This window comes from Notolepis coatsorum (genome assembly GCF_963971535.1).
Source record: "Notolepis coatsorum genome assembly, chromosome: 15".
Taxonomy (NCBI): Eukaryota; Metazoa; Chordata; class Actinopteri; order Aulopiformes; family Paralepididae; genus Notolepis; species Notolepis coatsorum.
In genome coordinates this window covers 3,674,651-3,739,509 of record NC_140179.1, presented here as the reverse complement: position 1 = coordinate 3,739,509, position 64,859 = coordinate 3,674,651, and the positions used below count along the sequence as shown (strand labels likewise).

The 64,859-nt window shown below is 45.0% G+C and overlaps 2 protein-coding genes across 2 annotated transcripts; one reads left to right on the top strand and one right to left on the bottom strand.

Annotated features, from left to right (window-relative positions):
* Nucleotides 1–15,619: 15,619 nt before the first annotated feature.
* On the bottom strand, nucleotides 15,620–57,856 carry itfg2 (integrin alpha FG-GAP repeat containing 2). The gene is made up of 12 exons (XM_084331183.1): nucleotides 57,434–57,856; nucleotides 57,224–57,319; nucleotides 56,273–56,314; nucleotides 55,929–56,106; nucleotides 50,766–50,905; nucleotides 39,240–39,394; nucleotides 36,025–36,119; nucleotides 35,819–35,872; nucleotides 29,294–29,385; nucleotides 25,409–25,526; nucleotides 19,194–19,367; nucleotides 15,620–15,776 (listed from the first exon to the last, which is right to left on the bottom strand). Exons 1-12 carry the CDS (start codon nucleotides 57,530–57,532, stop codon nucleotides 15,700–15,702), a joined length of 1,320 nt encoding a protein of 439 aa, XP_084187309.1. The 5' UTR covers nucleotides 57,533–57,856; the 3' UTR covers nucleotides 15,620–15,699.
* A 3,827-nt stretch (nucleotides 57,857–61,683) lies between these two features.
* ascl1a (achaete-scute family bHLH transcription factor 1a) lies at nucleotides 61,684–62,495 on the top strand. The gene has a single exon (XM_084330631.1). It carries the CDS (start codon nucleotides 61,768–61,770, stop codon nucleotides 62,425–62,427), a length of 660 nt encoding a protein of 219 aa, XP_084186757.1. The 5' UTR covers nucleotides 61,684–61,767; the 3' UTR covers nucleotides 62,428–62,495.
* Nucleotides 62,496–64,859: the final 2,364 nt, after the last annotated feature.

The window sequence follows — 64,859 nt, the reverse complement described above, 5'->3', positions numbered from 1 at the left end:
GCTGTGTGCAGGTGCTTCCACTCCAGCGATATATTAAAAGTCCAGCTAAGATGGAGGAGAAGAGCACTAACAGTTCACCTCTCCCTGGGTGTTCCATTTCAGACATTGCGTGCTTTTGCAGAGGACAAGAAGCCTTCAGTCGACTCCTTCAGACATTAAGCACCCCCACAGCCCAAATGGAATGATAATATAATAATAATAATAAATAAAAAGAAATATTATACTTAAGTTAGCTGAGGCCTGAGGGAGTAATTCATCGTTACATTTCACCAGAGAAGGAGGTCTCAGGTCTGCACTCTGCAGCTCCAAAGGCACCTATATGGTGAGTTCAGCCCATAGATCTGGATGATGAAGTTTGGCTAAGTTATGCTAAAAAGACTGCAGCTAGCTGGGGCGGCTACGTGGCGTAGTGGGCAAGGCGCTCGCCACGAATGCGGAGACTCCACATTGCTTTCAGTTTAGCTGGTCGTTCATACTAATACACATTGGCCGTATTAGGGGGTGGGAAACTGATGGGTGGGGATCGGGCGTTGTGGACAGCGACTCCTACAGGTCGGTTGGTGCGCCTGCGCAGTAGAATCAGGAAGTGTCGGGGGCAGCGTGAGCCTCCCACGCGTTACTCCTCGCCACTGAGAGATCGAGCTGCGCAGGTGAAAAGATGCGACGGCTGCTCAATTTGAAATGAATATGGCAGTGCCGTCTATGTTTAATTGATCAGTAATATCACTATATGTCGGGTGCACAGTGTCCACAGCAGAGTTACAAGTGGTAACGTAACATGTTGTGATCAGTGCTTTCACTACTACGCCCCAACACTGTGGAACACTCTCCTGCAGGTCCTTAGGACAGCACACTCGGTTGGCACTGCTCAAAACGTACCTTTCTAAAATAGATTTTAAATTAATTATTATCTTTATTTTATTGTCTTATTTTTCTTTATTTCTATTATTTTTACTTAAATATTTTAATATAATTTGTATCATTGTTTTATGTCGTTTTTTTTAATCATTTTATTTGTTCTTTTTTACTATCTAATTTAGCTATTTTATTATTTTAACTATTTATTATTTTATTTGTAATTATTTTATTGTCTTATGTTATTGTCTTACTGTTTGTCTTATTTAGCAATTTTTACCATCTTATAGTTGTTTTATTACCGTTTTTATCATTTTAATGTCTTATCATTTCCATCCTTATGCTCCCTACCTGTGGAACAAATTACCTGCCGTCGTCAGGGGCGCCTGCTCTGTTGAGGCTTTTAAATCCCTGCTTAAGACCCATCTTTTCTCCCTCTCCTTCAACCTACCCTGATCTCACCTGGTCGGGGCCTGACCCTTAGATTAATCTGTCTAGTTTAGTTAGGATGTCTATTTGCTCCCATGTCTGCTTTTCTGCAGACATGGGAGAACCTTTTTAACCTCTGTCTCTGTCTCAACCTGTCCCATGGAACAGCTTCATAATGCCTTCTGTCTGGCCTGCAGCGCTGAACCATACCTGCTCTGCCCTGACCAATTCTGAGTGGTTTCTCCTTCCCCCCGGGGCATACGGCCCTGAGCTATTGTCTTGTATCTCATCCTGTATACATACGCTTGCAGTAGTTCTATCTATTACTCAATTTCACAATTTTCTTATATACTGTGATTCTATACTGTCACCATGTGCATATGCTCACTACATGTATTTATTGCTCCATCTCCGCCCACTACAAACATGGGAACTCTCTAACCCCCCCCCCCCTATCTCTCTGAGTGGTTGTCTCATAGTGTTGACCAAGGTGGTGGATGTCTCAGGGCAGTGGCGGCTGGTCAATAGGGGCGCTAGAGCGCCGCCCTCCCTGGTTAAAAGAGAGAAGAAGACATTTTTATTTTATTTTTTTAGAGCCCTATAAATAAAATAAACATGTTTAAAATTAATAATATTTACTCATTTTAAGTATGTTTGTGTTTCCAATGCACAATATAACGTTAATATATCAAATATAAATAATTGTTTTCATTAACAGGAAGTGACTGTCTGATAGAGAATACTTTCCGTAGCCACATTTCTCTCGGGCTAGCTGTAGCCGCATTTCTCTCGGGCTAGACGCAATAGCGCTTACAGTGGGCGTGCACTGGTTTCATCGCTGTATCCGTCGCAGCCAATCAGTGCGTAACGCGCTGTGCGTTGAAATATGATGTATTATGATGGAAGCCGGGTGCGTTTTAAAGCGATCTATTATCATCTAAGCAAGCAGCGTCTATACTTTCCGTAGCCGCATTTCTCGGAGACGCTCTCTGATTGGCCGACGCCAGTATTTTCCGTAGCCGCATTTCTCGGAGACGCTCTCTGATTGGCCGACGCGGCGACGCCAGTACTTTTCCGTAGCCGCATTTCTCGGTTTGGCTTAGAGCAGGGCGATAGAACGCCAGGTAGTTTGCACTTTGCAGCTGTATAGTTACTCTTCGAAGTTGGTTAAGGTTAGAGTTTGTCGGCAAGTTCTTTCGACGGTTAAGCTTAGGCACTCTTTCAAAGTTGGTTAAGGTTAGAGTTTGTCTTAGAGCAGGGCGATAGAACGACAGGTAGTTTGCAGGCTGTTCGACACGGAAATGGGCAAAGACACAGCTCATCATCACAGTACTGTTGTGTTATGCTAACAAGAAGCTACTTGTTAGCACTGGACAGTGGATATACATCAACAGTCTGGGACTGTGGGACAGTGGACAAGCCCTCCTGGACCACGTTTCAACTAAACAGTGAGTTAATAAATGCGGTCTCTCTCTCTCTCTCTCTCTCTCTCTCTCTCGCTCTCTCTCTGTTGTTGTTAATTTGATGCATAATGGATGAATGAATGAATGGTAACTTGTTTAAAATGACAAGATATGTGTTCATTATTGCATTGATCATACGTGTACTAGTGTAGTAACTCGACTTAACGTTGGTAACGTTATGTCGTCAGCTGTCCACTTGGTCAGCTGTGAGCTGTCCGCTTGCCCCCCTTCACCCCCCCCCCCCCCACCCGCGCCCACCCAAATGTAGTTCACACCGGCCGCTACTGTCTCAGGGGCCTTTGGCCAAGATTGCAATGACTGTTCTACGTGCACCACCGAGGCCATGGATCCGTTTCTTACCGTCTTCTGTCCATGGTCTGTCAACATGGTTTAGAGTTCATTGCTGGGTGGGCGGCTAGATGGTGCAGTGGGCAAGGGGCTCACCTCCAATGCTGGAGACGCTGGGTTCGAGCCCAGCTCTCCACATTGCTTTCAGCTTGGCTGGTCGTTCACTTCACACTAATACATTTGGCAGTATTAGGGGGTGGGAAACTGATGGGTGGGGATCGGACGTTGTGGACAGCGACTCCTACAGGTCGGTTGGTGCGCCTGCGCAGTAGAATCAGGAAGCGACGGGGGCGGCGTCCCTCCAAAGCGCAGACCCCTGACGCGGAAAGATTGCGCTGCGCAGGTGAAAAGATGCGACGGCTGCTACCTCGAGTACTGGAGGGGACTTGTGCAATGTATGGCTTACACCTCCACATTACAGCCGGCTTGTGGGAGGCATGAAACAGCGTTCGAGACAGGGGAGGGTAGAATTGGACGATACGAAATTGGGATGGGAGAAAAATAGAAAATGGGAGAAAAAGTGGATAAAAAAAAATAGTTCATTGCTGGGTTAAGTACTTCTATTCTATTCACATAATATGCTTACTACATATACCGTAATTCCTCTAATAGTAACCGGGTCTCAAATACAAGCCGGGTGCGCTCTTGAGCTAAGCAATTATAAGCCGGCCTCCTAATACAAGCCGGGTTACTAATATACTGAGCTGCATACTGAGCTAGTTACTTGATTTCACTTTGAAAACGTTGAAATGACCAGTGACCACCTGTAATTGCACTGTTTACTATTTCATACAGTACTTGGTTTCAATAAATGAACCCAGTACATTTTACTGGGTTCAAACTGACACAAAATGTTGATTTATTCATTATGATCCATTTGAAAATTTGAAATATAGGCCTCCCTCTTATACAGGCCTCCTCCTAATACAAGCCTGGTACCCGCTACAGTTGAAACAAATACAAGCCGGGGTTACTATTAGAGGAATTACGGTATATATAAAACTGTTTATTCAACAAAATTACAAACTATTACAAAAATATAGAAAATTAAACATAAATACCCACAACACCAGGTGAGACACAGATGAACCAGGAGAGAGAGAGATGAACCAGGAGAGAGAGAGATGAACCAGGAGAGAGAGAGAGAGAGATGAACCAGGTGAGAGAGAGAGATGAACCAGGTGAGAGAGAGAGAGATGAACCAGGAGAGAGAGAGAGAGAGAGATGAACCAGGTGAGAGAGAGAGAGATGAACCAGGTGAGAGAGAGAGATGAACCAGGTGAGAGAGAGAGATGAACCAGGTGAGAGAGAGAGATGAACCAGGTGAGAGAGAGATGAACCAGGTGAGAGAGAGAGATGAACCAGGTGAGAGAGAGATGAACCAGGTGAGAGAGAGAGAGATGAACCAGGTGAGAGAGAGAGAGATGAACCAGGTGAGAGAGAGAGAGATGAACCAGGTGAGAGAGAGATGAACCAGGTGAGAGAGAGAGATGAACCAGGTGAGAGAGAGAGAGATGAACCAGGTGAGAGAGAGAGATGAACCAGGTGAGACAGAGAGATGAACCAGGTGAGAGAGAGAGATGAACCAGGTGAGAGAGAGAGAGATGAACCAGGTGAGACAGAGAGAGATGAACCAGGTGAGAGAGAGAGATGAACCAGGTGAGAGAGAGAGAGATGAACCAGGTGAGAGAGAGAGATGAACCAGGTGAGAGAGAGAGAGAGATGAACCAGGTGAGAGAGAGAGATGAACCAGGTGAGACAGAGAGATGAACCAGGTGAGAGAGAGAGATGAACCAGGTGAGAGAGAGAGATGAACCTCTCTCTCTCTCTCTCTCTCTCTCTCTCTCTCTCTCTCTCTCTCTCCCTCTCTCAATTCAATTCAAAAAGCTTTATTGGCATGAAATTTCACAAATGTTGCCAAAGCACAATTATGACATAAACAGCAAACAACATTATACAATACAACAGCAATATCAACAGAACAAGATCAAAGAAATAAAGGAGATGGTGCGGTGAATAAAACATGGTACATATATATATATATATAGTATATGTGTCCTACTGGTTGTCCCTTTTCTTGTGACATGAATTGACATATTTTGCAGCTAAAACTGCACATTCTTTCTGTTCCCCCAGGAGGAATTCTGCACTTCTGTCATACTTTGGAATTCTGGGGAAATTATTTCAATTTTTGGAAAGAATTCCTCCCTAATATTTCTGTAATTTTCACATTGTGTTAGGAAGTGTAGTTCTGTCTCTATGGCTCCATCATCACAAAGACAGCACAACCTCTCCTCTCTGGGCAGCCAGGTCTGTCTGTGTCTGCCCTTCTCTATCGCCAAACCATGGTCACTCAGTCTGTACTTTGTCTTTCTTAGATTCTTATCAGTTACTGTGCTGAGGTAGTCTGCCACAGTATACTGTCTGTTTAGGGCCAAATATGTTTCTAATTTGTGTTGTGATTGTGTGAGTTGATTCCAATACGTAATGTATTTATCTTTTTCTTTGGTTATAATTTGGTTAGGTCTAATCTTCTGAGGCTGGCTAGGGTTTGTAATGTCAGAGTGTGAGATGTCAGCCAGTTTCATTATGAGTTGACAAAAGGGGCTCCTTTGTAGGTCCAGCTCTTGGCAGGCCAGGGCTTTATGATGATAGCAGGCCGGGTCACTTTTTTTAATATGGCTCCAGAATTTAATTGATCTTTTTTGCATATTTATGAGTAACGGATATTGTCCTAATCTCTCTCTCTCTCTCTCTCTCTCTCTCTCTCTCTCTCTCTCTACTTTCAATGATTTTAAGTAGCAAAACGTTACACTATAAAAACGAACTGGATAGTTGATGATTATTCTTCAATCAATATATAAGCCATTCTCTTTTTTGGTGTGTGTGTGTGTGTGTTTCATCTCATTCGATTCCCGCTCCTCCCGGGCAGCGTGTCAAAGTGTCCTTGAGGCGAGACAGTTAACCCCTAACTGCTCCCGATGAGCAGGTTGGCACCTCGCATGGTCGCCTCCGCCGTCGGTGTGTGAATGTGAGGAACAAAATTGTAAAGCGCTTTGGATAAAAGCTGCTATATAAATCCACCATTTACCATTTTATTTACCAATAGTATTCCCTGAACCACAATGGATCATTTCTGACCAGGAGGGGACGTGGCTACTTGTGCGGTCTATGCCAACTAGTGTTCCTCCCCGTCAGAGTGTCCTTGGAGTGAGACGCTGAACCCCTGCATGACCCAGCCACACGCCTCCTGCCCTCGCCCGGGTTACCAGGCGTCTGACATGCAGCGTGGCGCGCCTCCATTGAGGCTACTCCTGTGTGGTAGGGGGCGAGGCGCGTGCAGTAAGTCATCCCAGTAACACTTTATTGAAATACAGACTTAATGACGTAAAGTGCCGTTTGAGATGTGTTATTAACAGCTACACAACACCTATCCCAACATAATAAGCCTGTCATCGCCACGTCCTAAAACCCCCTGTTACAAGAGCTTATAATGGCTTATGTGCTAAAGTGATAAACACAATTCTAATTATATCATGTCTTAAAAGAACAAAAAAACAAACCATAAAACAAAATTAAACAGAGATGAAAGGGCCCTTGTGTCCGTATTGAAAGGTTAAAGGATTTATACATGCATGTGTTTGTGAGAAAGTCAGTTGGCTGTGTTATTCCAGGTCTGTTCTTTTAGTGGTGGTCACCAGTTGGCCCCACGAACCATTTAGGATGCCCTGAATTCCCATGGACAATAATAGCCACAGAGCGACACACGCTGGGGAGTCCAGCGCTGGGGCACGACCTCCCCTCCGCCCACTGACCGCACGCCTTTTCATATTACGCCCCTGTCGCCGTGCACTGGGCTAAGGCAGGTCGGTGTTTCTTTAAAGGGGCATGCCGCACCTTTTTGAGAATTGACGTACGTGTTATTCCTGTGCCACGGGACACTTGGGTCAATATTTGTGAACATGTGCCACTCTCTCCTGAAGCTAGAAACCGGAGAGAGCCAACGTGTGGCGTCACCTGGGGGTTAAGCGTGGGGGCTGCCTCACACGAATGGGTCACATCTGCATGTGCATATTTTTCATATTTGGAGATGTTAATGCATTGAAATAATATACTTAGTGCATAGTTTAAAATACGTCTAAGCTTAGACAAGATTATCCTGGGCTAAATGCGAGCGATGGATAGACGTCACATAAAATCTTCGAAAATATCATGATCATATATTTGTAGGTGCGTTTACAGGACGTCTGTGGTTCATATTTTTCATATTTGGAGATGTTAATGCATTGAAATAATATACTTAGTGCATAGTTTAAAATACGTCTAAGCTTAGACAAGATTATCCTGGGCTAAATGCGAGCGATGGATAGACGTCACATAAAATCTTCGAAAATATCATGATCATATATTTGTAGGTGCGTTTACAGGACGTCTGTGGTTCATATTTTTCATATTTGGAGATGTTAATGCATTGAAATAATATACTTAGTGCATAGTTTAAAATACGTCTAAGCTTAGACAAGATTATCCTGGGCTAAATGCGAGCGATGGATAGACGTCACATAAAATCTTCTAAAATATCATGCTCATATATTTGTAGGTGCGTTTACAGGACGTCTGTGGTTCATATTTTTCATATTGGGAGATGTTAATGCATTGAAATAATATACTTAGTGCATAGTTTAAAATACGTCTACAAAAAAACACGATTTGGCTCAGTTATACGAGAGCTATGCAAAAACGCTTGGTTGACGCTTGGTAACAACAGATGAGGTACTCAAAAAAACTGAGCGCCCGCCACGATCAAATCTCATGATTGATTGACTAATTTCAAATTTTATTAACTTGACAGACTGTGTTCTCATAGTGATTCCTTCATGTCAACGCTACAGGCCTCCTAGGAATTAATTACTTAATCATAATTAAAATAAATATGACAATATTTGTACGATAAGAAATTACGCATTTGATGTCGGAAAAATTAATAATATGGATTCATCTGATCACAGGGCAGCTGCTTAACCATATCTGAACCAGCTATTTTGGACAAATGTATAATTACTTTAATTACTCAGATATTCAAACACAATTATGCAATTATTGTGAAATGATTGAAAATAATAGTTATTTAATGCCTTCTGTGGAATTTGTATTTCTTATTTGTTACACATGTTTTAATGATTAATTATATACATTTGAAAGAATGCAGGTCAACATGCAATGTATCCCATTGATTGGTATACAATGGGACAGACCTTTGTTTGATTGATTGAAAACTTTATTAACAGATTGCAGAATGGGTACAGTACAGTACAGCTCAACTACATAAGGGGATGCAGACCAGAGAAAGAATTTCGTCTTGTTTACATCAGGGTCCCCCATTTTCAATTCATCATAACATATATGACACACGACACAGATAGACAGTACTGCTATCTATACATTTATGACATACCAGATTTGCAAATACAGTACTGTTTGTGATACAAAAAGAGTCCAGAAAAGAGAGTACATTTGACGTAGAAACTGTTGGAGGAGGTTGGGTAGGAGGGGTGGGTGGGTGATAGACTTAAGGCCTCTGCATGCTACAGAGACTGCAACGCAACTGCAACATCAGCACGACTTCAACGCAACATGTTGTAGAGGGTCTTGTAGACTGTGTTGTGAGGATGTTGCGTACCTCTCCCCAAAATCTAATCTGAACAACCTTGCGTTGATGTTGCGTAGCAGTGATTGGTTGGTTAGCGAATGGGGGCGGGGCTGTCATAGAATAATATTAGAATACCATCCTCCATTGTTGTAGCCAGCCAGCTAGCGTTGATGCTATTCAGAATGTATTAACATAGCTACTACAACAACACAGTAACGTTAATATAATTACATGCATCATTGTTTACAATGAACGGTGGGGCTAATCAAAAGGACTGGACACAGGGACAAGTTAAACAGCAATCAATTAATTTAATATAACAGGTAGTTCGGGCTGCATTTTCGTGCCTACAACCACAGGGATATATCCGGCTTTGACGAGCTCTCTCTCCTGCCGATTAAATTCAGCAGCTCTTCCTCGACCTCGAGTGCCTGTAGCTGCCTGCATTTGCACAAAGGCGTCCATCCCTGCTGCTAGCTAACGTTAAAACTAACCTAAAGTTAGTTGTTCACCAACAATCTATTCTACAGACATCAACAAACACAGAAGTTACACAAGCAGAATACATCACAAATACTTCCGGTCGGGGGATTTCAAAATAAAAGAGCGACGTCTAAAAGCACCGGAAATACGTTTATTTTGTACATTATCTAACGTTAACACGAACCTAAACTAACTTTACATTAGTTTAGGTTCGTGTTAACGTTAGATATTGTACAAAATAAACGTATTTACGGCACATATCCGAGGACTTGACATGGACCACACACATTGACAGTGTTGTGAAGAAGGCACGACAACGCCTCTACTTCCTCAGGCGCCTACGGAAGTTCCAAGTCAGTCAGAAGATCCTTAGGAACTTCTACTCATGTACAATCGAGAGCATCCTGACTGGCAACATCACCTCCTGGTTTGGGAATAGCACTGCACAAGACCGTAGCAGACTACAAAGAGTGACACGTTCAGCCGAACGCACAATTAGAGGGGGGCTTCCCACCCTCCAGAACATTTACAACAAGCGGTGCAGGGGGAAGGCTAAGAGAATCATCAAGGACTCCAGCCACCCGAACAACTGCCTCTTTGAACTGCTGCGGTCAGGCAAGCGATACCGGAGTCTTAAGGCGAGCACAGAAAGACTCAGAAGAAGCTTCTATCCCCAGGCCATCAGGCTGCTCAACGAACAATAAACACTATGCAACAACCATCAAATGCACACAGCACACACATCCACACGTACACACTCACTTTAAACAAACAACTCACTGCAGCACCCACTTTACACACTTTAGAACACCTAAACACACTTTACACTTTCTATTTATTGGTAAAGGATTTGCACTACAACTCGTACACCTTACTGTAAATTGTACCTAAATTGTACCTCATCCCATTTCTGCTCTGCACTATATAGTATTGTATATTAGTACATTGCATAGTATATTGTATATTGTATGGTAACTCAGTTACTTCTATTCTGCATCGAACATTGTACATATGTCTATACTGAACACTGTGACCTCTATTTTTACTTCTATTTTACATGCTATACTATTTTATTTCATACTTATCTTGTCTAACACAGTCTCTGGAGCGAAACAGTAAGAAGCATTTTGTATAAAAGTATTCTGTACTTCTGTATGACAACTATTAAAGAAACTTGAAACTTGAACTTTTAGACGTCGCTCTTTTATTTTGAAATTTAATTAACATATTGCAGAATGGGTACAGTACAGTACAGTTCAATACACACAATTGTTAAGGGAATGCAGACCAGAGAAAGACTTTCGTCTTGTTTACATCAGGGTCCCCCATTTTCAATTCATAATGACATTTATGACATACTCAATATACAGATATAAAAATCTAATCTAATCATCTAATCTAATCATGACATTTATGACATACATATATGCAGTACTGTTACATTTGTGACATACAAGATATGCAAATATACAGTACTGTTAAACAGAGATCCTAACAGTAAATATATACAAGGGGGAGGGAACTGTACATTTATGAATTGAAAATGGGGGACCCTGATGTAAACAAGACGGACGTCTTTCTCTGGTCTGCATCCCCCCAACAATTGTGTGTATTGAGCCGTACTGCATATTTTGACAACAAAATTAACAATATGATGTTAAAGTTCTGTTATATTTCAATTGCCTTACTTATTTACATAAATATAAGGTAACGGTATACTTTTGCTATGTGCTATACACTACAGTCTATGTGATGTGGTGGGTACGTATGATGGTAATTGGTGGTGCGATGGTCATAGCCTTGCTCTCAACCCCACGAAGACCAAGGAGATGATCATCGATTTCCGCAGGACTGGTGACCTCAGCCACTCTCCACTCCTCATTGGGAATGAGGAGGTGGAGAGGGTTTCAAAATTTAAGTTTCTGGGCGTGACAATGTCTGATGACCTGTCCTGGGGGGTCAGCATTGCCTCTGCTGTGGGCAAAGCACAGCAGCGCCTTTTCTATCTTAGGGCTAAACTCCCACAGAGACTGATGGCCAACTTCTACCACTGCGCAGTAGAGAGTGTACTCACGTACGGACTACTGGTGTGGTTTACTGGCTGCACCAGGGCAGAGAAGGAGGCCCTCCACAGAGTGGTCAAGGCTGCGAGGAGGATCACTGGAGCTAGCCTCCCAGATATCTCCACAGTCTTTACCTCCCGCTGCCTACGGCGTATAAATAACATCTTACTAGACCAGTACCACCCAGCAAACCATCTCTTTCAACTACTGCCCTCTGGTCGAAGGTACAGATCCATCCAGTCCGGAACCAGCAGACTGACCAACAGCCTCTACCCACGGGCTGTCAGGCTGCTCAACGACGAACATCAACTTGCCCCCCCCCGCATCCCACCCCCAGTGACATAACTCCCACTCCCACATTACAACAATAACTGTGAACCGGACTTGCATGCTGCACTATACAATACTTCATCCTTTGCAAGTCAACGCCCCCCCCCCCCCCTCCTTCCATCAACTCACTGGACTGAAATATTTATATTTATTAATTTATTTGCACAAGCACTAAATGCACTTGGGACAATGATGGTATGTTATATATTGGGACATTGATACTTTATTACTTTATTACTATATTACTATTATTATTGACATTATTATTTTGCACATGTTATATCTTATGTTGTATGCCAGTGGTGATGTTCCTAACAAATTTCATTGTACCAACAATGACAAATAAAGATCTATTCTATTCTATTTAATTAAGGAATGGTGAATGTAACGGCAATTTTTCATTTCCAATGTCCTGTTTTCTCTTGCCCGTTACTTCACAGGTATGGTAGGGAGTGATCTTACGCAGTAGACACAGCAATGATGGATGTCCAGTCGTGATTCCAGGTTTAGGGGTGTTTATTGCTGAAGTTGCAGTTGTACATTCAATTTATTGCCAGTGTGGGTTCTGTAGGAATTATATGGTATTCTATATTTATTTGGTATTTCTTGGCTTCTGGTTGCTGAGCTGCTGAGCTTCTGTTACTGAGCTACAGTAAAAACAGTGTGCTCCTCACTACCTGTGTCCTAGTTGATTACTGCACCTGTGACCCTCTAAATACCTAACCAGTGCTGTCAAATCTAAAACCTGCCACCAGGTGTCCAATAATAATATTACAAATAATAAAATAATATGCCACCATCATAATGGCTCCTACAGTGAATATTATGTTTAATGTAAATATGTGTATACTGGATATATGAACAGCAGTATTATAGGCCTACAGCAGTATATGTAGCTCTAAAATGTCCAGAAAATGAATATAAAAGCATTCCCTTTGTAGCAAGAGCCTGTCTCTGTCACCGCCTCTTGGTGGTCTCAAGACTTGCTCTATACCCATGTATTTTAAGCTCGTTCCTTATTGCACGGCACCACACTGTCACAGTACTGGAAGGACATCATCATTCCTAGAGGTTTGCGTATCATTAAGGAACCCACATTGGGTCGAGAGAACCCTGCTTTTTGTGATACTTGGTGTACTATTCTGAATAAGTGTTCCTTAGATCTGATGCTTTTAATTATCGAAAATGAAAGCACAAAGCTCGACAGTTTACGCAAGGAGATCACTGCACTGGAGGTCGACATGTGTGAGTCGATCCCCACAACGGAACTGCAGACCATTAAGGAGGCTTGTGCAGCAAAAATTTAACAATATAAACGTGACATTGAGCAACATAAACAGGCTAAACGCCGGAGAGACACGCAGGACTATGAATCCAATAGGGTTACCCTTGGCTTTCACAGACTTTCATACACACGTATGCGCAGGCAAGCACACCAGGCTGGGGCTCGGCCCTATCCTGGCTCTTCCTCCTCTGCTCTGAGCTCAGATGAGACACAACCAGGACCTGAAAGGTTCAGCCCTTACACGAGGAGCCGGAAGGTTTTTCAGCCAGGCTCCTCTCCTCCCCTACCAGGGAGAGGAGGCACAGGAAGACCCGACGAGGCAAGAGAGCTTCCAACCCGAAGACGCAGGGGGAGGCGGCAAACATAGTCAACATTTCAGAGGTAGACCTCAGTGACTCCCAATGTAAACTACTGTCAAAAGGACTTTCTTTTGTACCATCTCGTAAGGTGGACGGTTTCACTACAAAGGTTGAATTGTTTAGGAACATTAAGCTTAAAGCTTAAAGAATTATGATTCACATTCCATAGCATTCCTCGATGTATTGGTGAAAAAGAGAGACAATATTGTCCATACCGAAGTTTTCAAAAAAGAGACTGAAAATTAGTTTCTCCATTATAGCAGTTATCACCCGCCAGAGCTCAAGAGGAGCCTTCCATTTAGTCATATTTTGAGATATAAACGTATCTGTAATACAGATGACATTTTTGATACACAAGCCACGGAGCTTTGTCAGAACTTTAGATCTAGAGAATATAGTGAGGCCCTTATTTTGAATTCTCTTAAAGGGGAACTATTTTACTATTTCTTTCACTATTTGGGCACTTTTACACAATTCCTGTGAGTCTATGGAACACCTCTGTAATATATATATTTTTTTAATTCATTGTTTTGTATTTCTAATCAAGTCCTCAAAAACAGCATTTTTCTACCTCAAGATCTCGAGCTGTTTTGAGCCTGGGCTCCTAAACCACTGCGCAGCGTCGTGTTCGCCTGAACATTAACATGCAGCGGTGTCTTTATGACATCACATATAGGGCACATTTTCAAATGACTCAGTTCAGTGAGGGTGAATATTGTGAGAGGAGAATTGGAAGAATGCGCCAATATGAGAATTTTGAGACATAGATCATATTAATATAAGTTCACATAGCTAGGAAACAATGCTAAACACTCAAAAAGGCCATTTATAAGATAGTTCCCCTTTAATAAAACTAAACAGATAAACAGACAATCCCTTTTTACACATAAAGACAAAGTAAAAAGCAACTCAGTAGCATTGGTGTCCACCTTCAGCCCTATTTCTAGAGATATGCGTGATATTGTGAACAAATACTGGTACATTTTAAAGTCAGATCCTAAGATCGGAGGTGTGTTCCAGGAACCACCCAAATACTTCTACAAACGGCAACCTAACTTAAGGTTAAAACAGATTTTCCCAAAAAATTTACCCATTTTATGGCTAATATTCCAAATGGCAATTTTCCATGTTTGTCTTGTACTCAATGTCATGGCATGATTAAAGAGAAATTTTATTTACAACCAAGTACAGGTAAGAGTATCGCTGTTAGAGGCCGAATCACCTGTAATTCTGATTTTGTGGTTTACTTGCTTAAATGTCCTTGCAACCTTTACTATGTTGGAAAAACAAGAAGACGTTTTAAAAATCGAATTTCTGAGCACAAATGTTCTATAAGAAGAAATGATGAGAAGTCTTCAGTTGCAAGGCACTTTAATAAGTTAGGACATGATATTTCTGGCTTAAAATACATGGGTTTAGAGCAGGTCTTGAGACCACCAAGAGGCGGTGACAGAGACAGGCTCTTGCTACAAAGGGAATGCTTTTATATTCATTTTCTGGATTGTTTAGAGCCTAGAGGCCTCAATGAGGAAAATGTTTTGACCTGTTTCATTTGATTATTTCATTTAATTCGATTGTTTATTAATTATTTTCATTTATCATTCTTTATATTTATAATTGAAAGATGGCTTATATGGGTCATGAGTGTTTATGTTTAGGATTTAAGATGTAGGCCCACTCTGTATAAAATATATATAGATATATCTCTTTGTGATTTACACGCTTATTTTTGATTTACATAATTCTGAAAAGGTTGTGCTATTTTTTTTGTACTTTTTTGCAGATCTCTTATGGGAATGTGTTGTCACTTCCTATGTTGTCACTTCCCGTTTATCTTGTATATACTTGGGTCACTTACCCTTCATGCAAGCCATTCTGAAGAAGGTGTGTTCACACCGAAACGAAATGATTACAGGCTGCCAATAAATTTGGAAAAACCTGGAGTGCGTGCCTGGACATTGTTTCCCTATTTTTATGTATGATATCAGAGGTTACTAGCTGTTCTCCCCCTCTGAGTCACTGGCTCGTTAGCGATGGCGAATTACCAGAAATTATTTATTTATTTATGTAGTCAGTTACGGCCGACTGAATGAGTACCGTCGCATTTGTTTACCTGTTGCAAGACGAGGAATCGAAATGAATCCCAAGTGAACCGAACCAAAACCGTTGTTGTACTGAACCATAACCCCCCCCCCCCTCTCCTGTCTCGCTGGTGCTGATGACGGCAATCAAGATGGACAAATTACCAATGACATGCTGCCACGGGGCGGGGACACGAGTTGGCACCGAGCTGAACCCCTAGACACGTCTCAATAAAGCGTACAGAGAAAAGGACGGAGACAAGAGCAGACGGTTATTTGGTCTTTATTAACAGTGGTATTTACATACAGTAATTGACAGTTGACGGAGAGGTAGGCGTTAAGGTTAACGAGTGTCACTGTTTGGCGAGCGCGTCGTCGTCGTAGAGGACGCCCGACACCAGGGCTCTCACTGCTGCCGGGTCGTCAGCGTCTAAGAGGGGGGGGGGGGGGAAACAAAAAAACAACAAATGTTGCAGTGACCTTTGACACGATACATTTACTTTGTCACCTGACTAATGCTCTGCTGGGCTGGAGCTTTCTGAATGAGGGGTTGAAGGATAGTATTGCTTTGAGGGGGCCCGAGGGTTGCACAGCTGTGTGTGTTATGTTTCACTCACACACCGACGGCGGAGGCAACCATGCAAGGTGCCAACCTGCTCATCGGGAGCAGTTAGGGGTTAAGTGTCTTGTTCAAGGACAGATCGACACGCTGCCTGGGAGGAGCGGGCAGTATGATAGGTAGTATGATAGGTAGTAGTATAGTTCAAGTTCAAGTTCCTTTTATTGCCACACGGCCAGGCCGGTGGAATTCAAGCACGGTGCAGGTGGTAGCTGCGACAATACACCACAAAAACATAAAAAGACACATGGAACAGTACAGTACAGAAAACACCACCTAGAACAAATACATGACAGAAACAGTACAGTACGAAAAAACTATAGATGTCAGTTCAATGTAGCCTAGACCAGAAGAAACATAACAGCAGGGGGTAAATTCAGGATGAGTTGGAGTTAAGCAGTTGTATGGCCTTGGGGAAGAAACTGTTATTGAACCTAACCGTGCGACTACCTAGTGACCTGAACCTCCTACCAGAGGGGAGGTGTTGGAAGAGGTGATGAACTGGGTGCAGGGGGTCACTGATGATTTTGTGTGCGCGTGTGATGGTGTGATGTTTGTGTATGGAGTCCAGGGTGGGGAGTTTGCAGTTGATGATTTTGGATGCCCTTTTAATGATCCTGTCTAGTCTGTGTAGTGTGTGTTTGGGTGTGTTGCTGTACCATACAGTGATGGATAATGAAATAATGTTTTGTATTATGGCTGTGTAGAATTGTATCATTATGTTCTTCCTAACCTTATATTTCTTGAGTTGTCTCAGATGAAATAGTCTTTGATTGGCTGTTTTGAGTAGATGAGTGGTGTGATGGTCCCAGTTTAGTTTATTGCTGATGTATGTTCCTAAGTATTTGAATGTGTCTGTGGCTGAAATGGGTTGATTGTTGATGAGCATGGGTGTTTTAGTGGGTGTGGTTTTCCTAAAGTCAATGATGAGTTCAACGGTCTTGTTTTCATTGAGAATGAGGTTGTGTTCTCTGCACCACGTTTTTATGTAGATGTATAGATGTATTATTATTATTATATTCTCTCCCACTCCTCTCTATTTCCGGATAAAACACATTAGACGTCCATTATATGCTACTTTGTCCTCGATAAATCATCGTCTCTGCGAGTCTACAGGGCCGCTCGCTTTTTTGGTTCGGTGTGTGTACTCACACAGACAAGAGTGGAGCCCACGCCCCTGTGTGGGAAGGGACACGAGACAGATGTTAGTTGCAAGGGATGAAACATGGATGCCTTCCCTCTACTTCCTGTCGAATAAACTCTCTGAACCAAGTCTCAGGCTGAATAAATGCTGCTTCCTGACATGACTTATTGCTGTTAATAATTACCTCGCCAACATTATGGGAAATGTTCTTATGTGATGTTCTTATCGTCTTCTCCAGAGTCAGGGGGAGGAAATTGATATTGATCTTCTTGTCTGGAGAAGGCGGTAAGCGTATTCTCCATAATGTTGGCGTGTTCCTTTAATTATCACCTGGCTAAGAAAGGAAGATATTATACTATATATATGGTAAATGCATGGTCTAAGAGTATAGTTAGCTGCTGTAGGATATATATATATATATATATATATATATATATATATATATATATTAGAGGTGGGCATAGATTTTTTTTTTAAATCTAGATTAATCTATCTGCAATTCTGGAGTTAATCTAGATTAATCTAGATTAAAATGGCTCATTTGAAGTCTGCCGAAGGCATTCAAAATATGTGTGTTCTACGCAGTGTTGTGCTAGTTACTGAAAAATAGTAACTCAGTTACTTTACTAGTTACCCAAATACGACATGAGGCCTTTATGTAAGAGGATAACATTAAATCAAAGACGGCAATGAAGGACCCACAGAGAGAGAGAGAGAGAGAGAGAGAGAGAGAGAGAGAGAGAGAAAGAGAGCGCTTAGGTTCTAGGTTGAAAATAAGTGCACCTAGGTTGAATGAATTGATGAACAATTTATGTCGCCGTTGAAACGTTTCATTATAAGCGCCTTGCAAGTTGCAACGTTGGTTAAGATATGAAAATACTTGCCAGTAGTATATAGGATGCATTAGCCATTAGCTAGCTTACTTACAGAGACTTGTGGTGGAGGAGGTTCTAGCTGTGTTCAACTTCGAACAAGCCTGCCAGCTTGATTTGAGCGAGGCAGAAAACGGGTCGAGAAACGGACGTTTTAATCCACACCACAATATGTAAACAAAGGTTTTAACCATCCACAACAGAATAATGCAGTCCAAATGTATTTCCGATGCTCGATTCTTCTCTCAGACCGACGCAGTGTCTTGAACTATTATGTTTATTGGCGACGCGAGTGTAGTAGCAGTGTGTAAACAAACAAGCCCACAACGTGTCGTCTCCTGCACACAGGCGTTCTACACACACACAGTAAATCGACCAGGTATACATCAGCTAATGTAATTGGCTCCCAGACCCAATTTTGAGAATAGATTAACGGCGGCAATTCTTTTATCGCGCGATAATAGTCTGACGTTAACTTAGCCCGGTAAATGCGTTAACGACCCGGCCTTAAAAAAATTATATATATATATATATATTAGTGCTGTCAAACGATTAAAATATTTAACTCGATTAATCGCATGATTGTCCATAGTTAACTCGCGATTAATCACATTTTTTTTTTTACCTTAAACAGATCTTTTTCAAGTTCCAAGTTTTAATACTCTTATCAACATGCGAGTCAACAAATGCTTGCTTTATGCAGCCATTTAACACAAAAGGATGACCCTCATGCATTGCAAATTTGCATCAAATTCAAAACAGAGTGATGCACAAAATAACTTAAAAGAAAATAATAATTTAAAACAATGAATAAAGTGTGCATGAAATAATAGGGGAAAGAAAACGTTAGGAACTTGTTACATTCACACACACAAGGGCTGATTAATCACACACCCCCCTCTCTCCCTCACACACACACTCTCCCAGCTCTCTTTCTCTTTTGCCCCTTCCTCATCTCTCTCACCCCCCTCTCTCTCTATATCACACACACACACACACACACACACACTTCAGAAACAAACATAGTATCAATGAGAGCATCAATAATACATTTTTTTTTTTTTTTTTTAGTTAATCTTGAGTTAAAAAAATTAGTGGCATTAATAGAATCGGGAGTTAACGCGATATTAACGCGATATATTTGACAGCCTTAATATATATATATATATACACACGCACACAGTATGGCAAAAAGCCTGTTGACAAACTCACCCACTCCCAGCTGCTCCAGCCTGGTCTTGAAGTCGGGCCTCTCCTCCAGCACCCGCAGCAGGTTGGTGGGCTCCATGCGCTCCAGCGCCACCCTCCAGTAGACGTAGATCTTGTGGTTGAAGCTGACGTACACCAGGCAGGGGCTGTTCTTGCCCTCCTTACAGGTGTACTGGCCTGTAGCACAAAACAACAAAACCACAAAACAACAAATACTTACAGGTATACTGGCCTGTACCACAAAACCACAAAGACTCTGAAATGAATGGTGTCATATTATGGAAAATGGGTTTTGATTGGTGTGGATTTGGCAGTCTGAAATGTTATTAAAGGAAAAAATTATAATTTACATAGCAATTACTCACCCTGTGTTGCCTTGCATTCCTGAAGACATTATTTTCGTGCATGCCTCCATGGTGAATGGAGATATCAAAAACGGTAGCCATACTTGATGGATTTATGTTAATATGTTACAGTAGTTTATGTTAATGTACAAATGTAACAACAGCAAAACTATATCAAAACATCAAACACATTTGAAGGCAGCATTTATCCGGAATTTTTTTCATTAGCAGTTTTTATTTCTTCTTTTTGCGGAAATGCATGTTTGGGAGGTACTGAGAATGTGACTAGATAAATGAGACTTGGATTATACTGCTTGAGTCATGTGAGAGTTTGTAAACTATAGTTTTGCTATATTTGTTCTTAAAATGTAACCCCATTCACAGATAAAAAAGGCAACACGTGGTAAGTAACTGATATACAAATACATTTTTGGGGTGAAGTGTTCCTTTAATAACATTTCAGAGTGCCAAATCACACCAACACTAGGCAAAACCCATTAAGTTCAGAGTAACCTCACAAGTCAGTTTTCTGTAAAACCAGAATGAGCTCAGAGAGAAACTCAATATAGAAATATAAATCGTTGATAAAAAAAATATAGAATATTCTCACGGTGGTATATATCAACGGCGATTTGGACACCACGTACAGCAGGCAGCCAGACGGGCTATGACAAGAGAGTGTGACTGACATGTGGATCCACTGACATCGTCACCAACATGATCACGAAGCCCTCTGTGGTGCCTGGCTGCGTGAATATTTTCCCTAATGGGGTTGTACTTCTGCGTTCGGTTTGCGCGATCTGATTGGCCACTGACGTTTCTGGTCATGTGACATGTGCGCCAATCGTGTGACGCCTAGTTCTATCACCGGTTAAGCTTAGGCACTCTTTCGAAGTTGGTTAAGGTTAGAGTTTGTCTTAGACGGTATTTTCGTATGAATGTGTGAATGAAAAAGTAAAACGTTCCTACATCCTGAATGATATATAATCGATGTTGAATGGGCCATAGTAATGTCAATTTAGCAATACAATTTAAAAAGTTATAGCCCTGCAAAGAAGGTGAACATCTCCATAGACTTACAGTACTGGCAGAGAATGGTATAAGATGATCAAAGTGGTGGCAGGGAATGGGTTAAGTAGCATGGTTTTAGGAGCACACTGCTACTTAAACGAAAATGGTCGCACTGTACAACCTTGGTTGCAGCACAAACCAAAGTGACACAAACCACAGCTAATTCTGGGGTCCAATCGAAGTGGGACAAAAAGAAAATCGAAATACTCAAACAGTAGTATTGCAATAACAAATAGAAACATGTATTGCAACTGCAATGAGGGTGGTACATTCTCTCAAGGAAAGGAACAGTCTTAAAAAAAATTTAAGTTTTTTTATTTGATCGATTTATTCAACAAATTAAAATACGGGCGGCAAGGCGCTCGCCACTAACACAGGAGATGCTGGTATCGAGCCCAGCTCTCTGCGTTGCTACCGGCTTGGCCGGCCGTCATACTAACACAATTGGCAGTGTTAGAGGGTGGGAAAACCGGTGGGTGGGGATTGGACGTTGTGGACAGCGACTCCTACAGGTCGGTTGGGTGACGCCGGTACGGCGGAAACAGGAAGTATCGGGGGCAGCGTGAGCCTCCCACTCCTCGCCACTGAGAGTTCGAGCTGTTGCGGTGAAAAGATGCGACAGGCTGCCTCCTCGTGTACCGGAGGGGACACATGATACAAGGCTTCTATCCTCACTACAGCCGACCTGTGGGAGGCATAGTCTAGCAACGTTCAAGACAGGGGAGGGAAGAATTGGAAATACGAAATTGGGATGGGAGAAAAAATTGAAAATAGGGAGAAAAAGTGGATAAAAAATAAATAATTTTTTTTAATACATTCAGCCATAATAATTATAATAAATTCAATTTGTAACGCACTTTATATTTGTGACAATCTCAAAGTGCTACATGAAAGGAGTTAAAGATAAAAAAGAATTAAATGAATCAAAACAATTAAAATGAATAAAACAACCAATGAAATGGAAGAAACATTCAGATAAAAAAATAAAAATAAAAATAATAATAATAATAATAATAATAATAATAATAATAATAATAATAATAATAATAATAATAAAAAAAAAACACACAAGGCATTTAGGCAAATGCCTTGTTAAAAAGAAATGTTTTTAGTCCCCTTTTAAAAGCCTCAACGGACTGTGGTGCTCTCAAATGGTCTGGGAGGGCATTCCACAGCCGAGGCGAACAACTCATTCTCATTGTCGTCCTGAAGTCAGTCAGGCCAGGCAGGAAATAGTTTCAAATACAATTGGCAGCACAACACAACCTATACCTGTAAACAAAACGCACATTACTCATCAGGTATAGTGACCTTCCGGTGGAGCTGCCAGTGCCACCCGGTTTCTACTGGACTTTGTCCAACGGACGTTTTCTAAGAGGCCTCTTGAAGCACCGGAGGGTAGAAATAGATACCATTTGTTCTTCTGCATGTGTACTGAGAGAATAACTTCCTCCACCCCTACACTCAGTCACGGTCCCTGCGATCCACGGACACTGGTCAGCTCTCCATCCCCCGAACCAGATTGCGGATGTTCGGGGACAGAGCTTTCAGTGTGGCAGCTCCCACCCTCTGGAACTCCCTCCCCGCAGAACTCCGCACCGCCCCAACTCTGGACTCATTTAAAAAACTGCTCAAAACCCACCTTTTCAACTTGGCCTTTAACCCCTATTTTCTCACTATATATGTATATGTTGTGTCTGTCCACTATGTTTGTTCATTTGTCATCTCCCCCCCCCCTATGTAAAGCGACCTTGGGTCTTATGAAAGGCGCTATATAAAACGAAGTTATTATTATTATTATTATTATTATTATTATTATTATTATTATTATTATTATTATTATTATTATTATTATTATTATTATTATTATTATTATTATTATTATTATTGTCATGGTTCTAAAATGTTGCGGCCTAAAATTGGCCACACTAGCTCTCTTGTGTTATGGCTATAATGTGAATCCATGACTCGGTTGAAAATAGCCTGCAAGTAATTCAGTCAAAGGCCATGCGCAATCTTAAAAAAAAAACATTAATAATTTATTTACTTAAACTGTGTTGTGATGTATTATAGAACATTTGTTTCCATACACCGTTGCCAACGCATCCCTGTGAATCTTCACTAGAAGTAACTAAGAACAGGATGATCTCTTATCTAATTCCTCATCTACAGAAAAACCTTGGAGTTCTAGCAGAGACTCCCAGGAAAGGAGCGTGTGGAAAAACACAGAATGGACCGTAGTCACATGGCGGCCATTTTGCTCTTATGTCATGCTGTCAGGTTGGGATTTCTTTCCACTCTGTAGGTCAATGACCCTCTAAAGAGAAATGGTACAATTATTATACATTATTTTTTACCTGAGACTCATTGGCCTTGGCTAATTTTCTGTGAAGAACAAAAGGACACATTTTCATTGAGCACACACTGTGCACCTTCCCTACACATTTATATTACATATGTGATGTTCAGGTCCACTGAAGCTGGGCGGGAGAGAGAGCTGTTATTTCAGCTTAAAGTTAGTAGAGCATGGCGATAGAACACCAGCCCTGATTCCAAACTCTAACCTTAACCAACTTCGAAAGAGTGCCTAAGCTTAACCAGTGATAAACTAGGCGTTAGGTATTTTGCAGGCTGTTAGAGCCGGAAATAGGCGCAGAACTAGGCGTCACACGATTGGCGCACATGTCACATGACCAGAAACGTCAGTGGCCAATCAGATCGCGCAAACCGAACGCGGAAGTACAACCCCATTAGGGAAATCTTCACGCTGCCTGGCTACTAAAGAGTCGCTCAGGCACAGAGCTCGCCTCCACACAGAGCAGAGACACGGAGCTAATGCTCCTTAATGGTGGTGGCGGGCAGCAGTGGCGTCGTTAGCCCTGGGCTTCCGGGGCTCTAGCCCCGGATGTTTTTCTCATAGCCCCGGATCTAAAAAAAAGAATTGTTTACATTTTATTTTAATTTTTTTTTGGTGGCAGCATCCCCATTGTCTGTGCTGAATGTTTGTTAGTGTTTGGTATTTTTCTTTGGTTTTTAGTACTTTTAAACATAGATTTTTAGCAAGTAGTAGTTTTCATTTGATCCTGTATAATTTTTTCATTCACTGATTTGTGGACTTTTTTTTAGTGTCTTGAAAGGCGCATTATAAATAAAATGCATTATTATTATTATTATTATTATTATTATTATTATTATTATTATTATTATTATTATTATTATTATTATTATTATTATTATTATTATTATTATTATTATTATTATCATCCAGGAGGGAAAATACACTTTGGATAGTAGGGACTGCATCTCTGCCTGTCCTGGCCAGGAAACACTTTGCAACTGTGATCTCCTCTGGCAGTAGTTGGATATTGTAATGTGTGGCGAGGGGTTGCAGCAATTCCACTGAGAGAAACTGGTCTGAGGCTGGATAACATGAGGTCTGAGCTTGTGCCACAAGATGACTCAACTACATACTCGTCCATCCTTTTCTGCTTCCTCCTTTGGCTGGTAGTATGTTCCTCAATCCCAAGGCCATTACATATGGCCTTTGTCCTGTCATACATGTCCACTGCCATCTCTGAGGTGCGATAACCTTTGAGTGTGTCCTGCACTGTGCTTTTAAATAGTACAGATAGGTATTGAAGATGTGCACTTTAACGCAGCAGCACCTGGAGCCATCCATACCCATGTCCAGTGTCCACTGACAAAGACATGTTCATGATACTGTGATAAACTATAATAAGCTTTAATCGAACCCTCGGATAGTCCAGTTGGTTTGGGGTGCTGTGAAAGCTCATTCACTCTTGCAAGTGAACCCTGCTGCGGTTCATTTGAGATGTGAATGCAAAGCGGACCAAAGGCAGGAAAAGACCCCAAAATCGAATATTTTTTTATGAGAAGACTGAAACATTATGTATATAATTTTTTCGATTGCTTAACACTATGGTCGCCAAAAACGCTGTAGGACGTCTTTCCTCGCCATGCTCATTCTGCCAAAGACGCCGTACCACGTCTTTGATATCAATATTTAAAAAATCTGTGATCGAAATCATACTTGAGATGTACTGTGATCCCCTCTCAACTCTCCAACGGTTCAAGAGCGCCATCTGGTGGCCGATAGGCGGATCGCCCAGAGCGGAAACAGGAAATGGAAGCTGGTGCTCATTTCAATTCGGTCCGATCACTCGGTAATAGTCCCAGGACTCGAGCTAGACACAACAGATAGCAATCCGTTACCAATAACTCGATAAACAACATGATTTGGACGTATATACTATTATACAACCTGGAAATGGATCGCATATTTCTACATCCCATAATAGGAATATTTCTGTTCCACGCTCATCGCCCAACGCTATGAGGAAGCTACGGTAAGATTCAGCGTTTTTTTTTAACGTGTTCGATACTAACTGCTCTAATGATCATATCACCCACACTAGATGAATCATCTAACGTTGGCCACGGAATTATAAACGACCCCCCCCCCCATCCGGTCAACATCAACATCATTTGAAAATTTTTATCTCACGCAGATTCCTATCAAACTGTATTTCATCATCAATATAATGCATTTGGGGCTATAAATCACGTTCTGGAGAAAGCTGCAGAAAATGATAAAAACATACTTATACTTTAGACCGTATTTTAGTATGAATATTGGGGGGGGATTGTGTACTGATGTAGATTTGGGTGTCATCAGTGTAGATTTGGGTGTCATGAATATATGTACACAGGACTCCTATGAGTGACTCGGTGAAAGACCCGACGGGAAGCTCTGATTTTGTGGTTGGGTGCAAAGTCCCTCACCTGCACAGAAGGCGTTGACGTTCTCGTCGAACTGGAACCGAACGACCATGCGGTTGTGGTCGATGATGTAAGTTTGGCCGTCCCAGGCACACGCTACCACCTCCTCCCTGCCATCTCCCTGGACACACACGCACGCACACACACACACACACACACACACACACACACACACACACACACACACACACACACACACACACACACACACACACACACACACACACACACACACACACACACACACACACACACACACACACACACACACACACACACACACACACAGAGAGAATCACCTCCTATCAGACAATAAACCCTAAACTTGGCACACTTACTCGCAACAAAAGCACATTTGTGAATATTTATGCGATGTCAGAGGTCTGTTTATCGTTTTTCCAGGAAACCACTCATTCATCGTGAAAAAAAAACATTCAAAATGTTTAATCAACTAGGAAAAACATCTTAATTTACTGAGACCCTAACAACCAATTACACACACACACACACACACACACACACACACACACACACACACACACACACACACACACACACACACACAGTGACGTCCATTTCTTTTGTTGGGGCTCCCCTGGCACCCCGCTGTGGGCAACACAGCAGACTTCTCGCTTACGTAATGCCCAACATTTTGGCGGTCTCCTTATTGGGGTGGGGGTGCTTGGGATATAGTGAGGCGGGGGTCTGTGTGTGTTGTGACACACAAACGTATGGTGACCCAGTTTGGCTTGAGTGACGGGAGAAATTGAGACTTGTTTTTGGGAGATTTGAGCGGGCTACGGTCGGTGGGGCTCATGGCAGACATGGGGGCGTTGTGACGCAGAATGTAGGGGGGGGGGGGTGGGGTGGGGGGCCTTAAAGTCTGACTGGTGGGAAGATGCATGGAGATCCTCTGGACGGTAAAGGAGAAAGTGGAGATGTTGTCAGACAGAGCGCTGAGCAGATCGAGGTCCCGATGTCTCATGTTGTACTAAAAGCTGAGTTAGTAGCTGTTCCCTCCCCCTCTGAGTCACTGGCTCGTTAGCGATGGCGAATGACCAGAAATATGGGGATTTACTGTTACAGCAATGGGGGTTTGACAGACAATTAAACAGTAAACAGTAAAGTAAAAACACACACACACACACACACACACACACACACACACACACACACACACACACACACACACACACACACACACACACACACACACACACACACACACACACACACACACACACACACACACACACACACACACACACACACACACACACACACACACACACACACACACACACACACACACACACACCTCCTGTATGCTAACGTGAAGGAGGCTTTCAGTGCGACTTCCCTGCCCCCCCTCGGCCAGTCAGACCACAACCTTGTGAGGCTTGTATCCACATACACGCCTCTCATTAAGAGACAGCCTCCGACCACCATGTCTGTCCCACAGTGGTCTGACGACGTCGAGGAGGAGCTACAGGAGTGTTTCAGGTCGACAGACTGGGATATGTTTGAGAGGGCTTACGGTGATGACATTGATGGACTATCCCACTGCATCACAGACTACATCAGGTTCTGTGAGGAGAGCATCGTACCCACAAAGAGGGTACGCTGCTTCTCAAACAATAAACCCTGGATTAGCAAGGACATTAAACACCTGCTAAACAGGAAAAAGAGGGCCTTCATGGCAGGGGACACTGAGCAGGCCAGGGCTGTCCAAAGGGAGCTCAAAAAAGAGCTAAGGGCAGCCAAGGTCAGCTACAAGGACAGGCTGGAGGGCAGACTACAGGCCAACAACACCAGGGAGGTGTGGGCGGGGGTTAGGAAGATCACTGGTTTCAAACAGCAGGGCACAGCTGTGGAGGGCCCTCCAGAGCGTGCAAACGAGTTCAACTCGTTTTTCAACCGCTTTGACCAGAGTGGCCTCCCCACACCCCTCCCCCCACCCATCGACACCAGCACCAGATCACACCTACAAAGCAGCCCCCCCACCCCCCACCCCCCCACACCCATCAGCAACGGCACCCCACCCCCAACACCAGCAGACTGCCCACCACCCCCAACCCTGACGATCACAACCAGTCAGGTCAGTAGGCAGCTCTCCAAAATTAATGTAAACAAGGCCAGAGGACCGGACAACACCAATCCCAGGGTGCTCAAGGTATGTGCAGAGCAGCTGGCAGCACCGCTCCAGCATCTTTTCAACCTCTCCCTGAGGCTGGAGAGGGTGCCCCAGCTCTGGAAGACCTCCTGCATTGTCCCGGTGCCCAAGAAGGGACGTCCCAGCACCCCCAACGACTACAGGCCAGTCGCTCTGACGTCACACGTCATGAAGACGTTTGAGAGACTGGTCCTGCAACACCTCAAGCCCCTGGTGCGTGACTCCCTCGACCCCCTGCAGTTTGCATACCAGGCAAACATCGGGGTGGAGGATGCCATCATCTACATGCTCCACAGAGCGTACACGCACCTGGAGAAGCCGCGCAGCTCAGTGAGGATCATGTTCTTTGATTTCTCCAGCGCCTTCAACACCATCCAGCCGTCACTGCTAGCGGAGAAGCTCTCTGCGATGCAGCTGGAGCACGGCTTGGTGGCCTGGATCAAGGACTACCTCACTGAGAGGCCACAGTACGTCAGACTAAAGGACAGTCAGTCTGACGTACTGGTGAGCAACACCGGCGCCCCCCAGGGAACTGTGCTGTCACCCTTCCTCTTCACCCTCTACACCTCAGACTTCTGCCGCAACTCCAGCGGGTGCCACCTGCAGAAGTTCTCAGACGACTCCTCCATCGTAAGCTACATCACCGACGATGATGAGGAGGAGTACAGAGCCCTGGTGGAGAGCTTCGTGGGGTGGAGCGACAGCAACCACCTCCAACTCAACACCAGTAAGACCAAGGAGCTGGTGGTGGACTTCCGGAGGGGCAAGAAGAGGCCCCCCCCGATTCCCATCTCCATCCGAGGGGTGGATGTGGAGATGGTGGACTCATACAAGTTCCTTGGGGTACACCTGAACAATAAACTGGACTGGTCGGACAACACAGAGGCCCTCTACAGGAAGGGACAGAGCAGGCTGTTCTTCCTGAGGAGACTCAGGTCCTTCAATGTGTGCAACAAACTGCTGCAGTCTTTTTACCAGTCTGTTGTGGCCAGCATCCTCTTCTATGCTGTGGCATGCTGGGGAGGCTACATCAACTCAAGGGACACCAACAAGCTCAACAAGCTGGTGAGGAAGGCTAGCTCCGTGGTGGGAGTCGAGCTACCTAGACTTGAGGTGATGGTAGAGAGGGGGATGATAAGGAAGCTGGATGCCATCATGGAGAACCCCTACCACCCCCTCTACGACGAGCTAGTCAAGATGAGAAGCTCGTTCAGCCACAGACTCATCCCCCCCCGACACTCAACTAACCGCCTCGGACAGTCCTTCATACCAGCGGCCATCAGGCTCCACAACAGTGGGCAGCGACTAGCAGCCTCCAGGCCCCACAACAGGGGGCAGCGACAGCGACTGCTACCAGACATTGACCTGGGACTTATAGGAACCCAAGGGGGACAAAGTAGACTACCCTGGTACTTTGATTAATGTATACTCAGTAGATAGTAAATTATTATAACACTACCTCTTGCATACTGCACCTCATGTGACACTGTGAATAATGTGAATATTCCTCAGCTAGTCAGATAGTAAATTATATTGACCATATTGATCAAATTGTTTACACTGCCTGTGTTGTCTTTTACTACCTGTATACTGTGTTGTTTTACTACCTGTACCCCTCCCCCCCTCCCCCCCATGCTGCTATGATGCCTGAATTTCCCCAAGGGGATCAATAAAGGAATATCTCTTATCTTACACACACACACACACACACTCACAGTGACGTCCAGCTTCTGCAGAACAAAGAGCTGGTGGTCCACCTGCACCGACCACAGCAACTGCTCTGAGCTGTCCATCAACTTGAGGGTTCCTAGGAAAGCACAATATCTAAAGATTAAAGGGGCACTTCACCAAAAAACAATACAGACAACACATTTCATCAGAATGGAAAGACGGCAAAGAGTGATAATGAGAGGACGGGAACTAGCGAGCGTTAGGCTGGCTGCCTCCTTCACTCCTCACCACTAGCTGCTTTAGTTCAAGTTCAAGTTAAGTTCAAGTTCTTTAATAGTTGTCATACAGAAGTACAGAATACTTTCATACAAAATGCTTCTTACTGTTACGCTCCAGAGACTGTGCTAGACAAGATAGTATCAAATAACATAATAACATAATATAGCATGAATTTAGAAGAAGAAAATGAGGTCACAGTTGTTCGGTATAGACATATGTACAATGTTCTGAGTTACCATATAATATACAATACACAATACTATGCAGTGTACTAATGTACAGTACTATCTAGTGCAAAGCAGAAATGGGATGAGGTACAATTTTAGGTACAATTTACAGTAAGGTGTACGAGTTGTAGTGCAATCCTTCATCCATAAATATAAAGTGTGGGGAGTGGGTGCTACAGTGTGTTTGTTTAAAGTGGGTGTGTGCTATAAAGTGTGTGTAGTGGGTGCTACAGTGTGTTTGTTTAAAGTGAGTGTGTGCGTGTGGATGTGTGTGCTATGTGTGTTTGGTGGTTGTTGTTGTGTAGTGTTCATTCATTGTTCGTTTAGCAGCCTGATGGCCTGGGGATAGAAGCTACTTCTGAGTCTTTCTGTGCTCGCCTTGAGACTCCTGTATCGCTTGCCTGACGGCAGCAGTTCAAAGAGGCAGTTGTTCGGGTGGCTCGAGTCCTTAATAATTCTCTTAGCCTTCCCCTTGCAACGCTTGTAGTAAATGTTCTGGAGGGTGGGGAGCCCCCCTCCAATTGTGCGTTCGGCTGAACGTGTCACTCTTTGTAGTCTGCTTTGGTCTTTTGCAGTGCTATTCCCAAACCAGGAGGTGATGTTGCCGGTCAAGATGCTCTCTATTGTACATGAGTAGAAGTTCTTAAGGATCTTCTGGCTGACTTGGAACTTCCTTAGGCGCCTGAGGAAGTAGAGGCGTTGTCGTGCCTTCTTCACCACACTGTTAATGTGTGTGGTCCATGTCAAGTCCTCGGATATGTAGGCTCCGAGGTACTTGAAGCTGTTGACTCTCTCAACCGGTGCCCCGTCGATGCTGAGGGGGCTGTAGTCCTTGACCCCCGACCTCCTGAAGTCCACAATCATCTCCTTTGTTTTGCTGACGTTCAGGGAGAGGCTGTTTTCCTGGCACCATCCCGCCAGGACCTTGACCTCTTCCAGGTAGGCCCTCTCGTCGTTGGCAGAGATCAGGCCCACCACCACTGTGTCGTCAGCAAATTTGACGATTGTATTGCTACTCCGCTGAGCCACACAGTCGTGTGTGTACAGGGAGTAGAGGAGGGGACTCAGAACACAGCCCTGGGGGGCCCCTATGTTGAGGGTGATGGATGAGGAGGTGCAGTTGCCTGCTCTCACCACCTGGGGTCTGCCAGTCAGGAAGTCCAAGACCCACTGGCAGAGGTCATAGCCCAAGCCCAGGTCCCTGAGCTTGGCTATGAGTATGGAGGGGACTATGGTATTGAATGCCGAGCTGTAGTCGATGAATAGCATTCTCACATAGTTCCCCTGCCTCTTGTCCAGGTGTGATGCTGCTGTGTGCAGCACATGGGATATGGCGTCCTCCGTGGACCTGTTGGGGCGGTATGCAAATTGCAGGGGGTCCATGTTGATGGGGAGGGAGGAGCAGATGTAGCCCTTTACTAGCTTCTCAAAGCACTTCATGGCTATGGAGGTGAGAGCTACAGGGCGGTAGTCGTTGAGGCAAGCAGGCTTGGATTTTTTGGGTACAGGGATAATAGTGGACTTCTTCAGGCAGGTGGGGATGACAGCCTGTTCTAAGGACAGGTTAAATATGTCAGTGAATACTGGGGCCAGTTGGTCGGCACAGACTTTTAGGACGCGGCCGGGGATGCCGTCCGGACCTGCTGCCTTCCTGATATTCACTTTTTTAAAGGTCCGCCTCACCTCATGCTCTGTTACCCTGAACACTGCGCCTCCATCAGCAGCCGACCCCCCCCCCCCCCATTGCCGAGGCTTGTGAGCTGGTGTTGTTATTACCAGCATCAAACCTCGCATAGAAGGTATTGAGGTCGTTTGCTAAGGAGATGTCACTGTTCAGTTTGAGGGCTGGTCGTATTCTCATTTATCTCGTCTCGTTTACATTTTGTTGACTAAAGATTTTTTTGGTTTATATTTCTACTCCCACCAATGTCTCTCTCGTTTCAAGGAATTAAAGCGGCTTTACTTGCACCTGTACACAAAGCATGTCATTTAATATATATAAAGATTTTATAATGAGAAGGCACAGAATTGTAATATATATATATATATATTTATATTTATATTATAAATATAATATATATAAAGATTTAATAAGGAGAAGGTGCAGAATTCAAATAAAATGGGATGGGCAGAGCTAAATGAACGGAGCCCTATGTTCCAACCCATTAATCTCCAACCCATCACCTCGCTTAGGAAGACGAGGAGTGAAAAGCTATGCTCTTGGCCAAAAGGAGTCATCTCATTTCCACACCATGGCTCACTAGACACTGACTTTGCAGTTTAAAGTTAAGGCACATAGCTGATTTACAGCCCCTTTACATTTCAGTCACTACGGCCCCCAGTGTAAATGATCACTCTCTGATCTTTATTGGTTTACACAGGCATGTCCAGGGCTCTGTGTGAGAGCGATTAGGAGCGTGACTTTTGACAGCAAGGAGTCGTCAGGAGATATAATTCCATTTTTTCTCTCTCTCCTTTACATTTTTATATATATATATATATATACTATATAGTCTTTTATCATTTGCTCCCATCCCCTAATTTAGTCGCTATGAGAGTTCCCTTTCTGGTCGTTGCGCTGCCCTACTGTCGGTCTGGGGAGGGTGTAGACTACCACATGCTGCCCTACTGTCGGTCTGGGGAGAGTGTAGACTACCACATGCTGCCCTACTGTCAGTCTGGGGAGGGTGTAGACGACCACAGGCTGCCCTACTGTCGGTCTAGGGAGGGTGTAGACTACCTCATTCTGCCCTACTGTTGGTCTGGGGAGGGTGTAAACTACCACATGCTGCCCTACTGTCGGTCTGGTTAGGGTGTAGACTACCACATGCTGCCCTACTGTCGGTCTGGGGAGGGTGTAGACTACCACAGGCTGCCCTACTGTCGGTCTGGGGAGGGTGTAGACTACCACATGCTGCCCTACTGTTGGTCTGGTTATCCATAGAAAGTTAAGTGGAAGGAAAAGGTTGCACAAGCAACAGGGACAACCGCAGGCTTGAGAGGATTGCCAAGCAAAACCCATTCAAGAATTTGGGGGAGCTTCACAAGGAGTGGACTGAGGCTGGAGTCAGAGCATCAAGAGCCACCACACACAGACGACGTGTCCAGGACATGGGGCTACAACTGTCGCATTCCTCCTGTCAAGCCACTCCTGAACCAGAGACAACGTCAGAAGCGTCTTACCTGGGCTAAGGAGAAAAATAACTGGACTGTTGCTCAGTCAGTCCTCTTTTCAGATGAAAGTCAATTTAGTCCCAGAGTCTGGAGGAAGAGTGGAGACAGAGGCACATCATCCACGTTGCTTGAAGTCCAGTGTGAAGTTTCCACAGTTAGTGATGATTTGAGGTGCCGTGTGGTCTGATGGTGTTGGCCCACTGTGTTTTCTCAAGTCCAGAGTCAACGCAGCCGTCTTACCAGGACGTTTTAGAGCACTTCATGCTTCCTTCTGCTGACACGTTTTTATGGAGATGCTGATTTAATTTCCCAGCAGGACTTGGCACCTGCCGCCCCACACTGCCAAAAGTACCAATAACTGTTTTTTTTTTTTTTTTTTTTTTTATATCTTTCTTCCCCTCCTTTTTCCCGATTTTTCTCCCATCCCACCCTTCCTGGATGTTGCGTACTTTCCCCTACTGTTGGTCCGGGAGACCGGAGACTGTCACATGCTTTCCTCCGACGCATGTGCAGCCTGGGGCAGGCCAACCTGGCCGCGCAGGTTCTCACCGGGGAGAGTGTAGCGTGTGGGAGGCCACACTATCTCTCCTCAGTTCCAACCCTCGCTGAGCAGGCGCCCCGACCGAACTGTAGGGGTCGCTGTCCACAACGCCCAGGACCCACCCTTCAGCTTTCCCACCCCCTGATACAGCCAATTGTATCAGTGTGAGAGGCCAGCCAAGCTGATAGCAACGCCGGGAGCTGGATTCGAACAGGCGAATCCTAGTGTCTCCCGGTGTTGGTGACGAACGTAATCTCCGTGCGCCACCTGCCCCCCCCGCCAATAACTGGTTTAATGACCATGGTATTACTGTGCTTGATTGGCCAGCAAACTCGCCTGACCTGAACCCCAACCCCATAGAGAATCTATGGGGTATTGTAAAAAGGAAAATGAGACACCAGACCCAACACTGCAGACAAGCTGAAGTCCCTGGGCTTGCTGGGCAACCTGGGCTTCCATAACCCCTCAGCAATGCCACAGGCTAATCGCCTCCACGCCACATTGATGCAGTCATTTGTGCAAAAGGATCCCCAACCAAGTATTGAGTGAACATACGTGAACATGGTGCGGCTGGGCAGCGCAGTGGACTAAGCACTCGCCTACCACCGCAGAGACTCTGGGATCGAATCCAGCTGTCAGCGGTACCTCCGGCTTGGTCAGTCGTCCCTACTAACACAATGGACCTATCTCAAACCCTGCCCTCTTTTCTTGATCCTCCAATCACAAAGTTTGTTTGTCCGAGGTAAGCAACAGTTGTGATTGGAGGATCAAGAAAAGAGGGCAGGGTTTGAGATAGGTCCATTGGCAGGTGGGAAGCCGGTGGGGTGTATGTGTCCTGGTCGTTGTAAACTGCGACTCCTACTGGTCGGTCGGGGCGCCTGTTCAGCAGGGAGGGGATCTGGGGGGAAATAGCGTGAACCTCCGCACGCAGTACGTTCCCCCAGTGAAACTCCTCGCTGTCGGGTGAAAAGAAGCGGCTGGCGACTCCACATGTATCGGAGGAGGCATGTGGTAGTTCTACACCCTCCCCAGGCCAGCTATAGCAAACCAACTAGGTGCATACTGCCACCTGCCGTATTGGGGTGTTGCTCCCTCAAGTGTGCTCGGGGACGAAACGAGATTGGTAGTGAGGAAGCTGGCCAGCGGGGGAGTGGGGAGGGGGGGGGGGACTATCGTTCTCGAGGACAGAGCGGACCGGAACGGAGGCAACAGTTCCTAATGAGAAAACGCCCCTACGTTGCCCCGGACCTGCATGAGCTTCTGCGCTAAAAGAGTACGACGGGGCTCTATGGAGAACCCATGGCACTCCCCTGACTAAAAGTTGTTTCAAACGAAAACGGCTGTATGTAATTTAGCCAAATCAGCATGGCTGTGAGTGTGAGTCGTTCACCTTTTACATATCTAGCTTTGGCATGGATCGATGTTTAGATCGCTAGCATGGCTAACAAATGCAAATAAGGGGCGGTCAGGTGGCGTAGCGGAGATTGTGCTCGTCACCAATGCAAGAGGCTGCGGTCTCGACTCCCGGAGAGTCAGCGTTGCCTTGGCTCGGGCTGATCGCTATACTAACTCGTTTGGCTGAGTCAGGGGGAGGGGAGCCGTGGGTGGGTCCTGGGCGTTGTGGACAGCGACCCCTACAGTTCGGTCGGGGCGCCTGCTCAGCGAGGGTAGGATCTGGAGAGAGGTAGTGCGGCCTCCCACACGTTACACTCTCCCGGTGAGAGTCTGCGTTGCCAGGCTGGCTGCCGGCTGGCTGCCGGCTGGCTGCACATGCGTCGGAGGAAAGCATGCGACAGTCTCCGGCCTCTCGGACCAACAGTAGGGGAAAGTGCGCAACAACCAGGAAGGGTGTTGGGAATTGACATAACGACTAACAGTGGGTTGGGAGAAAAATCGGAAAAAAGAAGGAGGGGGAAAAAGATAATACAAAAAAATATATATATATATATATTGTAGTCTGCCCCGTTGTTCTGACCAGGATTACATTCCTTTCTGCCCCGGTGATGCGTGCGCACACAGAGTCTGACATATACGGCAAACAGGTCTATTGTCCGTTATTATCTAAATATTCTGATGGGGGGGGGGGGGGGGGTGCACTTTAATGTATTCTACAGGTGTATTAGGATATGGCAGTAGTAAAGTTTAACTGCCCACTGATTGAACTTTGTAAGTCGTGTATGTTGATGTTTGTCTCTTTAAGTCTTTGTATGGCAAGGCAGAAGCCAAATTAATGTCCCCATTGTGGGATAATAAAGTTGACTAAACTATTCAAGACATTTCCATCCACTCAACATTTTCCACCATTTGGCCGTGGGTTAATAATAATATATGAAAACCTCTCGACTTACCATCCAAAGTGCAGAGGGCAAAAAGACCACATTTAGAGGATTCTTCCTTGGAGCCTGTTAAAACAACAACAACAACAACAACACAGATAGTATGTGAGACATTATCACTTGGATCATATAGTTATATAGGCCAGGTTGTGGTTAGACATACTTTCTTATGATTTACTCATTTAGTTGAAAAAGGTTTAGCCTCTTGACAAAATAACCTCTGCTTATGCTTCCAATGAGGTGAGTGGAGACGTTCTTGTTGTGGATCCGCCCAGTGGTCAAGTGAAGAATTACATCTCTGGGGGGACCCTCACTGGGACACACAAAATAAAAAATAGTTTTTAAAAACATGTCTCAGAGACTCAGACCTTGAAGCAAAAGCTAAATACCTGTACATAATGTGACAGTCACAAAACAGTTATTATAATAATATAATAACTTTATTTGTATAGCACCTTTCATACAAAACTTGCAGCTCAAAGTGCTTCACACACAGCAGTAAAAAAGACAGCAGCAAGGTAAAGCAAATCACAGTTTTTCACATTCGGATTTAACATCCCAATAGGCCTCTTTGTTTACGGTTTGATTCAGTTTTAAAATAGACAGTAATAAAAATAATAAAATAGAATAGAGTAAAATAGTAAATAGTAAAATGCATCGCTCTTAACTTAACAATAGAGCAGTGCATCACTCTTAACACGTTGAGTTTCTTTACAAAGTTCAGTTCTAAATGACTTTATAGAACAACAGAGCAGTGCATCGCTCTTAACGCAGTGGAAATGGTGTTCAGTTCTAAATGACAGTGCATAAGAGGTAGTAAGATAGAATTAGCATATTATATATATACTATAATATACTATAGTTTAGGGCTGACCCCTATTAGTCGATTAGTCTACTAATCGGTCGAAAGGAGCCGTAGTCGACTAGCCAACATCTTAGTCGAATAAAAAAAAAATATATATATATATATATATTTTTTTTATCATTCTTTCCAAAATAAAAGAGGCCTAGAAGCGTGGCTAACGCTAATGGCACGCATACCAAAGGCTAACTGCCTAAGAAAACAGGCACAGAGGCACTGAAAGAGGATTTCACCCATCGAATGAACACACTAGACTAGACAAATATCATTTGTATCCATCAGTGGACCAATTGCATGCTTTTGCAGAGGACAAGAAGCCTTCAGTCGACTCCTTCAGACATTAATCACCCCCCACAGCCCAAATGGAATGATACATTTTTTTTTTAAATAAAATTGAATTAAAAAAAATATATATATTATTATTATAATTTGTTTTACCAATAGTCGACTAACGGCAAATTTTGGCCAATCATAGTCGACCATCCAAATCCTTAGTCGGGGACAGCCCTACTATAGTTATATCTATCAATCAAGCTTTATTTATATGGCACATTTGGGTCAGTTACCGGGTGGTCAGCCGATGAGTCATCTTCCGCCCCCGCTCTCGCAGACTCTAGGGGTGTTTTTCTCTTTAGACTTTTCGTAGCAATGAGGGGTGGCTTTTGTGCACTTAATTAAGCGACGGAGCCTGCCATCATGGATAGCTAGTCCATGACAGCCCCGTTGGGGTCTTTCCTTCCTGTCAGCTGTCTTTCCAAGCCGTCACATGGTCTTTCCCTTGTTGTCAGCTGCACTTTCACAGCAGTCACTGGATTTCTCCAGTTTATCAGTTGAGCTTATAGGACTATATTACAATCCCTTAGATAATCAGCACTTTTTTGAATGGGGTAGTGGTAAAAGCTTCACTGGGGTCTTCAGGTGGGCACCCTCCTTCATTGGTGTTTTTCGTTGACAGGCCCACGACACCTCCGAAGGGCTCAACGGCAACACCTTGCGTCCCAGGTGTGCCCCCCTCTGCTTTTACCCCTCGATGGTCATTGTGCAGCTCCAAAGAAGGTTGCAAGTGACTTGGTTCCAAGTTCTCTGATGTGCTTGAATTACTTTCAGCCGGGGTTTTGTATCAAAATGTAATACAAAAGAGATTCTTGGAGATGTTGAAATGACCGACTTGTCTTATATCCGTTTGTTTCTGTGTCAGCATGTACCCTTTTCTTTCTAAAGAAACTGGATGAACAGTAGCCGATTGATTGTAAAATAACCTATTATTAACAGTAATGATTATAGATTAACTTGATTGGTTGACTGATTGTCAAGTGATGCAGATAATTTAGTTGGAAAACGTTTGATTGTGTTTGAAGCTGCACTTGGTTATGTATCTCACGACTGATGATGAAGTGGTTGATATATCGAAAGACGAAAGGCTGAACAAATTTTCTAGTTTTTTTTGTTCATTATAATAAGGCGTAGGACCTGATAAGAGTTTAATTTAGATTTTTTCTTTTTCTTTCACAGCAAATTATCTTTATATTTGAACACTTTCTTTGCCACGCTTATGTACATCCTTATACCATCCTCTGCCAGCTCTATTTGTCTATGGAGAAGTTCCCCTTCTTTGCAGGGCTATAACTTTTTAAATTGTATTGCTAAATTGAGATTACTATGGCCCATTCAACGTCAATTATCTATCGTTCAGGATGTAGGAACGTTATACTTTTTCAGTCACATATTCATACTAAAATACGGTCTAAAGTATAAATATGTTTTTATCGTTTTCTGCAGCATTCTGCAGAACGTGATTTATAGCCCTAAATGCATTATATTGATGATCAAATACAGGTTGATAGCGATCGGCGCAAGATGAAAAATGTCAAATGGACGTGCTTCTAGAAGTTACTACTTATCATCTGATGTTGACCGGATGGGGGGGGGGTCGTTTATAATTCTGTGGCCAACGTTAGATGATTCATCTAGTGTGGGTGATATGATCATTAGAGCAGTTTGTATCGAACACGGTAAAAAAAACGCTGAAACTTACCCCAGTCTCCTCGGGCCGTTGGGCAATAAGCGTGGAGCAAAAATATTCCTATTATGGGATGTTGAAATATGCGATCCATCTCCAGGTTGTATAATAGTATATACGTCCAAATCATGTTGTTTATCGAGTTATTGGTAACGGATCGCTATCCATTGTGTCACGCTCGAGTCCCGGGACCTATAGCGAGTGATCGGACCGAATTTGGATGAGCACCAGTTTCCGTTTTCCGGTTTCCGGTTTGGGCGATCCGCCGATCGGCCACCAGATGGCGCTCTTGAACCGTTGGAGAGTTGAGAGGGGATCAACAGTAGATCTCAAGTCTCCGCGGGAGAAATATGATTGCGATCACAGATTTTTGAAATATTGATCTCAATGACGTGTTACGGCCATTGGCAGAATTAGCATGGCGGGGAATGACGAGTTAAGGCGTCCTTGGCGATTAAAGTGTTAATTTGGACTTTTCATGTTATTTTTTTGATTATTTTTAATTGTTTGAAATAAACCATTAATTAATTCAATATCATAATGGTGAATACCTCCCAGGAGTGGCTGGGGCTTCCTCTGCAGAGCAGCAGCTGGGGGAGGCCTGCTGCGTCCAGGAGCAGAGGAGGATGGCGTAGCCACAGCCTGGCTGGGACACCATCAGCTCCGGCAGACCCTCCGGACCCGGGTTCACCGACAGGCTGTCCACCTGCAGCCACATGGAACCCACATCACCGCGTAGTTAGTTACGTTGTATAACAACAAGTGATAACAAGCCATTGGCTTTCCCCTTCATGGACACATGCGTTACAGCTGCTCTGAGTGGTGTGCAGTTGTGGAGAAAAGAATCTGTCATTGACCATACTCACACAGGGGCCATTGTGCTCTTATGTCATGCTCAGGTTGGTTTCCCACCTCGAGCACCCAACCTGAGCACGACATGAGCAAAATGGCCACCGTGTGAATATGGTCAATTGCAGCTCGGCCGACAAACGCATGTGCACACGTGAACCGACCAATTGACTCACAGATAGGGATGGGTATCGTTAGGATTTTATCGATACTACTACTCTTATCGATACAGCTTAAAGGATAACTCCAACATTTTGGGAAATTAGCTTATTTAACATCTTCCCTGGAGTTAGACAAGAAGATACATACCTTTTTTGTCTCTGTGCGTGCATTTAGCTTTGGGAACAGACGCTCCGTTAGCATAGCTTAGCTTCATCACTGGAAGTGAGGCGGGACAGTACCCTGACGTTCCCTACAGGTTTGTTGATATTCTCATTCCTTCAAAGGATCTGAACCGATTGTCCAATAAGAGAATGAACTATTATGGGCTATAGTAGGCTAAAGGGATATTCCGTGCATATGTACAAGGAATATACAAGGGATATCAAACGACAGCCCCTGGCGTCAAGTTCAAAGGTACCGACGAGACATGTCCGTACTAGCCCCGGCTCCGCTCAGGGATACGGCTACCGAAATGAGAGTGGCACTATTTGTTCACCGTGCATATAAATATGGCGCAAGTAAATGTAGAAGTCCCTTACCCTTCTTCCCAACTTAGTAACAGAACGTGAAGCCTCACCCACGATACGACGTGCGGTGAAGTATGGCCTGTTTGGCCTTAGAATAGCATTGAGACCTCGTGCGAATTAATAACTGAATTGTCAGAGTTTGGCACTGTACCGTCGAGTGCGACGTATTTCTATCAAGTAATAATAGTCTATCGTGTATGGTGCATCGTGCGGTTAGAGTTCTAAAGTGACCAGCATCTCCAACGCTTCCTCGTGTTATCTAGAGTCTTATCCAGGTTGGGCCGACCACATGGCGCTTTCATCCGAGGAGATCTAGGCGAGGACCGAGGGACATGTACACTGGATTACCTACCCGACGACTGCTGAGCCCTATGCGGCTGGAATATATATTTGCTTTGGTACTGTGATTTGTGGAGCGGATAATCGCCGACGCCTGTGAGTGTTGGATTTACCCCCGAGAGGAGTCAAGTTGAGTCGGCGCTCAGAGAGACTGAGGTCGCCTAGCTTCTTCTTCATTGTGGAGCTACAGCCTACAAGAGAACCAAGGTGTATTCATCTGCGGATCAAGAGTCTATTGCACTGTCTTCTGTACTTGAAGTCTCCATAGATATCGTTGACCAGACGGTCTACTACCGACGGCTCTCCTACCCCCCCTACCGGCTTACAACCGGGAGGACCCCTTCCAGAATATCCCGCTATATCATTAAGTGTACCATAGATATAATTCCCTAAGAGCCAGGTTGTATACTTGCTTCCTGCGTAACCAGAGATTGGACATTCAGTGTTGATTTGCCTACGAGTACTCATTTGCCTTACAAGTGCATTCAAATGATAAATGTAAGATAAATATTCTATGTACCTTTTGCTCCATTAAATATTTGATTATTACCTTTGACTGGAACCGATTTCATTGTGGAAAGTGTTCATCATATTTAGATATCGTGTACTGTATGGCCAGTAGTTAAAGTACATAAAGCGGTAGTGGTTTAATGATACCATACTTATCAATACAGTCAGGGAATTGTACCCCTCAGTTACAATTGGTCCTTCGAGCCGGAGGGTAATTAGTGTAATATTAATATAGTGGTATTAATATTGAAATGGCCTATGATGAACACTCCACGAAACGGTCCTCCTAAAGTAGAACGCCTGCAGCGTAGACGGCAGCCACCTCAGTACTTAGAGGATTACGCTGCCAGTATACTACCTAGCCTTCTACAAACGGTAAACGCGGTAAAAGTAGAAAGTAAAATTATGTCCGACCCTATCAACCAGGATACCCCAACCACAGAGGCCCTAGTGGGTTCTAATGTAACTGACCAAGCTCACGGTGGGGACCAGGAGGGAACTGACACGACTTTACCCCCCGCCAAGACCGAAGAAGTAGTCCCCGGAGAGCTCCGGGAGGAAGACAACCCTCCAGAGATGGAACTCTGCACGGAACAAGATGAGGAGAGCGCCGAGGAGATAGAGCTCCAGGACTCCCCGCAGGAGAACGCATCCCCAACGAGTACTGCCAGGAGCGGATCACCTCAACCAGCGTCTTCCCCCAGCGAGGCGGACAAGATGCTGGCACAGGCGTTCCTCGCCAGCCTAGCAGCCTCCACAGAGCGCGATCGGCTCCAAGCACAGACGCTTAGTGAGCGCGAACATTCTACCATGGAAAGAGAACGCATTCAAGCGCAGCAACGGAGCGACGAAGAGCGTATACGTCTGGAGATGAGACGCCTTCAGACGGAAGAGAATATGGCAAGAGACCGGGCCGACACCCAGCGTGCCGCTGCCGGTGCCCAAAGAGAAGCAGATCTCACCAAGCGTGAAGCCGAGCGCGACAGACTACAAGCGCAGCTAATGGAGCAGCTGATCGCCAGGGCAACACCCCCTCCCTCCACAAGGGGTTCCAGGGCCTCGTCAAGACACGGGTCAAGGGCACCCTCCCCTAACCGATCAAGCGACCCTGAACTCGACCACCAGAGAGAGCCTATACCCCCCTCCGAACCCCTTCCCCGACCGGTCCCAGTGAGACCCAGCCACAAGGAAGGAACGGCGTACACCGCGGAGAGGCTAAATAGACGACTACAGGATCTAGATGACCTGACAGAGGAAGAAGAGGGAGAGGAGGAGAGTCAAGCCCGACAGCAGCACAGTACTCCACAGGACCAGGAGGTCCAGTACAGCCCAGGCTATACCCCCGCGGCTCTGCGCTACAGACCCCCGACTCTATTCACGGGTGAGCATGATGCACGACCAGTCCCGAGGAATAGCACCTGGACCAGCGGGCCATGGTACCCTGCCGGTACCAGCCCACCGAGAGGCGTAAGAGGAGACTCGCCTAGGAGGCCTCTCTTCCAACGCTCACCGATGTGCCAGCCATCCACGGCGTCATACATTGGCACACCGACGTTTCCAGACTTCACCCATGAGAACCGAGCACAGTACACGGAGCTACGGATGTGCTTAGAGACAATGATGGTGGATGTAGCTGATGAACGCCACAAGTATGCTATCCTATTGAAGCACCTGAAAGTGCCCAGAGCGCACAACATAGCGCTAGCTTATGCCACCTCTACGACCCCATACACCGCGGCTCTAGCAGCACTAGACCAAAGATATGGACGTATATGGGACTACGTAATACAAGAGATAAGGCATATTGACCGCCTACCCCCAGCAACAGACAATCGCTCACTAGACGACCTGTCTATCAAAGTACAATCCCTGGTAGGGATGCTGGGGGCGCAACGAGAAAAGGGTATGCACGAACTATACGCAAACTCGAATGTCGAGAGGATTTTAGAGAAGCTGCCGCCCGCCCGACAGGAGCGCTTCAGGCGGCAAAGAGACCACCGTGATCCTAACGGTCCCGAGCCATCCCTCCTAGACCTAGCCGACTTCCTGGCGAGAGAAGTCAGCAGCCTACGGTTGGATACGTTCGTGCGGAGCACACCAAGCTCCAGAGAGGGACCTAGGAGAGCAAACGATGGCCGAAGATTGGTGACTGTCATGCACCAATCAGAATCAGTACCGAGCAGCAAGAACCACAGTACCCCCTCGATGAAAGAGAAGTGGAAGATGGTGTGCCCGTACTGCGAAAAGGAACACTGGTTGTCACAATGTGACCTGTTCAAGAAGATGACCGCTGAAGAAGTGAGTCACTGGATAAAGTCCAACAGGCGCTGTTACCGATGTGCGCGCAGTCACATGGCAGCCGAGTGCCGCCTAAAGAAGAGGTGTAGTCGGTGTGACGGAGCCCACCTAGATGTCCTACACGACAGTAACAGAAGAAAGCCTGCACCATCCAGCAGCACAAAGGCAAGTGTTATGTACATTGACCCCGCTAGCAGCAGGGGCGCCCAGGTGCTCTTAAAGGTGGTCCGCGTAACACTGAGTTACCAAGATAAGGTCATGGACACTTACGCCGTCCTTGATGACGGGTCAGAGAAGACCCTTCTCCTCGCGTCCGCTGCGGCCCAGCTGGGGCTGCGGGGGAGCGAAAACCAGATGACGATTCGGACAATAAGAAGAGATCTAAAGACGATAAAGGGCGAGAATGTCTCCTTCACTATCGCAGCAAGCGGGCAGCCAGAGAGACGGTATAGGATTACTAATGCTTTCACCAGCCAAGAAATAGGACTATCGCAGTACACCTACCCCATCGCCAAGCTGATGGATAAATATGTGCACCTGCGTCAACTACCTATCCCGCTCATAGACGGTGCCACCCCGACCCTGCTGATAGGCTCCGACCATGCAGACCTCATAGTCCCGATAGACCGGGTCCATACAGGACCCAGAGGTTGTCCTGCAGCAGTCGAGACCCGCCTAGGATGGACATTACAAGGCCCCCTCGCCAAGTCTCTTAACCGAACAGCAGCCACTAGCTGCCTCCACTCCAGAGTGACAGAAGAAGACACCACTCTCCTGCAGCATGTCGAGAGGCTATGGACACTAGAGACAATGCCCTTTAAGAACGAAAAGAAAGACATTCGTTCTAAGGAAGATATTTACGCTATAGCCCTCCTCGAGCAAGGGACAAAGAGAGTCACAGTCAACGGAGTGATGAGATACGCAACTCCACTCCTGAGGCGAGAGGGAATGCCCACCTTTCACGCCACAAAAGAAGCGACGGAGCGGTATCTATTGAACACAGAGCGGCGCCTAGCCAAAGACCCCGCTCAAGAGACTGTGTACCGCGCTGAGATTAACAAGCTAATCACAGCGGGACACAAAGAAAATTGACATTAAAGAGGCCGATCAGACGACCGAATCATGGTACGTGCCGCACCACAAGGTCCACCACAACGGCAAGGATCGTATTGTGTTTAACTGCAGCTACCAGATCGGATCACAAAATCTGAATAAAGAGCTCTTGCCCGGCCCAACACTCGGCCCCTCTCTACTAGGCGTGCTACTACGCTTCCGCCAGGACAAGGTGGCTATCAGCGGCAACATCAAAGAGATGTTCCTGCAGGTGAGACTAGTGGAGGAGGACAAGCCCCTGCTGCGGTTCCTATGGAGAGAGAGGATCGGAGATGAGCACCCAGCCATCTATCAATGGGAAGTCCTCCCTTTCGGAACCACATGCAGCCCATGCTGTGCTACGTTTGCACTACAAAAACACGTCGCAGAGGACCCAGCAGCAGATGAAGAGGTCCGACAAAGTGTGACAAATAGTTTCTACGTGGACAACTGTTTACAAAGCGTCTCGACGCCAGAAGAAGCCGAGGCTCTTCTACTCAAGCTCCGCGCCTCCCTGATCAAAGGCGGCTTTGATCTCAGGCAGTGGGCCAGCAGCGACCCGCAAGTATTGCGCAGCCTCTCCCCCGAGGACAAAGCAGCGAGCAGCGAGACCTGGATGGCGACCATCCGAGGAGAAGCCCAAGAAATGACACTAGGACTAGTCTGGCGCTTCAAAACAGACTCGCTCCATTATAGACACAAACCCCTGACCAAGGAGCAGGGAAGGTCGACGGCAATACCGACCACCAGACGGAGTGTATACAGAACACTCGCCAGACAATATGACCCGTTGGGATGTATTCTACCTTACACCACCAGGGCAAAGATGATTGTAAGAGCGCTATGGGACAAGGACCAGGGCTGGGACGATCCCATACCCGAACACCTTGCATCCACATGGAGAGAGTGGGAGACGGAACTCCGCTCACTCCCAGGTGTTAACATACGCCGCAGCTACTTCCCACCCACAGTGAGGCCAGAGACATGCAAGATGGACCTGCACGTATTCAGCGACGCCTCCGAGGTAGCCTACGGTTCGGTGGCCTACTTGCGTGCCCGAGAGGAGGGAGGAGAAATACATACTGCTTTCATCCTGGCTCGCTCAAGAATAGCCCCACGAAAGCAACAATCTATCCCGCGTCTAGAGCTCTGCGCAGCCCTAGCAGGAGCGCAGCTCGCCACGTTAATCCAACGTGAACTCACCATCCCGGTGCAAAGAACAATCTTGTGGTCAGACTCCACGACAGTACTCACATGGATCCGGTCTGATTCGTGCAGATACAAGGTCTTCGTGGGAGTCAGAGTCACCGAGATTCAAGAGTTAACAGAAGTAGCGAGCTGGAGGTATGTGGACACCAAACACAACCCAGCTGACGTCATCACCCGGGGAATGTCCCTGGATGACCTCACCCGTCACAACCTCTACAGTGACGGACCAGAGTTTCTCAAGCTCCCCGAAGAAGAGTGGCCTACACCCACCCCACGGGAGGCGAGTAAAGAGGAGGCCGAAAACAAGAAACCTATGTTCTGTGGATTGAACACACTCGTCTCCACAGACCCCGACATAGACGATTGCCTCACCCTACAGAGTGCGCAGCTAAAGACATTTCTGTGGCACCACCCAGAGGTTCAGCCCACGACTGACATTTCAGCAGCTGACTACGAAGAAGCAGAACTTCTTCTACTACAACGAGCCCAGAGAGACTCGTTCCCCGATGAGCTAGACTGTCTACAGGGAGCAAAGCCCGTCCCATCAGACAGCAGACTGCTCCACCTAGCCCCCGAGAGCGACGCCCATAGTCTCATCAGAGTGGGTGGTCGTCTGCGGAGAGCCCCAGACTTACCGGATGACGTCAAGTACCCGATAGTCTTGAACAGCCGACACAAGGTCACAGAGCTGATCATAAAGAAATACGACGAGGATGTGCACCACGCAGGGGCAGAGAGAGTCTTCGCGGAGATCAGACGTCGTTATTGGATACTGCAAGGGAGAGAAGCAGTGCGGCGCTTCCAGCGAACCTGTCTAGACTGTCGTAAGTGGCGAGCACAGCCCAGTATACCCCGGATGGCTGACCTACCTCCCTGTCGCCTCCGACTCGGCGACAAGCCTTTTCACTCCACCGGTATGGACTGTTTCGGCCCGCTGTATATAAAGAAAGGAAGAGGAACCGAGAAGCGGTGGGGTATTGTATTCAAATGCATGACCACCAGAGCGATACATATCGAACTCCTTCCAACCATGAGCACAGACTCATTCCTTATGGCCTTCCGAAGATTCACATCACGGAAAGGAAAACCGTCTACATTATTGTCTGATCACGGGACAAACTTCAAAGGCGGAGAAAGAGAGCTGAGAGAGAGCTTCCAAGCTATGGGCCCAGAACTTAAGACCCACCTCGCTCCATCCCAGATTGACTTCCAGTTTAATCCCCCGAACGCACCTCACTTCGGTGGAACTTGGGAACGAGAAGTACGTTCCATAAAGACAGCCCTGTACGCCGTGCTTGGGGCCCAGACCGTGGCGGAAGAAGTCTTAATGACAGTCCTCACGGAGATCGAGGGAGTATTGAACTCAAAGCCCCTCGGTTACGTCTCAAGTGATGTAGCAGATGTCGACCCAGTCACCCCCAACACACTCTTGATGGGGCGGCTGGACCCCGCGCTACCCCAGACAATGTACAGGCCTGAAGAAGCGAACGGCCGAAGAATGTGGAGGTACAGTCAAGTATTGGCTGACAAGTTTTGGAACAGCTTCCTACTCCACTACCTACCGTCTCTACAGACCCGCCAGAAATGGGTGAAAGAGAGAGACAATTTGACAGAAGGAACAGTCGTCATGATTATCGACCAGTCACTACCCCGAGCTATGTGGCCGGCTGGCCGCGTAAGCAAAGTGATCACCGGTGCCGATGGAAAGGTCCGAGCAGCTGAAGTGCTCGTCCAAGGGCGGACCTACACCCGACCCGTGGCGAGGCTAATAGAACTGCCAAGGCTCCCCGATACTATCGATGACGACCATGACCCCATGACTTTGTGAACTGACTGACCCTCACAGCGGACATTGAGTAGTGGACAGTGCGGTTAATCTGTCTCTGCTTAGCTAATTAGGTGGGACTAATTAGGGGGCGGCTGTTACGAAGGATCAGATTAAACCGAATATATATATTTATTTATGGATATATATATTGAATAGTATTTGAATGTTGTTTGATATCCCTTGTATATTCCTTGTACATATGCACGGAATATCCCTTTAGCCTACTATAGCCCATAATAGTTCATTCTCTTATTGGACAAAGGACCAGGCGCCAGGGGACCAGCCTCTGGCGTCAAGTTCAAAGGTACCGACGAGACATGTCCGTACTAGCCCCGGCTCCGCTCAGGGATACGGCTACCGAAATGAGAGTGGCACTATTTGTTCACCGTGCATATAAATATGGCGCAAGTAAATGTAGAAGTCCCTTACCCTTCTTCCCAACTTAGTAACAGAACGTGAAGCCTCACCCACGATACGACGTGCGGTGAAGTATGGCCTGTTTGGCCTTAGAATAGCATTGAGACCTCGTGCGAATTAATAACTGAATTGTCAGAGTTTGGCACTGTACCGTCGAGTGCGACGTATTTCTATCAAGTAATAATAGTCTATCGTGTATGGTGCATCGTGCGGTTAGAGTTCTAAAGTGACCAGCATCTCCAACGCTTCCTCGTGTTATCTAGAGTCTTATCCAGGTTGGGCCGACCACATGGCGCTTTCATCCGAGGAGATCTAGGCGAGGACCGAGGGACATGTACACTGGATTACCTACCCGACGACTGCTGAGCCCTATGCGGCTGGAATATATATTTGCTTTGGTACTGTGATTTGTGGAGCGGATAATCGCCGACGCCTGTGAGTGTTGGATTTACCCCCGAGAGGAGTCAAGTTGAGTCGGCGCTCAGAGAGACTGAGGTCGCCTAGCTTCTTCTTCATTGTGGCGCTACAGCCTACAAGAGAACCAAGGTGTATTCATCTGCGGATCAAGAGTCTATTGCACTGTCTTCTGTACTTGAAGTCTCCATAGATATCGTTGACCAGACGGTCTACTACCGACGGCTCTCCTACCCCCCCTACCGGCTTACAACCGGGAGGACCCCTTCCAGAATATCCCGCTATATCATTAAGTGTACCATAGATATAATTCCCTAAGAGCCAGGTTGTATACTTGCTTCCTGCGTAACCAGAGATTGGACATTCAGTGTTGATTTGCCTACGAGTACTCATTTGCCTTACAAGTGCATTCAAATGATAAATGTAAGATAAATATTCTATGTACCTTTTGCTCCATTAAATATTTGATTATTACCTTTGACTGGAACCGATTTCATTGTGGAAAGTGTTCATCATATTTAGATATCGTGTACTGTATGGCCAGTAGTTAAAGTACATAAAGCGGTAGTGGTTTAATGATACCATACTTATCAATACAGTCAGGGAATTGTACCCCTCAGTTACAGAAATGTTATTTATCTGTTCCCTTATTTGCTAAACTTAATACAACTTGTAAATGAGTTCATTCTTGTTATTTGTCCAACAGTATTGTGTCCCAATGCTGGTGGCAAGACTGTAATTAAACATTAAAACACCTGCGGCTTATAGTTAGGGGTGCACCGATATATCGGTCGGGTATCGGTATCGGCCGATAAGTGCCTTGTTGACTGCTATCGGCCTATAAGCTCAAATGTGCCGATAGCAGTCGCGATAACTAACCATCCATTTGTGTAGCGTCAAAAGGCAAAAAAAAAAAATTCACTCGCGACCCACCTGCACAACGCCCGCCGTCCCCCCCACACACACACAAGCTACTGCATCAAAGTTACTATTTATGATTAACAAGGCATTCGTTTTGTGGCATTAACGTTATATAGTTAGTGTTACACGGACAATAACATCAGCATATTATTATTACCCATAGCAGCAAGGCATTACTCCGAGTCCGTTCATAGCCGGGAGGCAGAAGACTAACGTTACTGGTGAAAATGTGATTTACGTTGGAATACTCCTTTGCCAACTTGCTGTACTTTGCTTGCAGGTCTGCAGCCATTATTACTGGATTAAGAATAGCCCCAACTTTAGCCAACGTAACGTTATGGCTAAACCTTTAACATAGTTAACCCTAGCTTTCGGTTAGCTGTTCAATGCATAGTAATAACACAACCAAGCGAATCCATCAGAGCTCCCCATCAACACCGCTCTGTCGGGAGGATGGCATTTAAGAAAGTATCTGCTGTTAAAATGACACAAACATTCGTTTTGTGGCATTAACGTTATTATAGTTAGTTACACGTTCAATTACATCAGCATAGTATTTACCCGAAGATAGCAAGCAAGCCGTGCATAGCTCGGTTACATTCCGTTGCTCATTCCGTACCCAACTACACATTCTGCAATCTGTTAATAAAGTTTTCAACCAGACAAATGTATAGAAAGGCTTTGTTTTATTATAACATTTGTTGCAGTAAAATCATTGTGTCTCGTTTGGCCATCCTGTGGAGCGCGCTGGTCGGCGGGCACTGCCGGGCAGCTAACGTATTAGCTTGTTGTGGTTCTGAGTTTGACTCGCATTCTTGCAAGCAGATCAATGGCGGCATGCCCCGAAGTAGAAAAATGAATAAACGCTTGGTGGTAAGCAGGAGGTGGGTGCTAGCGGTGTGGCGTAATTGGCCGAATCGACTGTCAATCAAAATGGTTCCATTGCATTGGTTGAAAGCTCTGGTTGAGAGAATAGTATCCCGCTGCAGGCCGCCAGAATGGTTCCATTGCATTGGTTGAAAGCTCTGGTTGAGAAAATAGTATCCCTCTGCAGGCCGCCAGACGATACTGGGAGAGGGATCAGTGATACCATAAACATATTTCTTGATGTTTCCTTTTTTAAGTAAGTAAAGAGGCCTACAAATACAAACACACATACAAATATACAGTAGTTTCATTAAAAAAATAAAAAGAAATAAAAAGAAAATATTAAAAAAAATATTAAAAAAAATATTAAAAAAAATTAAAAATACTTATTTTTTGCCACAATTATCGGTATCGGTATCGGTATCGGCCGATTGTGTTAGTTGAACAATCGGTATCGGTATCGGTGGCCAATTTTCATATCGGTGCACCCCTACTTATAGTCCAGTGCGGCTTATATATGTACACATCATTCAATTTAGCTGCTGCGGCTTATATTCAGGTGCGGCTTATAGTGCGAAAAGTACGGTACCTGTCCCTCTAGGATCCATAGTGGTGAGTAACTTAACTGATAGTAAAGGTACTACCTGTCCCTCCAGGATCCACTTCTTAAGCAACACCAGCCGACCAGAGCCCACGTCTGATGAGTCAGACGGCTCCTCCCAGCGAAAAGCTCGCACCACGCGGTCAGTGTAGCCCACCACCAGTTCACTGCGGCCATCACCATCTGCAAGACACACACAGACACAAACACACACACAGTATAAATACTTTATTTGGATCCACAGATTACACATGACAAACAGTGTAATAATGTCAGAGGGTCATAAACTCGGCACAGAGAATCATCGGCTGCCCCCCTCCCCTCCCTGAAGGACCTGCACCACTCCTGCTGCTGCCTCCACAGAGCACGACAACACATTACAAAGGACAGCTCACACCCTGGCTTCCCCCTGTTGGACCTGTTGCCATCGGGCAGGCGTTACAGGTGCATCAGAGCCATCGGGCAGGCGTTACAGGTGCATCAGAGCCATCGGGCAGGCGTTACAGGTGCATCAGAGCCATCGGGCAGGCGTTACAGGTGCATCAGAGGCAGAACAAACAGGCTCAGAGACAGTTTCTTGCCCAGAGCCATCACCACCCTGAACTCTAACATGCACTAATAACTCACCTTCCCCCTCCTCCCACACTGTGCAACCTCCTGATGTGCAATATCCACAGTGCAATACCCACCCACTACCGTCTGACACTGTGATTGTTATCCGTGTATTGTTATTCTGTATATTGTTGTTGTTATTTCGTATATTGTACAGGATTGTAACATTGTCTTATTGTATAGTATTTTATGTTTCTCTTTTATTACTTGTGTGATTTTATTACTGCACCTTAACACTTTCAGTGCATGTGTTTTCCTTTTTACCCTGTTGAATGCTACCATCCACGGCCAATGTTAACGTTAACCCTTTCTCTGCCATGCTTATGTACATCCTTATACCATCCTCTGCCAGCTCTATTTGTCTATGGAGAAGTTCCCCTACTTTGTAGGGCTATAACTTTTTAAATTGTATTGCTAAATTGACATTACTATGGCCCATTCAACGTCAATTATCTATCGTTTAGGATGTAGCAACGTTCTACTTTTTCATTCACATATTCATACTAAAATACGGTCTAAAGTATAAATATGTTTTTATCGTTTTCTGCAGCATTCTGCAGAATATGATTTATAGCCCTAAATGCATTATATTGATGATCAAATACAGTTTGATAGCGATCGGCGCCAGATAAAAAATTTCAAATGGACGTGCTTCTAGAAGTTACTACTTATCATCTGATGTTGACCGGATGGGGGGGGGGGGGGGGGGGGGGGGTCGTTTATAATTCCGTGGCCAACGTTAGATGATTCATGTAGTGTGGGTGATATGATCATCAGATCAGTTTGTATCGAACACGGTAAAAATAAACGCTGAAACTTACCCCAGTCTCCTCGGGCCGTTGGGTGATGAGCGTGGAGCAAAAAGATTTCTATTATGGGATGTTGAAATATGCAATCCATCTCCAGGTTGTATAATAGTATATACGTCCAAATCATGTTGTTTATCGAGTTATTGGTAACGGATCGCTATCCATTGTGTCAAGCTCGAGTCCCGGGAGCTATAGCGAGTGGTCGGACCGAATTTGGATGAGCACCAGTTTCCGTTTCCGGTTTGCTGTTTGGGCGATCCGCCGATCGGCCACCAGATGGCGCTCTTGAACCGTTGGAGATTGAGAGGGGATCAACAGTAGATCTCAAGTCTCCACGGGAGAAATATGATTGCCATCACAGATTTTTGAAATATTGATCTCAATGATGTGTTACGGCGTCATTGGCAGATTAAGTATGGCGGGGAATGACGAGTTACGGCGTCCTTGGCGATTAAAGGGTTAATATCGCCTAATCTATGTTTTAAATTATGGCTATGTGTCTAATCTGCCCATCGCTTATCAAAGACTCATTTTCCAGTCAACATTGGCAAGGCTTCATTTCCGTTTGATAGCATTTTTAAAATCACCCGTTTTCCGGGGAAAAACAACCCATGCCTATGATAATCGCCTTTTACTGGAATATTCCAGAACGTTGTCATTTGTCGGCCTATTTATGAATAGTTTTCAAATAAACGCTAGATGATCGATAGTATATGTGTGCGCACGCACGCTCGTGCCGTGCGCTGATAATCGCTGCTCTTATTTCCTCATGGCTTTTACAGTCAAAACAGCCATATCACATATCACATAAACGCTTATATCAGTGAAAACGAGTCTGATTATCCTAACACTGATAACATAGATTCCTTACCCGAGGTCAGATGGTATCCAAATGGTTTATTCCAATTTCCGATCGCCATTCGAAAAAATCGATAAATGTATTGATCCATCGTGTGTACAGTATAACACATGATCCGCACGGCTCAGAGGCTCCAGAATGAACTCTGGTAGACCCCGGCTGCATCAGTGAGAAGTAAAATGTGGAGTCAGAAATCCGTTCTCCCATTCACTTTCATTGAGTCCATTTCAAAAGGGTGATTTACCATCTGGGAGACGATAGGGGGCGCTTTTTTCACATCTGAGAGCGCCGGCGGTCCCTGGATCTCCAACGGTAGGCTCGCGTGATGCAATATGATTTCAGATCGCTAATAAAAAAAATTGAAAAAAATACCCGAGAATACTCGGGCGTGGCATTCAGCGGTCGGGTCGTAAACCCGAGAAAAGCCGTGAGTGGCACTCAAAGTGTTAAGTTTGAGTCCCAAATCTTGTTGTATGCAAATATAATGACAATAAAGTACAATCTAATCTAAACACATAGGCGGCACATGGTGTAGCGGTTAACACTGTCGCCTCACAGCAAGAAGGTCCTGGGTTCGATTCCCGCTTGGGCACCAGGTTGATGGGTTGCCAGGTACCCAGGTGGGCTATCTCCTGGGCCTTTCTGTGTGGAGTTTGCATGTTCTCCCCCTCTGTGCTCGCAAGGGTTTTCCCCTCCAGAAAAAAAGATAAGATGCTCCAGCGGAAGACGGACAAAGTCTTGCAGCTGCATTATGGCCTTCTCCCCCGACGGGCCTGCAGACCTTAAGCCGCCACACGCCTCGGCTGCTGGCTGACTATCTTGGCAGTAATGTCCATTGGCAGTGAATGAACGAAAGAAGGAAAAAAAGCTACAAATCATTTAGATGTTCTCTTTGGAGTTGTAGCAGGGATTAAAGCAAAAAAAAATCTCCTGACTGAACTTTTTTTCAGGCCAAGTCATATTCTTATTTTAACCTCCACTGTATTTCTTTTTAATAGCGTTGGCGTTTTAAGGGAGCCTACTTGTTTCGGTTTAGTCGATAATCCAATGTACAGTTACCCCCCCACCCCGCCTACCCAACCCTCCCCCCAACCACCTCCAATGTACAGTCCCCCCCCCCTCCACCCAACCTACCCAACCTCCTCCAATGTACAGTTTCTTCATCAAATGTATATACTCTCTTTTTTAGACTCTATTGTATTTCACAAACAATACTGTATTTGTAAATCTGGTATGTCATAATCATAAATGTATAGATGTAGCAGTATTATCTATCTGTATGTCATGTATGTCATATATGTTATGATGAATTGAAAATGGGGGACCCTGATGTAAACAAGAGGAAAGTCTTTCTCTGGTCTGCACCCCCTTAACAATTGTATTGAGCTGTACTGTATTGTACCCATTCTGCAATCTGTTATAACAATCAATCAATATTTAACAGATTGCAGATATATAGGTTATATAGGATATATAGGTTTAGGATTGCAGGTATATAGTAATGATTGCAGATATATAGGTTATATAGGATATATAGGTTAATATAAGATTGCAGGTATATAGTAATGTTACATTTGTGACATATACGATATGCAAATATAGAGTACTGTTACCCATAGATCCTAACAGATTATATACATTATGATGGGGAGGAGACTGTACATTAGGGTGGGTGGGAGAAAAAAGATACATACATGGAGAGAATATACAGTGGGGAGGAGACCGTCTATAGATACACCTGTGTGATGTTGATATTTGTACTGTGAAGTAACACGACAATGACAAATGTGTTGTTTCTGTTTTTCTTTTTGACATAGTTGCGGAACACGGAACAAGTTAACAACTCACCACCGTCTACAGTCCCTGCATCATACTGTAGCCTGGCCAGTCTCTTGAAATACTGCTATCTTCAAACTTCCATTCCTCTCGACACTTTCTTTTGTTGGGTGGTGCCGCTCATCCTTTTCGTCTGAGAACACTGTGTTTTCTTTTTAGTGGCCAGCTTACTCCTTCCATTAACGTTATTATGCTGACGTTAGCTAATAACTATGTGTTGGGGATAATGGTTCCGCACGGACCATATTGTTTGTTACATTGCTGTCGGCAAACTCGCTCAGAGTGTCAACAGAGTGTTGACGTTAAGTTGATGTTAGCTGCTAGCTGGCTACCCAAATCCACAACAGCCAGGCAGCCAACCGTACAAAATACAGTCTCAGCCAATCACATCGATTTGTACAGTTAGTTAGCTCCACTCCATTGCAAAGTAAAAGTTAGCCAGCCAGGACAGCCCGTATTAGCAAGCTACAGTTACAGTAACGTTAGCCACCCGAAGATCGGTAGCTAGCTAACGTTAGCCACAGCTTCAAAAACGAATTTCAATTATGTTATGAGCTATCAGCTAGCCAGCTAGATAACGTTAGAAAACGCCTCGTGTAGTAAACTAAAGTGAATAGTTTACTGGGCCATTGTTTAATGCTTCAGTGGTGTTAAAAGAGGACCTGCACGCTTGCTATCTTCGGTGCAAATGATACGGGTCTGTGACAAGACAGGTCTGTGAGGGGGAGGGCACTGTGAGCAGCGTGTGTGCATCAAGCTCACGTTTGATTGGTTAGAATGGTCAAAATGCCCTACGCATCTACAAATCATATTATACCAGGTAGCCAATTCCACAACGCCCAGGACCCACCCATCAGCTTTCCCACCCCTAACACTGCCAATTGTGTTAGTATGAACGACCAGCCAAGCTGATAGCAACGCCGAGAGCTGGATTCGAACCCAGCGTCTCCAGCGTTGATGGCGAGCGCCTTGCCGACTACACCACCTAGCCGCCCGCTTCAGCCTAGGTTAACGGGCGCTCTGTGTAGACTCCTGCCTTCTGTGTTACGTCTGTATTATGAGCCTTCGTTATATCAACGCCAGACCTTACCAATGTCACTGATGAGGATGACTTTGGTGTTGGCGGGGATGTGCTGGGTGAAACTGGGCTTCGGGTCATCGGAGAACAGGCTGTCGTGCTGGCTGGAGGAATCTGCCTTGGCCACTGCTGCTGCCGTCAGGTCAAACAGGTGAAACCAGCCCTCCGCTCCCACGGCGACCACAAAGTTCTGAAAGATAGGAGGACATGAAATATGTTAAATGGGGTATTATTATTATTATTATTATTATTATTATTATTATTATTATTATTATTATTATTATTATTATTATTATTATTATTATTATTAAATATATGAATTATATCTGTTGGTGTCTAGGCTATAGTCGGCTCACCTTTCCTTTGTTACAAACGTCTCCAACTGCAACACAGGTGAGCTAGGGAACCAAAACAAGTATGTTATCTTGTGCAGCACTTGAATGAATGAATGAATGAATGAAAACTTTATTAACAGATTGCAGAATGGGTACAGTACAGTACAGCTCAATACATACAATTGTTAAGGAGATGCAGACCAGAGAAAGACTTTCGTCTTGTTTACATCAGGGTCCCCCATTTTCAATTCATCGTAACATATATGACATACATGACATACAGATAGACAGTACTGCTAGTCTGCTACATCTATACATTTATGACATACGAAAAGAGTCCAGAAAAAAAGTATATACATTTGACGTAGAAACTGTACATTAGAGGAGGTTGGGTTGGGGGGGGGGGGGGGGGGGGGGGGGGGGGGGTTGGATAGGAGTGGGGGGGGAGGTTGGGTAGGAGTGGGGGGGGGGGGGGGGGGGGGGGGGGGGTTGGGTAGGAGGGGTGGGTGGGGGACACTGTACCACTGTACAAGCAAAACTGTACATTGGAATATTGACAAGACCATACTTGGTAATTTACTGTACATTGGAGGGGGGTTGTGTTAGGACATTTACAGGATGACCCTAGTCTTATGTTTGATTGATTGATTGATTGATTGATTGAAAATTGTATTTAACAGATTGCAGAATGGGTACAATACAGTACGGCTCAATACACACAAGTGTTAAGGGATGCAGACCAGAGAAAGACTTTCGTCTCGTTTTACATCAGGGTCCGCCATTTTCAATTAATCATAACATAACATGACATACATGACATACAGATCGACAATACTGCTACATCTATAGTAGTAGTAGTAGTAGTAGTAGTAGTAGTAGTAGTAGTAGTAGTAGTAGTAGCATAAGTCGACTTGACGATTATGCGTAAAGGGAAAGCAAATCCTGTGTACTGTATAAACATTGGATACTTACCATGCCCATGCAAGTTCTAGTGATCCAGGGTTTGGAGTCATCATTCTTATACACAAGAAGCTTCCCACTGGTGTCTCCTACAACCAGCTCGTTCAACTACAATAGACGGAGAAAGACGTGTTCACTGTGTGTGTGTGTGTGTGTGTGTGTGTGTGTGTGTAGTAAGAGGATGTCTACCTGGATTCGTGAATAGTAAGAGAGATACATTACCGAGTCGTTGTCCGCATCGCCGAGACAGATCGCATGAGGAAACAGTGTTCCTGTGAAATCCAGGCTGACACGCTGCACATAGCTCAAGGACCGCATCATTAGGTTTATGATATATATATATATGTTTACGGGTATATCTAGCTATAACGTTATAACTAGAAACTAGAGTGAAGTTGGATGATCTGGCTGCCTGTCAGTCGGTTGAGTAGTTATCCATAGTAGTGGTGTTGGTTAGCTGGTTGAAGTTGAACAGCGCCCATACAATGTTATCGTTCAAGTTCGATACAGCGTTTCTAAAATACAGCATAGTCATAATAAAGCCCACACATAACTATATATATATATATATTATGTGTGTGGGTAGCTACTACTAGCTAGTTAGTTAACTGAGGCTCCCTGATCAACATGCCTCTTTCTTGGCTCTTCCTGGTAAACAAAGAGTCATGTGACCTGGAGGTACGGAAGCTCATCATAGGCAAGTTTTGTTTGCGCTTTTTCGAAATGTAATATTTCAGGCTCTCACTCAGTCTACTGTTTGAACTGTTACCATGGCCTGCGAATGAGACACATTTCATAAAGCTATCGTTTTTTTACATGAACATATATAGACTAAGTTACCTAAAACCACATGACATGTGACGGTCTGACTTTTGACATTCCAAAAATGTGAGACAGAAATGTTTTTTTTCCAGTGATGCAACTGCGCCATCGCGTGGTAGCTGAGGATAGAGCCTTCGAATAAACTTTATTTCAATCGTATCCCCCCCTAGAGGGCGCTAGACTATTGCAACTTTTCATTTAAGTGACGCTTGACCAGAGACAGGAATATAAAACGGATTTTGGCTTGACCACAGAATCAGAGCCCTCATTGGAGTCCACTGATTAGTCTATTTCAGCCAAGACTTGTCCATAATATCCATATGCTACCCTTTACTCGCTGATTGGTTTTATGTAAAAACTATAATGCCATATACTGTAGGCTATTATATAGCCTTGTTATAATCAGGCCAATATGCAGCTGACCCCCCGCAGCTGACCCCCCCCTCACAAGTTGTGAGTCACAACCCTCACCCCTACTCCAAATTATCTCTCTGGTATGTTAATGGTGTATGAAGTGGGCTGGGCCAATTTCATAATCATAAAACAATTGTCCAAGGCCTCTATTATCTCCCATCGGTGTTTCAAGCACTTGAAATCACATTTACATAAATATTCTAATTGGCTACAGATGCCTTTATTCTGTCGAATTTAACCACGTCCCTATATCGTCTATTTATTCTAATGCACAACATATATCCGTTGAAATTCAGTTACAACTTTTTTTTTTAATTTTAATTTCTTTTAACCTTTTGTGAAACTATTTGCGTTGATAATGCACCTGTGGAAATTAAACAACGCGGGGAGAAATTAAACAACACACGCACACAAACCACATAAACCATTTATTTTTAATAGCTAACCAATTGAAAAAAGATAATCCATCACATCACACTGTGGGACAATAACCGCGCGGGTGCTTATGAGTTTTTGCTTTATTATTATCTCTTTGCATATAAGAGAAGAGAAGAGAGAGAGAAAAAACAGAGGTGCATTGAATGGAAAACTCGGGGCGCTGCTCAGATGTCATATTAATTATTACACTCGGCTCTGACCGGAGCCCCTCGCGGTAAAGTGAGCGCCCGCCTCTGGAAGGCGAGGCAGTAGGGGGGGGGGGGGGGCCTTTACAAAGCGCTAATTGGACGCTGGAACCGCACTGACGGGGGCATGGATAGGTTTCAGAGAGCCCTATACGGTGGCAAGGGGCCGGGGGAAGCTGAATGGAACCCACGCTTCTTTTTTAGAAACTCCCTTGCTGTGCAAGAAAAGAGAGAGACAGGAGAAAGGTGGGGTGGGGTGGGGGTGGGTGGTGCTGGGCTCTTCAATACAAGCTTGACCCTGAATGCCACTGCCAAAGCAGAAAAATTGCACAATTTATTACACCCCTCCTCAAAACACACACGCGCACGCACGCACACGCGCGCACGCACACACGCACGCACACACACACACACACACACATTTATTCATAGCATTGGGGTTATATTACGGTTGGTTTTGTTCAGAGTGAAAGACATGCTTTATCATGCTGCACTTTTCAAAAGGAACAATTTTTTTTTAAGAGATACACTTCGCCGGGGCGCTATACTGTACTGTAACAATATAGAGTGTATCAAATCATACACAAAACATCCTCGAATTGCACGCCTCGCGGGCCCCCCCCCCCTCTCTCTCTCCCTCCCTCCCTCCATCTCTCTCTCTCTCTCTCTCTCTCTCTCTCTCTCTCTCTCTCTCTCTCCTCTCTCTCTCTCTCTCTCTCTCTCACTCATAACTCATAACGTCATATCTTCGAAATCAAAACATCTATTTTTAACGCCCCCCCTCCTCTGTCTCTCTCTCTCCCTCCGTGTCTGTCTCTCTCCCTCCTTCTCTGTCTCTCTCTCCCTCCTTGTGAGTTTTTTTTATAATGGTATAAATTATTATTTGTGTAAATTATGTTGTACACCGACCATTAAGTAAATACTTCTTTAGTTTAGGAATAAGGGGCAGGTAACTATAAGATTTATTCTTCTTCCTGCTCCTTTTGTCCATGGAATGTTATTTATGATTGTGTAATGAAGAAACTCTGATTGTATGATTCCATGTGGCAAATAAAAACTCTGAACTCTTTGTCTGTCTCTCCGCCCTATCGCTCTCCTTCTCTGCCTCTCTCCTTCTGTCTATCTCTCCCTCATGTCTCTCTTCTTTCTCTGTCTCTTTCCCTCCTTCTCTCTCTCTATCACTCCTCTCTCTCTCTCTCCCTCCCTCCACCACTCCTATCTATCTATATATCTCTCCTTCTCTGTCTCTCTCTCTCTCTTCCCCCCCCCTCTCTCTCTCTCTCTCTCTCTCTCTCTCTCTCTCTCTCTCTCTCTCTCTCTCTCTCTCTCTCTCTCTCTCTCTGCAGATTTACCCTTCGTTCCGCCTCTGTGATGGTGATGATTAGCTCTAATGAAAGTGGAAACTGTGCCTCTGCCTTGCAGTAACAAAGCCCCGCTCTTCAAAGAAGACGCATTCAAACGCGTCTGTGTCGGACTCGGGCCTAAGTGTTAACAATAAACCAGCCTATATATTTGAACCGTAAAAAAAAAAAAACACTCGTTCAGAAATAGTCCGAGGTTATAGGATGAATAATGAATGTTATTATCAGTGGAGTGGATGCGTGGCTGTATAGCTGTAGCATATTTCAGCACCACATTTTTGGTCCAATATATAGGGAAGCTGTTGACATGTTTAAAGCTTTAAAAAAAACTCAGTTCATTGATTTTATTTCTCAAAATATTTTTGTTTAGCCTACAGCGCATATCCCACTGTTCTCAAAACCTCGTGAAATTACGCACACACAATTGCTGGAGTGACTTTTTTCTTCTTCTATAATACAATATCTCCACATATTATGGCGTATAGATAAACATTCCCCCTCCGAAAAAAAAAAACAGGAACTGCAGAAAGTCTCTCAAAGTCACTTTGCGCTTGTTCATGAGAATACATTATATTTATATCAATGAAAATAAGCATTATTATTTATTAAAGTTAAAGTTTATTGTATATTTTGTATAGTGTTTGGTCTTTATTCTTTTTACTTTTTTTTACTGTATGAAGCACATTCTCAGGGGAGCCGGCTCATACACAGAACCAACATTTCACTGTACATGTACCTTATATGTGACAAATAAAACAAAACTTGAAACTTGATACAATCGACCATATACCAAAACAAAAACACGAGAAAAGCTCGATCCACACACACAGCAACCAACTGCAGTTATGCTTCTAGTAGTGGCTGTTTGTTTAGTGGTTGAAGTGGCACGCGTCCGGCGCGCGCATTGCAACAGCACACAGGAGCCAAGGTGAATACAACAAGCGAGAAGGGGCGTGGTCACAGCCCCAGCGCGTGGGGGGCTGCCAGTCGGTGTATCGAAAGGGGGCGTGGTCACAGCCCCAGCGCGTGGGGCAGGCTGCCAGTCAGTGTATATCGAAAAGGGGCGTGGTCAGCCCCAGCGCGTGGGGCTCCTCTGCCAGTGTATTGAAAAGCCGCGGCGGCTTCCCTCGGGTCTCAGTGTGCAGCTTGAGGAGCGTGCAAGCCGGCAGGAGTCTCTATACAGACCCGCCCATTAAACCACACGTGAACGGCACGAGCTGGACGCACTGCCATCTAATACAACAACTCCAAAGATAACTTCGAGATACTTTGCAACTTTTCCCCCCTTCTTCTTCTTCTTCTCCTTCCTCCTCCTCTTCTTCTTTCGTTCATTCACATGGACATCACTGCCAAGATGGAGATAATAAACGTCAGCCAGCAGCAGTTCAGCATGCCGCCCGCCTGTTTCTTCGCCGCCGCGGCGCAGAGCCTCCAGCAGCTGAGCCCCGGCAGCGGCGGCAGCAGCAGCCCGGGGTCGGGCGGGGGGAGCCTCCTCCTCAAGTCGGCCTCCTCCTCCAAGAGGCAGCGCTCCTCCTCGCCGGAGCTGCTGCGGTGCAAACGGCGGCTGAACTTCGTGGGCTTCGGCTACAACCTGCCGCCACAGCAGCCGCACGCCGTGGCGCGCAGGAACGAGCGCGAGCGCAACCGGGTGAAGCTGGTCAACAACGGCTTCGCGACCCTGCGCGAGCACGTGCCCAACGGCGCGGCCAACAAGAAGATGAGCAAGGTGGAGACGCTGCGCTCGGCCGTGGAGTACATCCGCGCGCTGCAGCAGCTGCTCGACGAGCACGACGCGGTGAGCGCGGCGTTCCAGTCCGGCGTCATCACCATGTCGTCGCCCAGCGGCGGCGCCGCGTCGCAGAACTACTCCTCCAACGACATCATCACCGGCTCCCTGGCGGGGTCCCCGGTGTCCTCCTACTCCTCCGACGAGAGCCCGTACGACCCGCTCAGCCCCGAGGAGCAGGAGCTTCTGGACTTCACCAACTGGTTCTGAGAAGAAGCCATTCTATAATGGTGAGAAGAACTCGACTGTTTATGGTGAGGAGGGTGGCCGCAGAGAGAGAGAGGGCCGAGGACGAGGCACCGGGTCTGCCGTCGCTATACGGGCAGGTCACCCCGCGGCCGGGACTCACTCACCCCGGAGACACGGGCAGGTCACCCCCCGGACTCACCCCGGAGAGACACGGCCAGAGAGATGGACACAAACGTCGGACATCCAGGCCAGAGAAAAGCGCCAAAGGACCAAGGAAGAAGACGTGATGCTCCCGTGGGGACGGCAGCGTGCAGGGAATGATCCTATAACTTCCGAACATTTGCCCATGCATGAAAAAACACTTTCATTTTCATAAAGCGAATTTATGCTCAAACAAAAATGTCCTCTTTCAACTATGCTAAATCCAATCAAAGAACATTAACCCTTTGATACACTTATGATGATGAGACATTTGATTTTAAACAATGCTTCCAAGTCGCGGATTTTATTCTATGAAAATCTATATCAAAACGTTTTTTTGGGGGAATATATATTAAACTATTTTTGTATATGTAAGAGATTTATAGATGTTTTGTACACACATCCTTTTTGTATATTTGTCAATATAATTGCTAAGTTGCTTCGTATACCTCTTGCCTATTTAGACGTGTAGTCTATTATTATTATCTGCAGCTGGCTATTCTGTTCATGAGGTTTCGAGAGAGTTTGATACTCCCAATGTTTTATTCCAGCACCAACGTGTCTTATTTAATAGGAAATACATGTTATTGTACCATGTTATGGAGTTCACGATGATCAAAGGTTATTAAGCAGCTATTGTCCAAACAGAGCACAATGGCGATGCATTGTCTCTTATTTTACTGCCAGATATTGTCTTCACTATATATAGCCTAACATGTTGGTTGAAAAGAAAAGTCTTATAACCATATTTTCTACACTCTAGTCTCAGAATAAAACAATTTCATAAGGATTTCTCTTTTCCATGTGTTATTTGTGTGAGCAATATGCACTGAGGTCACTTTTAGAGTTTTAGTCATGTTTTGCAGCTCGGTATATAACAAGAAAAGGATAGAGAAAACTGGAATAGGGATATAGCCAGTATATGATTAATAAAGTGAGTATTGAGAGAGTGAGTATTCTGCAGGTTTGAGATTAAACAGCAACAACAGCTCCATGACAAGTTGGTAAACTTTATGCGTGAGATTTAGCTCATTTGAGTTTCAAACGTCCACATGCAGGTGCAGGCCAAGTGGCCATAGAGTCCATCACCAACATCTCATGCTTATACCTTTTTCAATATTGGACAGATCTCGCAACAATTCGAGCATATAACAAAAGAAAAAAAAACAGACAAAACAGGTGGCACAAGTGCATTCAAAGTTCATCAACGAAATAAATATTTGACAAAATAAAATGAAGAGAAGTTAGCACCAAGGTCATGCATTATGCAAGTAAAACAGATCTAGAATATACGGAATGTTTACCGAAGTAGGCTATATAATACAGCCAAATTCCATCTTATTAATCAAAAGCGTATTTTTTTTATCGCCACAAGTTTAGAATTTTACGAAAATAAATGTCTTTAGCAAAAAGTTGTATACCGGTAACTGGAGAAAGTCAGCTATGGGCATCTTAGAATTTACTTTTCAATTAGATGGACGAATCTCAGTGGGGCAACAACTATTTGCCAAATTCCAATTGATTTTGACGGTGGGGTTTATTAGTTCGACAGGTATACGTGTGCGCAGCCGGGCGCGTGGCTGGTTTAATGAGTGCATGAGGTGGTCGAGTGGAGACAGAGCTTTGAATTGGCTGATGGCGCGTGCCTTCTGACAGCGCAGCGCGCGAGACGCACGACACTCACTCAACAATTGCCACCGGGGTGGGGGGGGGGGGGGGGGAGAGAAAAACAGCATCTGGCCAAAGTTACACCACTGGTTCATGAAGGAGATCATCACACAAAGAGAAGCCAGGTTCCTGCCTTTGTCCATAGATGTTCACCATCTATGATGATAGTTATTGTGAAGCAGTAGACCGAGTCTTATTAACCTGGTGTGCTCTACATTTAGGCTATTGATAGACATGGAGATAAACAGCCTAGTATGTCATTTCATTAATGATTTATTCAGGTAAATAAAACTAAAGAAAGACTAGACGTTTATGTTTTTGAGATGACCTATTATGTTAAAACAAAATCATTAAAGGCCCAACCAGCGACCCACAGCTAAACAAATGGGTATCCCCACCAAAAAAAGTATATATATATTTATATTCTCCAGTAGTTGATTGACTTCACTCTTGACTTGATCCAATGACTAACACTAATGGAAAATATCACAATTTCATTCTACTTGCTGTATTTGTGGATGTACATTGTGTGCTTATGGAATAGGTGTAAACACGCCTATAATTCTGATTTACAATGTGTTAAG

What these genes read in the sequence shown, in the direction of transcription:
- ascl1a (XM_084330631.1), top strand. Translation starts at nt 61,768, where the DNA reads ATGGACATCACTGCCAAGATGGAGATAATAAACGTCAGCCAGCAGCAG.
- itfg2 (XM_084331183.1), bottom strand. Translation starts at nt 57,532, where the DNA reads ATGATGCGGTCCTTGAGCTATGTGCAGCGTGTCAGCCTGGATTTCACA. An exon ending in CTAGAACTTGCATGGGCATG is followed by an intron (nt 56,315 to 57,223) that starts GTAAGTATCCAA and finishes TTGGTTCCCTAG; the next exon opens with CTCACCTGTGTTGCAGTTGG. An exon ending in TGCCCTCTGCACTTTGGATG is followed by an intron (nt 29,386 to 35,818) that starts GTAAGTCGAGAG and finishes GTGCTTTCCTAG; the next exon opens with GAACCCTCAAGTTGATGGAC.